General features: G+C 63.3%; 1 protein-coding gene across 1 annotated transcript; it reads right to left on the reverse strand.

The window, feature by feature from the left end:
• Positions 1–564: 564 nt before the first annotated feature.
• Positions 565–59,341, reverse strand: OSBPL5 (oxysterol binding protein like 5). The gene is made up of 22 exons (XM_020286446.2): positions 59,238–59,341; positions 27,919–28,075; positions 25,944–26,026; positions 21,710–21,790; positions 21,432–21,533; positions 20,391–20,594; positions 19,624–19,708; positions 18,240–18,414; positions 17,792–17,996; positions 14,874–15,058; positions 14,340–14,421; positions 13,348–13,446; positions 12,865–12,961; positions 11,891–11,989; positions 5,334–5,431; positions 4,883–4,972; positions 4,663–4,799; positions 4,033–4,218; positions 3,698–3,824; positions 2,420–2,558; positions 1,687–1,789; positions 565–1,171 (listed from the first exon to the last, which is right to left on the reverse strand). The coding sequence occupies exons 2-22, from the start codon at positions 28,052–28,054 to the stop codon at positions 1,033–1,035; spliced, it is 2,652 nt and encodes an 883-aa protein (XP_020142035.1). The 5' UTR covers positions 28,055–28,075; positions 59,238–59,341; the 3' UTR covers positions 565–1,032.
• Positions 59,342–69,142: the final 9,801 nt, after the last annotated feature.

Raw genomic sequence — 69,142 nt, forward strand, 5'->3', positions numbered from 1 at the left:
ACGCGGGTACAAAAACGGGAGAACACACGATCGGTTATGCTCGGATGGCACCGCCACGACGTATTAAGGCTCTGTATGTGTGTGCGCGCGTGTGGGCACTCGCGCACGCGGGCACACACGCGTGCACGCGCGCACGCAGGCGGCACCAGCACAGGGACGGAGGCCAGGCGCCGGAGGCTGACCGCTGCTCGCAGCCGGCCGGCAATATTGCAGTTACGTCTATTAAAAAAGTGTAACGTAGGAAGACTGTGCGTCGGTCTGAGCAAAGTGACGAGCTTGAGCCTCCCTGACCCGGGCACACGGGGCCAGCTGAGCCCGGGCCCTGTGCCCTGCCGCCGCCCGCGCCCGCCTGCCCTGCCGCCGCCTCCACCTGTGCACGCCCCCGCCGGGCAGCCCGCGTGCGAGCCAGGCAGGGAGGGAGGTTCCAGGACCTGCCGGTACTGGGCTCCCATCCAGACAGCACGCGGCGGAATAAAGACACCAGGACGTCCTCCCCAGAGCAGCGCCGGCCCGTCCGGGGTGGCCCCGGCAATGCGGGCGCGGTCTCAGGAAGTCAGGCGTGTGCATCAGTGTGTCAGAGCCCTGGGGACTCCGGGCCTGCTCGGGGCTCCCGGCTTCCGTGCAGAAAGCTTCCCCTCACCGCCGCTGGGCTGTGGCCATCCGCAGCCTGGGCAGGCCCGCTGGCCGGAATCCGTGGATCCCACGTGGCAGGTGGAGCTGGACTGGGGATGACTAGGCGAGACGACCGGGAACACGCTGCACGACGGAAGCTGCATTTGGCTTTAGCATTAAGGCCGGTGTGGGGCGGGGAGCCCGGCAGGGGAGGCCGGCACCCCCGAGAGGGGCCAGCGCACCTGGCCCGCAGCGCCCTTGCGGCCCCAGGTCCCTGCCGCAGCCCCCTGCTCCAGGGCCCCCGTGACGGGGGCTGTGCTCGCTGGGCCCTCCACCTCCACGCCTAAAGTGCTGGGTGCCTGGGAGGGGGGCTCGGGCTGGGAGTTCTGCAGGCGACACCCGTGCCGCCCCCACGGGCTCTTATTTGAGGATGTAGTTAATAAGTAGCTGACACGCCAGGAGCACGCAGAGCAGGAACCAGGATCGGGGGCTCTGCAGGACGCCCGGGGCCGGCCTCTGCGTGGCCTGTGCCGTGGAGCCCAGCATGGCCGAGAGGTGCCTGCAATGACAGAGGCAGGTCACAGGGACGGTGCAGGGCCAGCATGGCCACCTCCCACAGGACGAGAGGGTGCTGCTGGTGCCGACCAGGTGCTGGACACAGAGTGGGGATGGGGACGGAAGGGGCCGCACCCATCCGGGTCGCAGAGTGTGGCTCTTGGGCATTCCTGAGGGTCCACTCTGCGTGGGCAGGCCAGGAGTGAGCCCGGGCTGCCACCTGGCTCCATGCACATTGGGGTCTCTCTTGGGGCTACCCCCAGGCCTGCACCGGGACTGGCACCTTCCTCTGGGCTCCTTGAAGTCTATGGCCCCGTGTCCGCCGGGCGCTGCCAACTCAGCCTGCTCCAACGCAACGCCCTGTGCCACCCACAGCCCCACACCCCAGCTCACCACGGAGGGACCCCAGGCGGGTTCCTTCCTGTCCCCACCCTGCAGCGAGACCCTCAGGTTCTGGCCCCAAGACAGCCCAGGACATGGCCTCCCTGGGCCCCCCCAGCTGTCCCTTGCCAGGCCCACCTGTGCAGCTCCTGCTGGACCTCGCGGATGGAGAGGACGGCCTCGTGCAGGGCCTGCAGCCGCCGCGCCACCTTCCTGCACCGGGCGCACGGGCTCTCGCCGCCTGGGTTGGCCCAGGGACGGGGAGACGCAGGAGGGGAGGGGAGAACAAGGATGAGCCGCAGGCCCGGGGGCTGCCATGAGGGTCAGGGGTCCGCCCAGCTCAGCCCCCACCCTAGCTCATGGGAAACCCACCGGGCCGAGCTGGGGCACAGGGATACGAGGGAGGGGTGCCGAGGGAGCCCCAGGCTTGGCTGGCCCCTAATGCGCCCTGGGAGACAGAAGTGGCCCAGGCGTGGCTCGTCCCCACAGAGGCAGGGACAAAGTCAGGGAGACACAGGCTGCCCAGGGACAGCGGAGGAGCAGAGAGGCGGGCAGGACGGGTAGATACTGCCCGACCTGCCTCACACAGGCCGGCCAGCTTAGGGAGCCCTGGCCTGAGCCCGCCCCTTCCTCCCCTGCCCCCACCATGTCCCCACCAGCCTCCAGGCAGCCCCCTGGGAGGACGGGCAGGGCAGGCAGAGGAGTCCCTGCCCGGGAGGCCGCCCCATCCTGGGAAGGTAGGGCTCTGGCCCTTCCCATCCTGCAGAGGCGCGGCGGGGGTGGGGCAGGGCCCCCGCCCAGCTGCCCTCCCACCAGGTCAGTCTGCAGCGCCCACCGTCAGGGCTCCGGGCCAGGCCCTAGGAGGGCTCACCTGGGACAAAGTCCCCGTCCTGGTCCTCGTCGGAGAGCTCCGGGCAGGACTCGGGCGTGGAGCCGCTGCTCTCGGTGACCTGGCTGTGGCCGGAGGGCTGGTCGCTGGCCTTGCGGAGCCGCCGGTCTGGGCCGGGCCTCTGCAGAGAGGAGGAGCTGCTGTGGCCAGGAGCCCCCGACCCCCCAAGGGCCCTCGGGGACACAGTGGCACGCTCATGCTGGGCAGTGCTAGAGGCGGCTGCAGGCAGGAACGCAGCTGCCTGTGGTGTGGCTGGCCGGGGCGGTTTGGGTCCGGGCCCTGGGGCGGCCTGGCAGTCATGGCCATGACTCCCATTGGAGACGTGGGCTGCTGACCCCTCCATAGGGGTGGGGGCCCTCGAGGCAGTGTGGACGGGCCTGCTCTGTGCCCATCACGGGCTCCTGCCCAACAAACGCAGGGAGGACGCCACGGGGGCTGCGGTGGCTCAGGCCCCACAGGGACTTGGAACGGCTGGGGCCCCCCCACGATGAGGGGCGTCTCTGGAGGGAACCCCCAGCTCAGCCGGCTGCCAACAAGCCCCCAGGAGAACAGGTGTGGCCAAGGTGAGGCTGATCTGCTCAGCAGCACCTGGAGTTGACAAGGAAGCGTGGCCGCGAGCTGACGCTCAGGGGTTGGGGGACACTGGACTGTGGCTGCCCCCACGTGACACAGGGCCTGTGGGCCCAGAGGGCGCCAGCAGGTGCCAGGGACACACAGCAGAGGTGGGTCAGAGCCGGGACAGGTGGTCAGAGAGGGGGAGGTGGATTTGGCCACAAAGTGATCAGCGGTGACCACCCTGGGACCTCAAGGCATGGGGTGGCCTAGGCCAATGGCAGGGGCTGCTTAGAGGGGAAGGATGCCCGGACCCCAGGCACCCTTCAAAAGCCACGCCTAGGCCAAGCCTGCTCCCTTTCCCATATTCCTTCCTGGCTGCCTGGCCCTCCTCCCACCTTTTCTGGGCCCAAGATCTGTACAAAGGAGACGGAGAACGCTGGCCCCTCCTCTCCCGCCTGGGCAAGGCTCTGAGGCTCAGCCCCTCACCGGCAGGGTGGGATGATGTGGCTACTGAGTTGGCGGAGGGCGACTTTGGGGACAATGGACTAGCGTCAGCAGACCGGGGCTCAGTGCCCCACATATCTGGGTGCCGGGAACTGAGCGTCCTGCAAACCCACGTGTCTTGGATCCGATGATGGGGACCATGAGGGGCTGGGTCCCAGGGAGGGGGAAGCGGGGTGGCCCTGGGCAGGGCGGGGTGCTGACCTCATGCCTGGGCCCCGGGCTGCCCCGGAAGGGGGCCTGGTGGGCCGCGGCCTCCCGCTGCAGGGTGTGTAGGACCCCATCTTGCTCGAACTGGGCGATGTCCTTCATGGGGTCCCAGGGGCTGCGGCTGGAGGGTCCAGAGGGCACGTGTCGGCAGAGGCAGTGGCCTCGGGGAGCGGGGGCTGCTCCCGGCAGTGGCCGGAGCCCCAGGACAGCCGCCCCTGCACCTGCCGTGGGCAGGGCCTCCCCTCCCCCTCCCTCACCGGCTCCCCGGGGGCCGGCTCAGTCCAGCCCCACCGCGTGGGACCCCGGGGCTGCCGCCGGCCCACGCTCACTTCTCGTAGCGGTAGCGCCACTCCTGAGTGGCGGGGTCCAGCTGGAACAGCTGCGGCTTCCAGGGCGTGAGGCTTTGCTGGCGCTCCCGGGTCCGCTGCCGCTGCGCCTCCTCTAGCACGAACTTCTCCTGCGTGGCCTTGTGCTGGTCACCCTTGCCGATGGCCCTGGTGACATGCTGCCAGAGCCTGCAGGCAGCGGACGCGCCCTGAGCTGGGGCAGCTCGACTCCGAGGCAGCTTGGAATCAGGGCCCCTTGGCCCTTGAAGGGAGGCCCTTCCCAGTTGCTTCCCAGGGAAGCAACTGCTTCTTGATTGCCTCCAGTGACAGGGAGCTTACTACCTTGTAGGGAGCCTGTCTCCCCGGTGCTGTTTTTTCTCCATGAGATGGTTTTTCCCTGCACTGAGCTCCCACCCCGCCTTCAGGGACCTCCCAGAGGAGACTCGGGTCACCTGCCCAAAGTGACGGGGTGGCAGGGGGCGCCTGCTCTTCTCCAGGCCTCACCCCTCCCTCCACTGCCAGGACACGTGATCTGCCACGAGGGGCCCGCTCCGAGGTCTGCCCTCCCCGCCAGGGACATGCCGGGGACAGCACTGCGGTCAGCAGGGCCCCTCGGCGCCGGGCGGGCCTCACCTCTCGGACTCCAGCTCCGTCTGCTCTTCGAGCAGCACCGTGTGGCGCTTCAGCCTCTGCCCACGGACCTCCCCGCTGGGGCTCCAGAAGAGCTCGGAGCTGCTGCTTCCCTCCTCCTTGATAAACACGTCGCTGTCCTGCCCAGGCGGCCGGGCAGGGTCAGAGGTGCTGGCCTGGGCGAGGGCGGTCCAGCCACACCCGCCCCGAGGGACGCCCTTACCCAGTGCCCGGTGAGACTCGCCAGGACATCGCCCCCCGACGTGATCTTCCCCGAGATCTGGTTGATGCTCGTGCTGCTCCCGAAGAAAGGCTGTGGGGCACGGGGACAGAGCCATGAGGGGCTGGGGCCCTTCCAGAGGCACGGAGCAGTCATTCTCGGGGGTGCCAGGGAGCCCGGCTGGGACAGGACCCAGTGCCGGAGGAGGCTAAGCTCGCCCCGGAGCTCAGGGATGAGGGCCCCGGGTCCCTCCTGGCTCTGCTGGGCACCTACAGGCACCCTCTTGCCCATCTGGGGTCCCGTCTGAACTACAGGAAGCCAAGAGCTGCTCCTCCGTGTGTCTTGCTTGGGCAACCCTCCCTGGGGAGCGGGAGGGTGGCAGGAGGATCCCAAGGCCCCGTCCTTTGCCTGGCCGAGCTCCAGCCCCGCCCAGGCCAGGCGCAGCCAGCGCTACCTTGAGCTTGAAGTCCAGCTCCGCCTGGAAGTTGTTCTTCGCACACGCGATGGTCACTTTCCCGCCCAGCTCCATGGTCATCGTGCCGTACAGGATTCCTGAAACGGGGCCAGTGTCAGGGGTCGGGCCACCCCCCAGCCCCGCTGAGCCCGGGGGGCCGGTGTCAGACCCGGGGAGGGCAAGAAGGGAGAGCGGAGAAGACGGGAGCTCCCGGGAGCAGAGCCTCACGTGGAGGGACTCGGGGCGTGCATGGTCCCTGGGTGACTGTCACCCCCGAGAAGGGGTTCTCGGCCCTCGCTGGGGCCTGTGCCCCCGTCCGGGAGTCACCCCCATCCCAGGCTCCCAGGAGCCCCGCAGCCCCAGCACACGCAGGGCAGCTCCCTCGACTCTGCGGTTCCTGCTCCAATGCACCCTCCTAAGGGCAGGTGCCGTCCCCACGCACTGCCCCGTCACGGTGGGTGCTGGCGCCCAGGACGGCACCCCGCATGGTTTTAAAAATGAATACATCTTTTTGTCAATGAGTGGAGGAAGGAACGGGTCTACTCCTGGCCATATGGAGGACCTGATCTAATTAAAGAAGCTGGCACCACCAGAGAACCAAAATATTTCCACTCGGAAACACTCAGAAATGTGGGGTAAAACGTGTCTCTTTCAAAAATGAACGAAAGAAACAAAAAAGACAAGCTGTTTGAAATGGCAAAGGCTTGGAACACGCCCCGATCCCTCCATAGGGGGCTGGTCCAGTGCGCCGGCCCGCGCACCCGGCAGAGACGGCTGCTGCCGCTCGGAAGGAACAAGCAGGGTCTCTGTGCCGCACCCAGGCGGCGTCCCCAGGCTGTGACTCTCGGTGGGAAGGGCCAGCTGCAAACAGCGTGGGCCCCGACCCTCCCATAAAGTTAAATGTTTTATTTTATTTTATTTTAATTATTTTATTTATTTTTAAAGCCAGTCAAATTTAGCAGTGGGGGGTTGGATACCAACTTTAGTGACACTAATGTGAATAAGTTCTGATAACCCACTACCATCTGACCGGCCTAAGTATTTTATTCTAACTATTAAAAATTATAGGCCGGGCGCGGTGGCTCACACCTGTAACCCTAGCACTCTGGGAAGCCGAGGTGGGAGGATCGCTCAAGGTCAGGAGTTCGAAACCAGCCTGAGCAAGAGCGAGGCCCCATCTCTACTAAATATTGAAAGAAATTAATTGGCCAACTAATATATACATAGAAAAAATTAGCCGGGCGTGGTGGCGCATGCCTGTAGTCCCAGCTACTCGGGAGGCTGAGGCAGGAGGATCGCCTGAGCCCAGGAGTTTGAGGTTGCTGTGAGCTAGGCTGACGTCATGGCACTCTAACCCAGACAACAGAGTGAGACTGTCTAAAAAAAAAAAAATTATAATTATAAAAGAATTTTAAAGAGCAATTCCTAGAAACCAAAAGTAAAATGAAATAAGAAACCTGAATTGGGTGTCGGTGGGTGGCACGATCTCAGAGGGGACCTATTCCAGATGACTTCAAAAGTCCCAGAGGGACATACCTAGGACAGAGACCGTCACACTATCCAACCGCACACTGCTGTCGTCATTGTGCTGCGGCTGTATTCTGGACTGCCACATGTGGGACGTGGACAGAAGTCACCACGCTTGTGACCTTGAAAATTGGGCTTTTTGGGATCGGAGGAAGATTCTGATGTCAGGTCAGCCCAGTCCTGCCACCCTGGGTCCGGATTGAAGCCCGAGTGTAAACTCAGGGTCTATTTTAAGCTGGCCGCAAAAGATTTCTCCATTCGGTTCGCTGGAAAATCTCAGAAACAACGACCAGGGCACTCCTGAGACACAGACCTGGAGGTGGCTGGTGTGATGGTTGCTCTGCACTATGGCTGTAACATTATAGGCTGGGCACGGTGGCTCACGCCTATCATCCTAGCACTCTGGGAGGCCTAGGCGGGCAGATTGCTCAAGGTCAGGAGTTCGAAACCAGCCTGAGCAAGAGGGAGACCCTGTCTCTACTATAAACAGAAATAAATTAATTGGCGAACTAAAAATATATATAGAAAAAAATTAGCTGGGCATGGTGGTGCATGCCTGTGCCACCACGGAACACCACGGAACTGTCCACTTTATAAGTGCATTTAAGACGATGGATATTGTTGCGTGCATCCTACCACAACCAGAGAGACAGAGACAAACAAGAGAAACGGATCTGACCTCCAGCTGTGGCCTCTAAACCTTATTTCCCACGGGAGGGAACCCGGGCTCCCTGGAGAAACGGCTGCTCCGAGGTCCGGAGCGGAAGCGTCCAAGGTGTCCTCGTGGTCGCGCCAGCAAAGCGGCCAGGGTGGGCAAGAAGGGCCCGGAAGCCAACGGCGGCCCCCGCGCCCCGGGCAAAGATGGGACAACGTGAGTATCGGTAAGGATGACGGCTGGAGGGACCGGAAACCACTCAATATGTTCTTATCACACGTTAACAAACCACAGCCACAGCCACAGCGACGGCAACCGCCTCTGGCGGGTGGCGGGGAAAGGCTCACGCTGAGGAGACCTGGCATTGGTCCCAGAGCCGGCCGAGCCCACGGGCAGCGCGCAGAGGACGGGGGAGTTTGCTGCTGGTGAGTGAAGGGAGCCACGGAATGCCACCCCTCGTGGCTCCCAGGAAACGCACAGATCCAGGTGCGAGAACCAACGTCCTCTAACGTCGCCAAGAACCACCCGCCCTGCGCGCCCGCCGTGGAGAGACGCGCATCGCTGGGCGGCGTCCTGCGAGCGGACTGCGCGAGCGGAGCACGCCCCGCACCACGAGCAAGCCGGCTGCGGTTTGGGGGCTCGCGGGTGATGCCCCGGCAGGGGAGCCTGGCCGGCAAAATCCCGCCCGGGGGAAACCACAGGAAAACGACTCGTTTCTCCGATACACACGCAAGGGGAAAACGGCGGGAGGGACACCAAGGAACTGGAGAGACAGAGCGACCACGCGCAGAGCCTGCTGTGCAGCCCTGCTCAGGCGCATGGGCCGTGACATGCGTGTGCGTGTCTGGACACGCGTGCACACGGCAACCGGGCGGCTCTCAACGCAGCCTGAGCGTCTGACGGCAGGGAAAGAGCCTCCGTTTTGTTTTGGCGTGCCAACAGCATCGGGCTGTGGTTGGAAAGGGAAATCCCGGGGGAGTCAGACTCAGGGTGGGAGTGGCGGTCGCCGCGGCGGGCCGGCGGTCGCGGGTTGCGGGTGCCCGTCTGCACTCGTGCCGCTGAAGTTGCTGTGTGACCCCCCTGCTAACTTCGACTGGCTTTAAAGAAAAATGGGGAAAAAATTTTTAAAAAGGGAAAGAAATCTTCATCTTTTAGTGACACACAATAAAATACACAGATGACGTGACATGGCGCCTGGGATTCACGTCCAGTCGACGGGAGGCAGAGTACGTGGGGTTCGCAGGCCTCCCACGCTGTGGCACCTGCACCACACTCTCACGGCATGTTTGAGGGCTGCCCTCGTACAAGGCTGAAAAAAATACGCAGTGTTCTTCCAAATGCGCAGATGAGCAGGTGTGCGTACAGGAACAAAAGGGAAATCCCCTGGGAGAGAAAACAAAAAAGGAAGGAAAAGTCGAGGAAGAAGTGAGGGAGGAGGGAGAGGGAGGAGGAGGAGGAGGGGGGAGGAGGGGGGAGGGGGAAGAAGGGGAGGGAGGAGGAGGAGGAGGGAGGAGAAGGGGAAGGAGGAGGAGAAGGAGGGGGAGGAAGAAGAGGAGAAGGAGGAGGAAATGGAGGAGGAGGAGGGGGAGGAGAAAGAGGGGGAGGAGGAGGAAGGGAGGGGGAGGAGGAGGGGGAAGAGGAGGAGGAGGAGGAGGAAGAGGAAAAGGAGGAGGAGGAGGGGGAGGAGAAAGAGGAGGAGAAGGAGGAGGATGGAGGAAGAGGAGAGAGGGAGGAGGAGGAGGAGAAGGAGGAGGAGGGGGGAGAAGGAAGAGGAGGAGAAGGAGGGAGGGAGGAGGAGGAGAAGCAGGGAGGGAGGAGGAGGGAGGGAGGAGGGAGGGAGGAGGAGGGAGGGAGGAGGAGGAGGAGGGGGGAGAAGGAAGAGGAGGAGAAGGAGAAGGAGGAGGAGAAGGAGAAGGAGGAGGAGGAGGGAGGGAGGGGGAGGAGGGAAGGAGGAGGAAGAGGGAAGGAGGAGGAGGAGGAGCAGGGAAGGAGGAGGAAGCGGGAAGGAGGAGGAGGAGGAGCAGGGAAGGAGGAGGAAGAGGGAAGGAGGAGGAGGAGGAGCAGGGAAGGAGGAGGAAGAGGGAGGAGGAGGAGCAAGGAGGGAGGAGGAGGGAGGGAGGAGGAGGGAGGGAGGAGGAGGAGAAAGAGAAGGAGGAAGAGAAGGAGGGAGGGAGGGAGGGAGGGAGGGGGAGGAGGGAAGGAGGAGGAGGAGGGAGGGAGGAGGAGGAGGAGCAGAGAGGGAGGAAGAGGGAGGGAGGAGGAGGAGGAAGGAGGGAAGAGGAGGGAGGGAGGAGCGTTTGTTGCTCTCAGTTCCTGGTTTCTGAGGTTCCCTCAGGGAGCAGTGACAGGTCCCTGGGCCGTAGTCACCAGGACAGTTGTTGGGAGACCTGTCCACAGAGCAGGGACCCTCCCGTGGCCACACTGTCAGAAGAGGAGGAGCTGTGGAAGTTTCCGGAACTGTGGAAGCCCCTCCACGACAGGCGGAGAGTCCACGAATTTGCAAGGTGAGCTTGGGATTCACACAGTCTCTGTGAGGGCCCAGAAAAATGAGAATCCCCAGGTTTTACTAAACAGCCGTTCGCTGAGTATCTGTGGCAGTGGGAACACAGTAGCAAACAAACTAATTAGAATATTAGAGTTATTAGCAAGAGAAGAGATAAAGCAATTGTATTTACAATGTTCAAAGGTTTATAAGAAGGGATTGCAAACACGACCACGGAACAAGGAACAAGAGCGAATGAAGAGGCGAGTCTGAAAGGGAACCAAGCAGAACTTCTAGGGAAACAAAACATCAACATTGCAAACTCGATGGGTGAGTTCAATCAACATCAGGTTAACTGGAGTTGAAGGTATAGCTAAAGAAATTATCTAGAACGCAACGAGATAAAAGATACGATGGAAACCTTGTGAAATACAGAGCATGGAAGGAGATGGCTTAGCTTATGTTTCCCTGGAGTTCTAGAAACAAATAGAGAAATTAAGAGTGAGGCAGCATTAAAAAAAAGTAACGCCTCTGAACTCAATGGTAAGAGAAAGGAACGATGGCGAGGACTTGGGGGCTGCAGTGAGTTGTGACTGTGCCACTGCACCCCGGCCCGGGGGACAGAGCGCGGCCTCGTCCCCAAGAACAAACAGAATAAGGGCTAAACGTTTCCAGATTAAAAATTTCCAGGCTAACAATTTCCAGATCAAAGCCGTGAAACCTCAGATGCAAAGAGTTCCAACAAACAAGAAGCCTCCATCAGCAAAAACATAAGAGGAATGCAGAGCTGGCAAGCTGCAAGAAGACGGGGAGGAACCTTCAGATGCGCACGAAGAAGCCGACCTGCAAAGGCCGCAGCCCGCGCGATTCCGACCACGTGGCGTTACGGGAAAGGCAAAACCACGGGGACAGCAACAGCATCCGTGGTTGCCAGGGTGCCGGGAGGGAGGGATGAACAGGCGGGTTCATCTGGGCCTGTCTCATCATGAGAGATTTTTGGGTGTGAAAGTCTTTCCGCACGAACACTGGGGATGGTAGGTGCAGGTCATTACGTATTTGTCAAAATCCACAGAACGCACAAGGCCAAGAGGGACCCTGCTGTGAACTGTGCACTTTAGCTAATTATGCTGTATTAATATCGGCTCCTCGGCCGCGCGCGGTGGCTCACGCCTGTAATCCTAGCACTCTGGGAGGCCCAGGCGGGTGGATTGCTCGAGGTCAGGAGTTCGAAACCTACCTGAGCAAGAGCGAGACCCCATCTCTACTTAAAAATAGAAATTAATTAATTGGCCAACTAAAAATATATATAAAAAATTAGGCGGGCGTGGTGGCGCATGCCTGTAGTCCCAGCTACTCGGGAGGCTGAGGCAGGAGGATTGCTTGAGCCCAGGAGTCTGAGGTTGCTGTGAGCGAGGCTGACGCCACGGCACTCTAGCCTTGGCAACAGACTAAGACTCTGTCTCAAAAGAAAAACAAAACAAAACGTCGGCTCATCAGTTGCACATGGCCTATGTAGGGGTCTGTGTGAACTCTCTGTACTTCCTGCTCAATGTTCCTGCAAACCTAAAACCACTATACCAAAATAAATCTATCAGTTAAAAAACAAAAACAAAAACAATCCAAACCTTGACGCGCCATAGTGAGACCATCTAAAACACAGCTACAGAGAAAAGCAGTCTTGGTGACAGCCAGCCAGCCAGCCGATCGGCCGCCCGCCAGCCAGGACCCCAGACGGCGACACAGGATGTGTGCACGGAGCCGAACACGGCAACCTACCTGCAATCACACACTCGCCTTAAAAGTCATCGACCAGTGAGGGCGAAATAAAGATGCCTCCAAGCAAACAAACGCCAAAGGCGCTAGCAGGCGGGCGCGCTCCCCCGGGCCGCTCACCTTTGCAGTGGGCGTAGGGCATGGTGAGCGAGTACTCCTCCGCGCGGCTCAGCAAGGTGAGCGTGGCCCTGCCGTCCAGCAGGGCCGACAGCGAGTTCCCTGCGGAGACAGGGGCGGGCGGGACCGTGAGCGGCGCAGACTGGGCGTCCCAGGCTCTGAGCCCCTTCCCCGGCTGTGGGACCCTGGGCAGGTCCTTGACCCCTCTGAGCCTCAGACGCCGGAAAAGCCCTGGCCGGTCTGCACGTGGCGTCTGCCCCGAGCAGCTGTGTAACTTTTCCTGTGCTGATGGTTTATTTCAGTTATTAAACCAGGGACCCTTGCGGGGAGCCCCTCTTGGATTTTAAGCGCCCCTGTGGAGGGGGCGCGCCCCACTCTGGGCTGGGAAGATGGGCGGCGCCCCTGGGCAGACGCCACCTGCCACCCCTCCGAAAATGTGCGCGCACACGTAGGGTGTTCTCCGCGCACCCCGCAGACAGCTGGGCGCACACGGTGCTCAGCACACACCTGCGCACACGTGACAAGGACACAAAGGTGCGCCTGATGGGAAAGGAATAGAAATGGGCATTTTCTGAGCCAGGCCCTGGAGCAGCACTGTCCACCGAAGTTCCTGCGAAGATGGGAGCGTTCGATCCTGCCTGTCCCACTCGGGGCCACCACCCACGTGCGGCCGCTGAGCCCGAGTGACGTGGGCCCCACAATTAAGGGGCTGCCGCGTCTCGTGTTTTATTTCACTTTAGCCACTTTAAGTAGCTGCGTGTGGCCAGAGGCCACCAACCGGTGCAGCGCGGGTCCCTGCCTGCCCACGGCATCCCTGCAAAAGGCGCCACCCTCGGCTGGGGGGGCGCCGGGCTGGGGACGCCAACGCCAGGGCCTGAGCACGTTGCCACCCATGTGGTCTCTGGCCGGGCAGGGACGTGCACACGGCCACCCCTGCCACCCCTGGAGCCCAGGCCTCCCCGGGCTGCGCCTCTCACCGTAGAACCTGGACTTGGCGGTGATGCTGCCGCTGATGCAGAAGCCGTCCTTCCGGTTGCTGACGTGGAAGGCGGACACGGGCGGGTGGTGGGACACCTGTGTGCGGCAGGCGGCTCTGGAAACAGCCCCGGGCTGAGCACCCCAGGGAGGCCCCATGGCCCCTCCACTTCCCCTCGTGCCCAGTCCCAGCACCGGGCGGAGGACCTTCCCGGCTCCTGCTCCGGATGCTCAGGGCAGCCTCGAATCCCTGAATCGGTGGGAGTGGGATGCCCCGCCCCTGTCCCCAGGGAGATGCCACCTGCTGTCACAGCTCCTGGGCTGTGTCCCAGCTCTCTGCGAGATGCCCCGTTGGCAGCGGCTGGGCCCAGAGCCCTTGCGATGGGCAGCCCCCCCCCCAAAATAAAAACGTGCACGCGGCGGGGTCAGGCTTGCTCCTGCCCGCTGCCGGGCCGCCCTCCCAGAGCCCGGGCCGCGGGGCTTGCCTGTTCCGCGATGTAGAACGTGTGGCTGTCGGTCTGGGGGTGGAACCAGCAGCAGCGGAAGGTCTCCCCCAGGATGGGGTTGTAGGGCTTCTTGATCCCCTGCGGGCAGCGGACGGGAACGCGCTGGAGCAGTGGTGGGAGGGGCTTGCGCGCCGGGCGTGGCGGGGACTGAGGGACGGTGGGTGGCCGCCCGCCGCGCCCTGGCCCTGGGACGGACGGCCTGGTGTGCCGCCAGCCTCTGGGAACAGCACCCCACTTCTGCTTTGGGGACGCTATGCTCTGCTGGTTCACCTTCTGGGGGGCGGCCTAGGGCATCCTTCCTGTCCACTTCTCGGATCAGAGGGGGACAGGACACCCCGGCCAAGTCACAATCTCCCAGACTTCGGGTGTAGCCCACACACAACCCGCTGAAAGCTGCCTGCAGAAGGCACCGTGTGGCCAGGAGACCTGGCGCCAGCCCCAACCTGCCGTGTGACTTGGGTCGTCCCTTCCTCTCCCCGAGCCTCAGTTTCCCCAACTGCACGATGAAGACGCGGAACCAGAATTGTGGTTTTCAAACTTGTGTGCCACGGAACCCCGGGGCTCCGTGGTGGGGGAGGGGGCACGGGCGGGGCTGCACACCCCTCTCCCCCCACAACCAGGGCAGCCCTGCTGTCATCCGAGTCCTGCGTCTGGGGCTCTAAAACTGGGTTCCATGACTGAAAAATGATGAAAACCACAGGTCACTAAGGCGCCTTGAGGTCCAGGGTGGAAAGCGCCGTTCCTGGCACGGTGGCGTGCCGCAGTGGCACTAGCAGGCCTGAGGCTGTTCTCTTGGGGTGGGGAATGTCCCACTTGGGTCCTTAAGGGAACTGGGGCCACCCTGGGGGTCTGTCCTGACATGTCCACGGACCCCTCCAGGGGAAGTTAGGGCCAGTGCGCAACGACCAGGATCCTTGAAGGCCGTGGGCAGCAGGGGTGGCCAGGGCCCCGCCCCGCCCGGCGTGTCTCACCTTGGGCTTCTTGTAGAAGCCGGACAGGTACCAGCGCAGCACAAGCTTCATGCGGCTGTAGGCGTCCTCCTCCGCGGCCGCCCTGTGAGGGGCGGGACAGCTCTGACCCCAGGCCGCGTCCCTGACCCCCGTCCCACCATCCAACCTCTAACCACACGGCTGGAAAAAGGCCCCCAGGCCCCATCCTGCCGGGCAGCCCCGAGGCAGGGGTTCTCCTGAGGGGCCGGGGCTGCTCCCGTGCTGGGAGCTGCTCGGGGCCGCCAGGCTGCCCCCGCCTCCAGGAAGCCCCCAGTGCTCCCTCTGGCCGGCCCCTTTCCTGCCTCTGCAGCCCACCCGTCCGGCCCGAGGGTGCAGGGTGAACAGCAGGTGCTGGGCGCTGCCCCCAAACGCACCACCGATGGCCACGGCCTCAGCACCGCCTGCCACGCTCCCTCTGCACCTGCTCCTCCCGGCTGGTCTCGGGGACAGGGTCCCTGGGAGGCCAGAGCCGCAGGGACAGCGGACAGAGGAAACCCGCGGGGCCCCGGCGCCCACCTGGAGAGCAGGTCGGCGTGGTAGTAGTAGTCGGAGAGCTTGTTGAGGAAGGAGCGCGGCTCCAGCACGAAGGTGGGCAGCACCACGCGCGACAGGTCCATGCCCGGCCGCAGCTGCTTCAGCAGGACCCACATCAGGCTCTTGTGCTCTTCCGACACCGTCTCCACCTGCGACACCTCGCCCAGCTGCGCGGGGCGGCCGCGGTCAGGCCCCGGCCGCGGCGGGCAGGACGGCGCGGCTGCTCTCTGCCCGCCCGGCCCCTTCCCCCGGCCACCCGGGCCCCTCTGCGGCTGGCTGGTGCCTCCCGAGACTGGCTGTGAAGCCCACGTGTGCACGTGGGTGACGCTGGGCACGGCGTCCGGGGCTCAGCCCGTCCTGTCCGCACGGCTGTCCGGTGAGGCAGGCGGCCGCCTGCTCCTTCCTCTGTTTTTTTTTTTTTTAAAACATTATTACTATTTTAAAATTTCTGGCCGGGCGCGGTGGCTCACGCCTGTAATCCTAGCACTCTGGGAGGCTGAGGCGGGAGGATTGCTCAAGGTCAGGAGTTCGAGACCAGCCTGAGCAAGAGCGAGACCCCGTCTCTACTAAAAACAGAAAGAAAATAATTGGCCAACTGCAAATATATAGGAAAAATGAGCCGGGCATGGTGGCGCACGCCTGTAGTCCCAGCTACTCTGGAGGCTGAGGCAGGAGGATCGCTTGAGCCCAGGAGTCTGAGGTTGCTGTGAGCTAGGCTGATGCCACGGCACTCTAGCCCGGGCAACAGAATGAGACTCTGTCTCAAAAAAACATAATAATGAAATAATAAAATTTCTTTCCTCTCTTTCTTTTTTAACCACTTTACAGAGGTGTGATGGGTGCACAGAGTTGTAGATTGCGAACGTGCACAACTGCACGCGCTGGGAGACAAGTGCGGGCCAGGAAACTATCAGTCACTGCCGTAAACTCTCCTGTCACCTCCGAAGGCCTACACGTCCTTCAGGAAGGTGCCCTCGTTTGCTGCCCTCCTCCTGTCCTGAGACCCCCGACCCTCTCCACGGCTCTTCTTGCTCTAGACTCACACCTTGCGGCAGCTCCAGGGCGCCCATGGGGACAGTGGTCCTGCCCCCTCCACACAGGGGGCGAGTGACTTGCCCAGGGTCACACAGCTAGGGTGCAGCAGAGGCGGGACTGGAACCCAGGGCAGTCTACACCCTAGCTTGATGGCCGCTGCCCTAGGAGACAGGAGGATGGGGAGCCGGCAGCAGGCCTGCATCAGGGGCTGGCTCCCCGCTGCTGGGCTGCCTCAGGCAAGCCACTCTGCCCCTCTGTGCGTGCAGAGCCGTGGACAAGGCCCATGGCACTGGCCCAGCGGGCTTTGCCACTCGGGACCGGGGAAGCCCAGGAGTGCCCACACGAAGCCCTGAGCTGTGGCTCCCCTGCCTCTGTTTCCAGGCCAGCTCTGGGCTCACAAGGGCAGCTGCCCCGTCAGCAATCCTGCTCTGCCCGTGTCCACCCCCCACACCCACATAGTCCCATCCTGCTCATCCCGCTCACCCTGCCTAGCCTCCCAATGCTCCCCTAGCTGTGCTCAGCCTCCGAAGGTCGGGGTGCCCACTCCCTTCCCCGGCGCCCAAACTTGAACCCCAGACTTGGAACCCCCGACTCTCACCTGCAGTGGCATCTCTGCTGTCCTGCCTCTCGGCCCTGCCCTGCCCGGCTCCTAGCGGCATCTGTCTGGGACCTGCCCAACCCACCCCTGCAATGCCCTGACCCTGCCCACCACACCTTCTCCATCGTGCCAGGGCCAAGGTGCCCTCAGCTTCCTCCTGACAACTGCTCCTCCTTGTGGGTGGCTTAGCGGCCATGCCCAGCCCCGGCCTGACCTCCCATTTGCACGCACACAGCAGCCTGCTCCCTCTAAGGACAGCAGCCCGGCAGCCGGGCATCCTCACAGGGCACCAGTCAAGACCACTCCTGCCCCCGGTGGAGCCAGAGGCAGACAAGACCCGTCCCGAGCAACAAGGACCCAAATCTCCTTTTTCCTGCTAAAACCGGGGGCTGCCTCGTCTCCACCCAGGACAGCCTGAGCCTCACTCCTTTCGTCTCTGCTTCTGCATGGGAAGGACGAGATCCCTGGTCACAGAGCCCCCTGGCTGACAGCACCCCACCCAGAGCAAAGCCCGGCTTCCTTGGCCCACCCCAAAACCACCCAACAGAAGCCTAGATCCTGTCTGTCCTTCTGCACCTGTCTGTCCTTCCAGACACGTCCCGGCCGTATCTACAGGTAGGCCCTGGGCCTGCCGCTGCCCTGGCCTTGTGCACCAGTGGCCTCTGCCCGCAACGCCTCCCGGCCCTCAGTCGCAGGCTGCAGAGAGGTCCCTGACCCCCCTGTGGGACGGCCCCTCCAGCCTGTCATGGGCCTCAACCCGGCCACCTCCCTCATGGCTCCCTGACCTCCTCTTTCTGCGTGTGGGTCTGTGGTCTGTCTGCTGCTGACCCCTGAGACACACGGGGCCGGGGCCCGTCTCGTGTGCAGCCGTCTCTTCCGGGCCCAGAGCAGCCCGGGGTGTGCAGGTGCCCGGTCAGTACGGGACCTGCGTCCCCCGCTTCCTTGCACTCTGTGCTCCTCCCGGAAGCCGACCACCCACCAGGAGGGGTCCAGCCCCCCGAGCCTCCTGTTGTCCCGTCACGGTGCATTCTGGCCTGGGGGAGTCGCCACATGCACCCCACACTCCATGCCAGCCAGCCGGCCGGCCAGGCACGCGGTGAGAGCCGCCTCTCTCGGAAGAAGGGAACTCGTCCACCCAAGCATCCCAGCCATGCCGCCACGGGACAGGGCAGTGAGACCCACCCCCAGACCCTCAGGGCGCCTTGGCATTTCTACCTCTGCCTCTGGCGCGAGGGGCTGCCCGGGGCTGCGGGCCCAGCACACTCACCTCCCCGAGCTCCTCGTGCACCTGCTCCACGTAGGTGGTCCCCCTGCGTGCGGGGGCCCCGGGGGTCTCCGACTGGTCACTCCCGCTCTCGGTCTTGCGGCTGTGGTCCTGGGTCTCAGGGTCCGACTCCTCGGGGTTCTCTCTCTCCGACTTGTCCGAGAACGCGTCGTTCTCCGAGCGGCTCTCCAGGGACGGCCCGTTCAGCCTGGAAGGCGGATGGCGCCTGTGGGTCCCAGGGCCAGGCGGCCTTCGGCGGGCTGGGGGCACCACACACATCCCGCATTCGACCCCCGCAACCAACCACCCGCCTCTGCCGCTGTCGGCCCCTTTCACAGACAAAGAAACTGAGGCTGGGGGAGCCACAGCGGTGAGCATGTCACTGCCGCCGGTCCCCGTGCCCCCCGCCGCCCGAGAACCCAGGAGTGGGCGCCAACCCCGCCCGGCTCACGGGAACAGGTCCTGGTCGGCGTGGCCGGCGGCCGAGGCGGGCAGCCCGTAGAGCGAGGAGGGCGAGGCGTCTGGCGAGGACCCCGGCTCCCCGTCCAGGCCGGGCTTGCAGGTGCCCAGGCGCAGCAGGCTGGAGCAGCGCAGCGCCAGCTCCAGGGCGTCCAGCCAGCAGCGGCCTGGCGGGGGCGGGGCCACAGGGTGAGCCCTCCCCGATGGTGGCCCCTGCCCCACCCGCCTCGTCCGACAGCTCGCTGCTCCCATCCCGCCAGGCTGCAGAGGCGGTGGGCTGCCCTGCCCTTCGAGGCCCCGTGGGACCCGCCACGGGGCTGGGGAATGGCCGTTCCCGCGCTCCACCACCAGGGGGCGACGCGGCACCGGCGGGACAGGAGGCTGGCGCCCCGCTAAAGCTGGGCCGCTCTGGGAGGCTCCAGCTGGGGGTGTGGGGGGCTGGAGCAGCTACTGGAGGGCGCCGTGGGGCAGGGCCTAGCCCCGCCAGAAGGCGACACCCTCAGGAAGGCATCCCACCAGTCAGGGAATCTCTGTGGTTGCCGCGGTGACGGCTGCTATTCAGCACACACCAACAGAGTGCGATGCATTTGGGAGTCAGTGCGATTGGGACTCATACCCAGGATCTACCACCTTCTTCCTGGTGGTGGCCCATGCCTCAGTTTCCTATCTGTCAGGTGTGGACAATGACAGTGGAACCTGGAGGCTCAGTGGTGCCTGGCCCATGGCTGGAGCTCAGTAATCGTTACCCGGTTGCTTTTTATTTTTTATTTTTTTATTTTTTTTTTATTTTTTTTTTTTTGAGACAGAGTCTCACTTGTTGCCCAGGCTAGAGTGAGTGCCATGGCGTCAGCCTAGCTCATAGCAACCTCAAACTCCGGGGCTCAAGCAATCCTCCTGCCTCAGCCTCCCGAGTAGCTGGGACTACAGGCATGCGCCACCATGCCCGGGTAATTTTTTTCTATATATATTAGTTGGCCAATTAATTTCTATTTATAGTAGAGACGAGGTCTCGCTCTTGCTCAGGCTGGTTTTGAACTCCTGACCTTGAGCAATCCACCCGTCTCGGCCTCCCAGAGAGCTAGGATTACAGGCGTGAGCCACCGCGCCCAGCCCTACCCGGTTGCTTTTTATAAGCTCACTGGATTCTCATAACCCTGAGTGACACATATTGCCCCCGGGGAAACTGAGGCTCAGAGAGGGGTCCCAGTGAGTGGCAGGCCTGCCTGGCTCCAAGCCAGGCTTGCCCTGTGACTTCAGGCTGTCTCCAGGGGTGGCAGTGGAAGGGCCTGAAGTGGGGCCCACGCCCCCTGGGCTGCAACCCTGAGAGCCGCCCCCACCCCCCAACCCCCCATCGGGAAGGGCAGGCGGGGACTCACCGTCCGACTCGGAGGCGGCCCTGAAGATCAGGTAGCTGCTGGGCAGGGGCTGCGTGATGGAGCCCACACTCTCACCTTTGGGGCCCTGGAGGGGCAGAGGCTCGGCGTCACCCGGGGCAACACGCAGGGACAGCTGCACAGACAGGGCACACAGACCCCTGCGGAGCCAGACTCGGGGTCCCCGCGCGGGGTGGCACCTGGCCAGGCAGGCACACGGGCAGCAAGAGAGGCGAGCGAGAAGGGAGCTCTCTGTTCCCCTTCTTAGCTGGTGGCTCCGCCATCAGCCTCCAGCCCTGAGCCTCCTGAATTCGGTGGCCAGAACCAGCAAAGGCAAACCCAGGACGCCCAGGTACACGCGGATCCCAGAGGAAGTGAGTCTCTCGTTGGCATAGGAATGTCCCGCGCAGTGTCTGGGACATACTCGTGCTGAGAAACTTCTCTGAAACCCAAATGTAACTGGGTGTGCTGGACTTTCCCTGGCCATGCTACCCCAGCGAGCCCTGACAGGGCGGCCCCGGGTTACGAGGGGCGAGGTCTGGGCTTGGGGTAGCCAGACATGTGGCTTCATCACTGGAGCGGCACCGCCCACCCTCCCGGACAGCGGCGGGGTGAGGGGCCTACGGCGTGACCCACTCCACCCCACCCCGTGGCCTGCTGCATGCTCCACGGGGGCTCGGGGAGGGTCAGAGACGTGCCCCAGGCTCCGACGCACCCTTGGAGCGGACGACCCGCACCCCTGCAGCCCTCCCCCGCGCTGGCGGCAGCACCTTCACGGCCCACACGGACTGGTCCAGCGGGTGGAAGAGCTTGAAGCAGAAGCCGTCCTTCTTGGAGGGCCGCTCGATGAGCTCGCAGCAGTGCAGCAGCACGGTGCCCACCCACTGGCCGCCCGGGGGCGTCTTGTAGATGAGCAGCGCCCCCGGCTTCAGCACGCACCACAGCTTGGTCCAGCTCTTCAGCGTGCCGCGGATCTGCAGGAGCGGCACCACCATGGCTGGGTCCCTCCTCCACCCGCGCCGGCCCCCAGTGATGTCCCCAGTGATGCCCCGAGCCCGCTATGCCCACGGCAGGGGCTGGCGCCGCCCAGTGCCCCGGGGACTCTGCAGAACTCAGGCCCGCCCTGGGCCACAGGGTTCTCTTTTGGTTATTAAAAGGAGCCACTAAGTTAGGGTGAAGCCAAATACATATACAGTAGCCAGGGACAGATTTACTGGTGAGGTTCATGAGGGTCAAGGTCAAGGTCAAGGCCAACCAGGCCCCAGGAAGGGCCAGTTGATGAGTGGAGACTGTTGCCATCCTCAGCTTTGTAAAATTTGAAACTAGCTGTTACTTGTTTTCTCATTGTAAACAATAATATGTATTCACTTTTGCACGTCATTTCCTGGTCGTGATTTGGCGTGTGGGTGGAAGGGGCCCGCCCGGGCCAGGCTCTGCAGGGGCCCAGGCCCTGGCACCCGTCTGCCCAGCAGCGACGGCGCTGGGCGGTCTCGCCCCGCTGCACGGAGGGGAAACCGAGGCTCAGGGGTGGACAAAGGCCTCCTGGCCCCACCCGGGTGGTTCCTGGCAGCCCTCCTTGTGCCTCTGCCAGAGGCATGGCCCCCACCCTGCCTGGAAATGGGGACTTTTGGGGGGGAGGCAGACAGAGACCAGGTGGGGCGAGTCTACCCCCGGAGGGACGGGCCAGGTGGGAGGAAACGCGTTTCTGTTGTTTTAAGCTTCCCGGGTTGTAGTCATTTGTTAAGGCCGCCCAGGAAACCAGACCTGATTCCCCCGTGACAAGCTCGGGACCCTGTCCCCAGGGCCGCTACCTTCAGGCTGTCGGCCATGATGACCACGCCAGGGTCCGTGAGGGCGCGGAGCAGCTGCCTGGTGGCCCGCTTCTTCTCCTGCCGGTAGTTCTCCTTCTGCGCCTGGGCCGGCACCAAGCGGGGGGTCGGGAGGGGGCCCACGCTGCCCACAGCGCCTCCCGCCATCCAGCCCGGGGTCTGTCTCCCTCCCTTTGGCAGCCAGGGCATGGCATCCTGGCTCACTACCCATGCCACGGACAAATGACATGGCTGCGCCCCCTCCCTGGGCCCGGGCCTACCTTGAGAGCCTCCTTCTTGGTGACCCTGGCAGTCGGGGACACACACTCCTTGTCAGACCCATTGCACAGCCTGTACTCTGCCTGCAAAAGAGAGAGGTGGGTGTGGGGGACGGGGCATCGGGGTGCAGCCTGGGGCTGCAGGGGGGCAGGGGGGCGGGAGGTACTCCATGCCACAGCTCTTTGGGGCAGAGGTCAGAGAAGAGTGCCCCACCCCCACCCTGCCCAGCACCCCCACCCTTCCTGTCCACCAGCACTTCCGGCACTGCCGCGGGGGGTGGAGGGAGGAATAAGGCACCTGCCCTGGGCACACAGCAGTGAGGAGATGGGGACCCCCCCTCCCCTGGCACATGCAGGGGCGAGGCGGGTGGCCAGGGCAGGAAGCAAAAGCAGGGCTACGGGGCGTCAGGGCTGAGTTCCAACAGGTCTGGAGGACGGGCCCCGGGGTGCGGTCAGAGTGCCAGAGGGCGGAGCTTGCAATGGGGAGTTTGGTGGAGGCTATGGGATGGTGACAAGCCCTCGGGCTGGGTTTCTGGGGACCACACTGCTTCCGCCCAACGGAACAGCCTCTCGGCCCCTTGTGTCCTCCCCACAGGTCCAGGGTGTCCACTTTTCGGCCATCACCACGTGTCCAGCTCTGGGCAGGGCGGAGGTGCAGGTGCAGGCTGTGCTGGGGGGGACGCCCACCCTGGCCCGGGGGCGCTGCACATGGAGGTTGACACCCAGGCCCCCCTGCGCCCGAGCCCGGCACACGCTGACCACACGGCCAGGAGCAGCAGTCCCAGGCCCGGAGCTGGCCAGGGCCACGGTCCTTCCCCAGATGGGGAAACTGAGGGCCACAGAACCAGGTCCACAGGCTAGCGGCCAGGGGGCAGCAAGCCACGGCCCGCATCCTGCCTGCCGGCGGCTTCTGCGCAGCCCGCAGGCTAAGAACAGATGCCCCATTTTTAAGTGGTTGCAAAAAATCAAAAGAATAATACTTTGGGAGACGTGAATATCGTATGACATCCACGTTTCAGCGTCCACGAATAAAGTCTGCTTGGCACTCGGCCACACCATTCACACAGCCACGTGGTCACATGGCCGTGGCAGAGCCTGATACACCACCTGGCCCTTTCTGGAGCAGGTGTGCCCGCCCGCTCTGCCTTCGGGGCCTCCAGGGCCAGGAACCAGAGCAGCGCCGTGGCCGCTCAGTGCACCGGCCACGTGCAGGTGCGTGGCCCGACTCACCCAATCGTCCCACAACCCTCGAGGTGGGGCCGCCGTGCCCCCATGCTTGGACTAGGGAGGCCAGCCTGGGGGGGTGAGGGTGGGGGGAGTCACTCCACGGCTGCAGAGCGAGCGAGGGGCAGGGAGGGGGCTCCAGCCGTTCCTTGCCCGGCAACCTCGACAGAGACGTAAGCGTGAGGGCGCGGCGAGTGTGCATGCATGGTTTCGTGAACACCTGCCCGGCACAAGCACGTCGAATGCCGGCTTGGGTCATTGTTATTATCCATGTTCTGCAGAGGAGGAGACTAGGGCACAGAGAGGTTCAGAAACCTGCCCCAAGTCACACAGCTCACAGGAGCGGAGCCGGGACTGAACCCAGGCAGTCTCTCTGCAGAACGGCACTCTCTCGGCCAGGCAGGAGCATGCAGGATGGCGGGAAGAGGGGGCGCCTGGGGGCTCTTCCCAGAAGCAGTCTCTGGGCTGAGGGCGAGTGACGGGAAGGAGCCACATCCGAGTGACGATGTGTGCTGGACCTCGGCCAGGAGACAGGCCTCTGGGGCCCAGGACAGCAGACAAGCCACCCCAAGGTCCCCACGTCGGAGTCCCCTGAGCTGGGATCCTTGTGCACCGTGCCCGCAGCTACCTGAGCACGTGCTGTTCCCCCAGCTCAGAGTGCTCTTCCCTGTGGCCGGGCAGCCCCTGCTCCTTCCTCAGGCCCCCAGAGCCGCTTTCCCAGGAGGAGGACGGCTTGACCACCCGGCGGCAGCACACTGCCCTCGGCCCACCGGGGACTTCTGCAATTACGGCCACACAGCTGTTTCCGTGGTCAACTGTTTATCGTCCGCAGCTCCCACGCGGGGACGGTTACATCCCAGCACCTGCTCGGCCCAGCAGACGGGGGCTTGCTTGGCAAGCACCTCGAATGAATGAATGAATGAGTGAATAAATGAAGGCGCGGACCTGCTGCCACTCCCCCGCTGCCCAGCTTTCCCCCAGAGGTGGCTGAATGGAGGAGCTGTGCCCGCGTTAGCCAGCAGGGGAGGAGAGAAGGCGAGATGCAGGGTGAAGACACCTGTGTCCCCCCCTAGCTGGGCAAGGCCGCTTGGCGTCGGTCCCTGCGGCCCCTGCCCAGCACCATGGAGTCCTGCCCGCTCCTCCTTCCCGAAGGCCGGGCTGGGCGCCCTGTCCGGGCACGCCAGGCCCTCCGGTCCCTCCTGCACATCAAAATCTGGCACACGACGACACTCCCAAGAAATCAGAAAAGCTGCTCGGAAGGGTGACTTTCAGAATCCGACCAGAACTTTGCAACCTACAAAAATGACTTAGAAGGCACAATTCAGAACACCCTGCAGAACAGGGAGGCGGGAGTTGCAAATCGCACATCTGATAAACACCTGGTACTCAGAACATACGAAGAACACTTGCAACTCAACAACAGAAAGACAAACGACCCAATCCAAAAGATGGGCAATGAACCTGAACAGACAACTGTCGATCGGGACGGGACGACGCCTGGCACTGTCAGTCAGGAGGGAAGCGCCAGCCACCGGAACCAGGAGGAGGTGGGCTTCACACCCCAGGACGGCGGCTGTAACAACAAGGTAAAAACCCCGAGCAGACCTCAACGCGCATCGGCGAGGCCGCGAGGACGGGAGCCCGTGCACGCCGCGGAGGTCAAGAGAAACAGCGCAGCCGCCATGGGAAGGAGCTTGGCGGCTCCTCGAGAAGTTAAACATAGAATGTGTTAGAATTCCACATCCCCAGGGAATCCCCACGGGACCCGGCAGCTCCATCCCCAGGTAGGTACCCGGAAGAAGTGAAAACTGGCACGCAAGTTCACGTGCACGTGTGTTCAGAGCAGTGCTCCCCACCCCGGCTAACAACACGGAGCAAGCCGCCGTCCACCCGCTGGCGAAGGGATAAAGACAACGTGGCCCGTGCACACGGCGGGCCGCTACTATGCAGATTTTAAAGAGGTAGGACATCCTGGCGCACGCTCCAACACGGACGCACTTTGAAGATGTCGTGCCCAGAGAAACCATCCAGACACGGAAGGACAAAGACGGCGATCCCACTTGCGTGGGTCCCCCCAGAGTCTTCAGACTCAGAGTCAGAAGTGGAGGGGCCCCGGGCGGGGGAGGGGACTTGCTGTATAAAGCGGACAGAGCTTCAGTCTGGGAGGAGGAGAAAGTGCACCTAACAGTGGTTAAGACCCTAAACGCGGCGCTCTGTGTGTTCCGCCACAATAAAAGAGTTTTAAGTCCAAGCCAGTAAATGAATCAGCAGGTCACAGGGTGGGGGTGAGGGGGACGCCGACTGTCCCCAGCAGCCTGGCAGCCGGGGCCGGGGGACAGGCAGCTCCCGGGGTTCAGCGAAGGTCTGGCCTGACCTTCTCGAAGCTGGTGCAGGACAGAGCGTCCAGCCACCACCTGCTGGTTTGACAGGTGAGGAAACTGGGCCCAGGAAGCAAGGCTGTCGCTCAGGGTCACCCAGCGTGCTAGGTGGCCAGGGCAGGGCAGGGCCTCGCCATCAGAACCTGGGGCCACCACCCTCGGTCAGTGTCTGGGGGCTGTGGCTCCCTGGGCTGGGACCCTACAAGCCACGCGAGGCCTGCCTGGGGAGGGCGTGTGGACTCTGGCAGAGCCCTGGAGGGTGACCGGCAGAGGCCACAGGGTGGGGACAGGGGTGGCGTGTGCCTCAGTGGTCTCAGGTGGCTTCCCCACGGCAGAAGGGCTCCGGGGCCTCCTGTGTGGTTATTTTCTGCCCCCCCGACACCACCTACCAACTACGTCCTTACCCAGGGCCCCGGTGTCACGCCAAGAAGGTGGCTGTAGTAACAACAACTGAAAATCTGTGTGTGACCCCGATCGCCGTTCAGCCGCCCTCCCTGCAGCAGCACGGCCAGCTCGGGCGGGAAAGGCAGGGTTGGCGGGCGCCCCTGCCGTCTCTGTCCCCAGCCATTTCCTGCTGTCCCCAGGCCAGGTCCCCCGCCCACGGCCCACCGGTCCTCCCACGGCTGGGCTCTTACCGGTGGCACCTTGGTGGCGGAGCCTGGAGTCGGGGGCCCTTCCTCCCTGGGCAGCGCCGGGCCGTTGGGCTCCATGTCCTTCCCTGCAAGAGAGCGGCCAGGGTAAGGCCTGCGTGTGGGCGGGCGGGGCTGCCTGTGTGTGCGGCGTGCAGGGCTGGGTGCAGCCTGGGAGGGGCAGGAAGCAGCAGGGGTGGCAGGGCTGCAGGACACTGCCTGAGAGGTCTAACCGGTGCCAGCGAGCGTCACCGCTGGGAGGGCCTCGGGAGCTCTGGCCAGGCCTGCAAAACCCGCAGGGAGGAAGCCGGGGCGGGGCTGGAGGGCGGCCAGCGTCCTGGGCCTGGTGTGGCGTGGAGTTTGGGGTCTGTAAGGCCCGGTCCCCCAGTTTCCAAAGAACGTGACGTCCAGGCTCAAAGGCACACAGCGGGTTCTGAGTGCCCGGACCACGTGGCGCTCTGGCCCGAGACCCTCGCCCGGAGTGCTGGGACTCTCGGAGGGCGGAGGTCGGTCCTGGCCCTGCATCCCAAGGGGACAGGCTGGCTGAGGAGGAGGAGGGGGACGGGGTCTGGATTCGCTCCTGGAGAAACGGCCTCCCCTCTCTGCCTCCATCGGCCTCCCCTCTCTGCCTCCATCGTCTGGAAGCTGCGTTCTTGGTTGGGAGGAAGGCGGGGAAGGCTGCAGGGGAGGCCTGATGCCTGGGGGGACCACTCTGCCTGCTTCCTGCAGGGCTGTGCGTGTGTATGCGTGTGCGCGTGTGTGTGTGCTGGCGTGTCGCCCAGGTCCTCGGTGCTCAGAGGCGGGGGAGGCAGTAAGTCTGGCGGCGTGAGAACCCCTGGGGGCCGGGAGTGGGGAGGACAGATGCCCACAGACCAGCTGGGGAGCCTGGGCCCTGCAGACCCGCCTCCCCAGAGCCGGTTCTCCTCGAAGCCCGCCCACGTCCACCACCCCCCTGCACTGGGCCAGCGCTCTGGTGACCGACGGTCAGCGGGGACCAGCCCTCCCCACCCCCGACAGGCACCGTGCAGGCCGGCGGTGACCCTGGCAGCAGAATTTTCAGAAGCTGCAGAATTTTCTTCCCCACGTGTTGCGTTTTCCTGCATCCTTGGCCTCTGTGTGACTTTTGACAAGGCCCTCTCGGCTCTAGGCCTCGGTTTCCCCATCTGCTGGGTGGGACTTTGGCTGCGATGGCCCCAAGGCCACCCCAAGTCTGGGGAGTGGTCAGCACAACGCACTCCCCCAAAGGCCAGGGCAGGCCAGGGAGGGCCTGCGCTCACCCCAAAGCAGGCGGTGGGAGGCGGGGTGGGCACAGCCAGGGAGAGGCCCCCCAGCACTGACACCTGCCGCCACCTCTCAGCCCTGGTGCACCTGGAAAGAAGGGCTGGGCTTGCAGGGAGATGGTAGCCATGCACAGCAGAGGGCGATCAACTCAGACTCGGCTGGGGTGTGGACAGTGAGGTGACAGGGAGGGTGAGGTGACAGCCCTGGCCCCACGCTCTGTGCTCAGCGTTTTATCCGCAAGCCACAGGAGAGCAGGCTTGGTCCCAATTGTTCCCTCCCAGAGCCTGGGACCCTGCAAAGCTGGGAGCAATACTAATATCGTCTCCATTTTACAGATGAGTAAACTGAGGCTTGTGTGAAACAGCTGACCTGGGGCCACCCAGCCAGGACGGAAGGGCTGAAGCTCAGGCCATCTGTCCCTGGAGGCTGTGTTTGGGACAACTGCACCACGCTCCCTCTCTGGGGACAGCCAGTGGCCCCCCGAGGCTGGGCTGTGGAAGCCCCCCGGACCACCGGGGCTGAAGGGCTGCGCCTGGCCCCGCAGTCACGCCTGGCGGCCATGCGACCCGGCCCTCGAGGAGCTGCGGCCGCTTTGCCCATCAGACCTGCGCAACCCCAGCATTGGGGGAGAGCCAGAAAGGTGTCATTCCTCGGACCCCGAGGGGCGGAGAGGGCCCAGGCCGCCCGAGGTCGCGCTCACCTGGGCTGAGCGGGTCCAGCTCATTCTCCCCACCGAGGAGCAGGTTCCGGGCGAGTTTCCGGGGGTCCGCCTTCTGCGGGGTGGAGGCAGGCGGGCACAGGGAGAAGCGGCGCCGGAGAAAGGCCTCCTCCTTCATGGCGTGGGCGCTCGGGGGCTTCTGGAAGGAGGAAGGAGGGGACGCAGGGTTACACCCCAGGCGAGGCCAGGACAGCCGGGATGCCGGGGCAGGAAGGGGCCACAGGCATGTCAGAGCCACGTGGCAGGGGAGGTCCCCTCTGACACCCAGGTCCCCTCTCAGGGGACTCCTGAGACGGCTGAGGCAGGCCCGAGTGGCCTGGGGCCCGTGGGGGCAGCTGGCCGGGGCAGGCCACGCAGTGGACCTCAGGCACGTGGCTTTCCCAGGCCCAGCGGGAGCCCTGGTCCCCCTGCACCCCGGCTGGGCAGCCGCCAGAAGACAGGCTTGCGACAGGGCACAAGAAGCCCCCACCCTCAGGTTCTGCAGGACCCGGGCAGGCCCAAGCTGGCCCACCTGATGTCCCTCCCAGGTGTGGGCACCCATGGCGGGGAGGGGCCGACACAAGGCAGGTGAGACCAGGTGGCCTTAGTGTGCTGGGGAGCAGCTGGTGCCGGGCGGGCAGGGCAGCTGTCCCAGCTAAGGATGCCTCGAGGCCCTCCCCTCCCCAGCTCCTGCGGTCAAGTCCGCCTCCTGCTTGGTGGGGCTCAGCTGCTCACGCCTTCCGAGTGCGCCTTAGCAAGCAGAGCAAGCGCAGGTGTGCTCAGGGCCAGGGCCCCGGAATTCACGCCCAGGGCAAGTTCCCACCTTCCTGGTGGGAGCATCCTCCAGCCTCAGCGCAGCCCGACACAGCCCCCAGGTCCAGCCAGGGCAGCCCCGAGGGGGCCACAGCCAGTCTCCCCGTCTGCCCGCACGTTCCCCGGCCGCTGAGGCGGGTCTGCGTCTCCCAGTCGGTCCCGGAGCCGGGGTCTGTCTCCTGGCCTGGAGCCGGCCGTGGGCAGGAGGCAGCGCCCTCTCCCCCGGCCCCCCACAGCCCAGGCCGAGAGGACAGTGCCGACGCCCCACCCATTCCAGGCACTTTGGAGTTGACGGCGCCAAACCCACCGAGCCCTCAGCCCGTTTCACAGATGGGAAAATCGGGGCTCCTGGAACGGAAGGCCTTGCCTCATGGGCATGGCCTGGTAGGTGTCGGCAGAGTGGGGACTCTGGCTCCTAATCCCCCATCTGTCCACTCCCCCAGGACGAGCTCCTCAAAGACCCAGCCGCTCTTCCTCCTTTCCCGATTTTCCAGGGCTGCTGGGCAGCTGTGGCTTCCCGCCAAGCCCAGGACAAAGGCCCACTTTCCCCACGGCTTTGGGCCTTCCTGGGCGGGGACCTCAGAGGTGCAGAGCTGTTCCTGCTGTGGCTTAGGGACCGGGCGGGGCTTCAGGAGTGGGCTGGGCGGCCCTGGTGTCTGTGGTCCTGGTGGGCTCTCTCCATGGCCCCAGAGCCCCCTCGGTCCCCGCGGCCTGGGGCCAGAGCGAGGGGCTCTAAGGCTGCAGCTGGCGGGGCTGCCTCCCCCCCTTCCCAATCACTGTCATGCCACCGGGCACCTGGATCAGCTCATTACCCTTGTCACCTACAGGCAGGGAAGCTGGTTTCAGACAGTGTGGGGTTTGGGGCCCGGGTCACACAGCTGACAATCGGCAGTGCCTGTCCTCGCGCCACACGTCCGACCCGTCCTCCCACTGTACATGTCACTGCCCGACTCAGCCACCCGTGGCAGGGAGGGACCCTGGGTGGTCCTGCCTCCTCCACAGTCGCAGCAACCACATCCTGCCTGCCCAGGTGTGGCCCGGGCCAGGAGCAGCCAAGGTGAGTCGCAGCGGTCCCGCCCTCCGATCCACAGGGGGTCCGGGCCGTCCCCGGCAGTGTCGGGGACACAGGACAAAGGCACGTGCCCCTCACCTGGAGCCTCCCGGGGCAGAGACAGGGGCTCTGGCCTGCACGGCCCAGCCTCTGCTGCCCTGTCTGGCCACCTGCCCCGGCTCCACCTGGCCAGGCTGGGGAGGGCACGGGGGTCTCGGCCACTGTTTTTCCCAGGCCCCCCACGCCCTCCTAGCCGCACTGATGACCAGCGAGACTCCCCGGCGTGTGAGCTCCACCACACACGCATCCTCAGGCCACGCTCCCATCCATCCATCCATCCACGCACCCTCCCCTCCCTTCTCTTCCCTCCCTGCGCGGACCTTTCCAGCCAGCCGCCGTCCAGCCGATCGCCCCCTTCCTCCCCATTCACCACACTCGGCCCCCCAGACGTGGTCTCCGACCGCCGCCACACTGCTGGCAGGGAACGGAGCCCCGCTGACCGGGCGCCACGCGGGCGTGTGCCAGCCACCGCCGCTCTGCGACCAGGGCCGGGCCCTGCAGACGCCCCGGCTGCTCGGACAGGGAGGCCTCGCGGTCTGCCGGTCTCCCGGAGACATCACCTGCCTCGGTCCTCCTGATGCTCTGTGGCCAGCGGGGGCCTGCTGCGTGCCCCACGGTGCCCAGGCCCCTCGGGGGGCCTTTTGTTCATTCTGCAGGTAGGTCTGGGTCACGTCTCCCCGGAGCCCCTCACGGCGGCATTTGGAGCAAATCTCGTCTCATCTTGGTGCTGTCGCCCAGGCCCCCGCCTCACCCACTCTGCTCCGCCACACAGGCCCCTTTCTGCTCCCCCAAAATGCCAAGCCCATGCCCACAGCAGGGCCTCTGCGCTGGCCCTGCGCCCCGCGGGGAATGCGCTCGCCCACGTCTCCGCGTGGCTGGGTCCCTCTCGAATTCCACACTTGGCTTAAATGTCACTTGCCAGGGGCTCGGCCCTCCTGCCGGCTGGCACAGTGCAAATTCCCCACATAGCACTTGGAGTTCTCGGAGAGCTCTCCTTCGTGTTGCTTTATTCTTTTTTTGGGGGGGGGGACAGGGTCACACTCTGTGACCCAGGCTAGCGTGCAGTGGCATCATCATAGCTCACTGGAGCCTCCAAATCCTGGGCTCAAGCGATCCTCCTGCCTCAGCCTCCCAGGTAGCTGGGACTACAGGTGTGTACCACAATGCCCAGCTAATTTTTAAATTTTGCATAGAGACACAGTCTTGATATGTTGCCCAGGCTGGTCTTGAATTCCTGGCCTCAAGTGATCCTCCCACCTTGGCCTCCCAAAGTGCTGGGATTACAGGCATGAGACACTGCACCTGGCCTGTATTTCCTTCTCCTTTGTGAACTCGCTTCTCTCCACCAGGTGCGAGCTATAGGTGAGAGGGTGGTCAACGTCTAACTTGTTCACGGCTCTGTCCCAGCACCCACAGAGAGACACGGGCTGCCGCATGGCTCCAGGGCAGGGACTGGGCTGTGCAGGGAGAGTTCCCCAGGGAAGGCGCCCAGAGCAGCTGTCCTGGGGTGTCCCCTGCCTTCCTGTCCCCACTCTGAATCTCCAGGGCAAGGGCAGGTCCCCAGAGAGGTGACCAGTGTTAGTTTTGGGGCTGATTTCCATTGTCGCCCTGGTGACCCTCTACCACACCAGGTGTGACCAACGGTCCCCCAGGCCCTCCGCACGGGCTGCCAGATCTGACGTGGTTCCTGTAGCACCCGCATGGTGTGGGGACTCGTCACATTCTGAAGATGCAGAAACCCAGGCCCCAGGATGGAAGTGACCGACTGAGTGTCGTGCCTCAAGCCGTGCTTAGGGTCAAGCTCCAAGGGACCAAGCTCCAAGCTCCAAATCCCCTTTACACTTGGAGATAGTTGAGGGGGGGCCCAGAAAGGAAGACAGGGGTGCTGGGGGCCGGGCCTCCCCCCAGACGTGACCACAGTGTGGCCGAGCCTCAGGAGGGGGCAGGAAGTGGCCTGCCTGGCTCCGGGCGCGGCCTCAAGCCCTGCAGGTGTTCTCTGGGCTGACTCAGCCACCAGGCCCAGCCTGGCCCCCTGTGCCTGTCCCCCACCTCCTGACCAACATGGGGCCGCTGCAAGCTCGGTGCCGTCCCTGCCCGCTGTGGCCACTGGCCCGAGCACAGCCACTGACCACTTCCCCTGCAGCAGACCACCCCCGGCCAGTCCTAGGAAGCCCCAGCCATGGGGGCCAGGCCTGGTGTGGCCCCCCCAGACCCTGTGCCCCCACCCCAGTGGAGAGGAGACTTTGATTCCGGGTGCAAACTGCGGCCCGCGGCCGGTCTCTGGGCGTGGACAGAGGGCAGGCGGGGGCGGCGGGTGGAGGAGGGGCGGCAGTTGGCCAGGAGGCAGGGGCCAGCCGGGGCCAGGGCCCGACCCACCCTCGGACCCGCCACGTGAGCCTCACTGTCCTCAACTGAAACAGGACGCGTCGTGGACTGGGCTCCCGGGGTGACCGGACACCCCCTCTGGAGGAGACGCTCGCCCGCTGTGCTGTGGGCCGGCCTCTGCTCCAAAGGCCCTCGGCATGCTGGGGGGCTCTCCGGGGTGCCGGCGTCATCCTTGCTGGCTGTCCCACCCGGGCTCCTGTGCCTGGCAGGCCGCTGCCTGCCTGGGTGGGGGACAGACGGACGAGTGGCTGGGCCACAGCCGCCGGGGGACACACGGCTGCAAAGCCAGGGAGACATGGTGGCTCACGCCTGTGATCCTAGCACTCTAGGAGGCCGAGGCCGGAGGATCGCTCAAGGTCAGGAGTTCGAAACCAGCCTGAGCGAGACCCTGTCTCTACTAAAAATAGAAAGAAATCAATTAGCCAACTAAAATATATAGAAAAAATTAGCTAGGCATGGTGGCGCATGCCTGTAGTCCCAGCTACTTGGGAGGCTGAGGCAGGAGGATCGCTTGAGCCCAGGTGTTTGGGCCGACACCACGGCACTCTAGCCCAGACGACAGAGTGAGACTCTGTCTCAAAAAACAAAAAAAGAAAAGAAAAGCCAGGGAGCGACAAGGCAGACCACGAGGCTGTGGCCTGGACGAGACCTCCTCCCTCCCCAGCAGGACGGCCGCGACCCGGGTCAGGCCAATGGGGAGAGGAGCCCGGGTTTACCCTGCCCCAGCCCCTCCTGCCTCAGTCTCCCCCACTGCCGCCTCCGTGGGGACCTCCCACAGCTGTTCCTGGTCAGGGCACCCCGGGTGGGTGTCAGGCAGTGGATGCAAGGCTGGTGCTAAGCGGCTTAAGAGCCAGGCAGGGGCACGGCGGTCGGCCAGCCCGTGGGAGTGGAGGCCGCAGGTGGGTGGGGCCTCTGAAGGTCCAGACCGTGCTGCCACCAGCACAGGTGGGCCACCTGCAACCTGCAAGGGAGGTGGGAGGGAGCAGCGCTGGAGGGGCAGACCCAGTGCTGGGGACGCACCCAGCCCAGGACAGGAAAGGGAGCGGGCCCTGGGACCTGGGGGTACCTAGGGGGCAGCCCCTTGAGTCCAGGGGTGGAGCTGGCCCCTCCGTGCAGCGAGGCCAGGCTGGCCCTGCACTGGGGGGAGGCCGAGGAGAGACCAGGCGCCTATCCCCACCTGCCACGCGTGGTGCAGCCGTGTTCCCTGCTCAGTCCACAGGTGCGAGAGCCACGGGACGGCCCTGCCAGTGCGCACTGGGGCCTCGTGGCTGCCATTGACAGATGCCCACAGTCACCCTTTCCCCGGCTCCATCTGTCAAGGGTCAGTGGTCAGAAACCGCAGAATGGAAGACGCAGCGGCCTGGCGTGGGGGAGCCGGCACACGCCCCGTGCAGAGGCCCCGAAAACAAGAACGAGAACAATTCTGACGACAAGAACAGAGCCAGCCGGCAGAGCCGCGGTCCAGGCCCTGTGGCGAGCGCGTTGCCTCTGTTGCCCACGGGCTCCTCCCTGCGCCCGCACCGTCGGCACCCTAAGGAGGGCAGGGAGGCGCAGAGAGGGTGAGGAACCTGCCTGACGTAGCACAGCTCTGGAACGGGGAGGTGGGGTTTGCACTGGGCGCCCGGCTCCACCTGGTTTTTTATGTGTCAACTGGGCCACAGGATGCCCAGACACTTGGTCAGATGTCACTCTGGTGTCTCTGGGGGTGCGTTTGTGCAGGTGCCTGGCATTCCCCGGGGAGCCGCCTGCTGGGAAACCAAAACCCGCTCTCGGAAGGGGGCCGAGTGAGGGGGCGAGCTCCACACAGAGCCTGGGACCAAGGCGATCCCCCAGGGCCACGCACCCAGAGGCGCTCGGGCTCTCCGGCCCGTGCCGGGGCCCTCGGCAGCCCTGGGTTGGTGGGCGCGGGTGGTGACTACGCTGCAGCCCGTCCCAGCCCTGGCGCAGCTCGGGGTCTCTTCACACCGCCCGGGGCCGCCGTCCCCCAGCTCGCCACCTTCCCGCACTGGACGCCGGCCACCTTCTCTCCCGCTCCCGTGCTTTCTGTTTGGTGCCGACATCCCAGCCCGGGAGGGCTGAGTGGAGCCGAGCATGCTTGAGGGCTGGGTGAAAATAACCCAACTCAAACCAAGAACCAACTATTTAAAATACAGGACAAACTTCCAAGGATAAACCCATCCAACACAATTCCACGGTTTCTTCCTTTGCGCCCACCCAGCTCCAGGGTCTGCGGAACCAGGGGAAGAATCCTTTCCTAACTCCTCCCAGTCTCTCCTCTTCTGGGCCGGGGAGCCCCTGCCCGGTGGCCCAGGAGCCGTCCCTCCGCTCCTCGCGGAGACGAACGCGGCGCTAGGGCCCCTTCTGGCTGTGTCAGCCTAATCCTGTTCCTGCACCCAGCCCAGCCCTGGGCCCGGCAGAGCAGCGTCCCAGCGTCCTGGGCTGAGCCTTCGTCCTGGGCTGAGCCTTCGGGTCCTTGAGGCCCGGCCGTTTCCCCACCAGGGACCCTCGGGGGGCGGGACACGGCCCGAGTGGTGACTGCCCAGACGCTGCAGAAGGTCCCTCCTCACCAGGTGCTTCCTGCTCACCTGGCAATGGCCCGACAGGTCCAGCACCCTTCATGCAAATCTGCACTGGGCGGGGGTGTGGGGGGACGTGGACCCCAGAAACCCCTCCCGCCCCGGCACTCGGGTCCAGCCTCAGCCCCGCCAGGGGGGCCCGGGTCACTGTCACGCATCACTGGGGTGAAAGGCTGGCCAAGGTGTTTAGGAAATGGGATTGAGGGGTTTATTCCTACTTGAGTGGCACGGAGCAGGCCGGGGGGGGGGGGGCTGGTGTCACCGACCTTGAAGGTGACACCTTCCATGAACTGCAGACTGGGCCCTGCTGACGGGTTTGCCCAGCTACGGCTGTCCCGCGGGCGTGCCCACGCCACCCCTCCCCAGACACAGGGCCCTGCGGGAGTTGTCAGGTAGAGGGTGGGCAGATCACTGCCCCCTCCTCTGCCCCCTCCCAGTCCAAGGGCTGGAAAGTTTCTATGTCTTGGAAGGAAAAAAGACCCCAAGACTTCAAACGTTTCGTTTTCCCGCCTTCTCTTCCCACTTCTCTTTTGCAGGGGCCCAAGAGTGAGCTAATGTGCCCAAGGCCACGCGGCTGCTTAGTGCAGGCCCCGGCTCCTACCTTGCTGGGCCCCGGCAGCACCCCAAAGTCCAGGGGCTGCCTGCACTTGAGGGGAGCAGGATGCCCGGCTGGTCCAAGAGACGGCGGGGCTGTCGGTCCGTACAGCTGAGCGCCCCCCCCCGCCCCCTGCCCTGCCCCCTCCAAGAGCCCAGAGCCCTCCCCACCCACTGTTCGCCATCCCAGGAGGCCAGAGTTAGCCCAGGCATCATCTCCCTCCCATTTTACAGATGGGGAAGCTGAGGTGCAGGCAAAAGAAACGGATGACCCATCCCAGGCCAGCAGTAATTGTCCCCCCTCTAGGAGCCAAGCCCACCCCTCCCTCCTGCCCCGGGACGGGTCCACCTTCCAAACCATCCCTCCCTCCCGCTCCCTCTACCCGGAGGGGGCTCGCACGAGTGAGCCGAGGAGGGAAGGGACCCCTCACCCCTAGAACACACACGATCTCACTCACCCCGAGGAGCTCTGTGGAGACGAGGGGCCGCCCCAGACCCTGTGCGCAGTGGGTGGACGGGCCGCTCTCACCTGCACCCCGGGACCCACGCACAGTGGCTGGGCTGTGAGACTCACGTGTGGCCGGCCCCTGCGGCCTGACCCAGGGCCAGGCACACCGGCTGAGTACCTGCTGTGCGCTGCTCCGCCGGCCTCACCCTCCTGCACCCCACCTGCCTGGTTCTCATCTCCTGTGCAGGGACAGGTCACCTGGACGTCTCCCTGCTCAGGACACGCAGGTCTTGCGGGCTCAGGCCCCTCCCCCAGCCTCCAGCCCACGGCGTGTTCCCCAGGTGACCGTGATGGGAGGAGGGATGGGAGTCCTACATCTGGGCCTTCTGGGGACAGCCAGGTGCGGCAGCCCACAGTCACGGCCTCTGCCGGCCCGCCCGCAGTTCAGGGGGAACTGGCGTCAGAAGTCTCCGCAGCACAGCGACCACCTTCTGCCGCCAGCTGCAGCCGAGGTGACAGACCCTGACTCCCGTCCTCGGGGCCGTGAGCCTCCCGCTGCCCAGGCGCCAGCTGCCCTGCCGGACCCCCCATCCCCTCCTTTCGGAGCCTCCTGGCCCTCTGCCCGGCACACGTTATCCACAGCACTGCCCGCTTCATGTCTGTCCCCTCGCCGTTCCTGTCACATATTCCCGGGGACACCTGTCCCTTTGTCTGCCTCAGTGCCCCAGGGCCTGGTGGGAAGTCAGGCGCGGAAGGTGAGGCAGGACCCCCGACCCCCCTGGCAGGTCTCGGGCGGAAGGGCAGCGACCCCCGCCCAGCGCACAGGCAGGGAGAGGGAGGCCGGGGAGACCGAGCGGCGGGGTCAGCGGGGGACCTCGCGACCCTGCAGCAAAGCCCAACTGTCCCGGAGTCTGGAGAGCAGCGCGGGAGGCAGGGACAGCTGCCTGCGTGGACACATGCCGGGCACTGTGCAGACAGGCCGTTGGGGCCCGCTGGGGACAGAAGCAGCACACGGAAGGGGACCGAGAACACATGCCGGGCTGTTCACGGCACCGGGGCTCTGACCGCCAGGAAGTGGAGACGGCCCGGACGTCCACGGACACGGCGTGGCCAGAACAGCGTGGCCAGCGACACAATGGAATAGTATTCGTGGACACGTGCCACGACTCGGGCCAACCTCAGACACACGCGTAGTAGAAGAAGCTGACACAAAGGCCACTTCATGTCTGATCTCACTCACAGGCAGTGTCCACCACAGGCAGATGGGGGTGGCCGGGGGCTAGCCTGGCCCTGGTTCCCGTGGACATCTGGGGAATGACACCGGCTCTGGAGTCCACTGGGCCGGAGGGTGACCTGGGCAACTCCGGAGCCTTCTGCCCTTGGTTTCCTCCGCTCCGGCCCCAGGGTCCTCTGAGCGCCCAGCCGGGGTCAGGGCGGAGCAAGGACCCGAGGAAGGTGCTGGGGCCTCGCCAGGCACCCCGCAGATGCTCCAGAACCGGGGGGCTCTGGGGGTCACCCACACCGTGGGAGCGCTGGGGCAGACATCGGGTTCTCGCAGCAGGACCAGGGGCTGACGGCCTTGGGTCACACTGAGTCCTGCCTCGTGGCCAGTGCTGGCCCATGCAACGCCCCCCGTCCCCAAGTGCGCACAAATGCTGGCAGCGGGGGACTTTAGGAGACCGGAAGCCGCTTCTTTGAAAAAAGAAAGTGGAACTGGGCATCTACCCAGAAGATCAAAAGTCACTCTATGAAAAAGACACCTGCACTCGAATGTTTATAGCAGCACAATTCACAATTGCAAAGCTGTGGAAACAACCCAATTGCCCATCAATTCATGAGTGGACTAATAAAATGTGGTATATGTATACCATGGAGTACTACTCAGCTTTAAGAAACAACGGTGATATAGCACCTCTTGTATATTCCTGGGTAGAGCTGGAACCCATTCTACTAAGCGAAGTATCTCAAGAATGGAAAAACCAGCACCACGTGCATTCACCAGCAAACTGGTATTAACGGATCAACACCTAAGTGGACGTATAGGAGTAACATCTATGGGGGTCGGGAGGGGGGATGGGTATATACAACCACAGCGAGTAAGATGTGCAACGTTTGGGGGATGGACACGCTTGAGGCTCTTACTCGAAGAGGGAGGGGAGCATGGGCAATATATGTAACCTTAACACTGGTACCCCCATAATACGCTAAAATAAAAAGAAAAAGAAAAAAAAAAAGAAAAAGTGGAATTTTCACGGCGTTTCACATTCCCATCAATGCACTGATCATGCAGCGACCCACCTGGCTCCACGGCCTTCACCTGGTGACCCCACAGTGGGAGCGTGGGCTGGGCACGGCCTGACCCCGTTTTATAGACACTGAGGCAGCGGACACGGGCCCCAAACCTGCCACCTGCACTGGCAGAGCAAGCCGCCAACCCAGGCGTCTGACTTCGGGGACAGCCCGTGTCGTGTTGCTGCTTGGGGACACGGTGAAAGCAACACGGCCCCTCGTAAGCCCCGCAGGCCACGTGAAGAAAGCTCCGAGTCTGCCGGCGCCGGCCCCAGCGCCCCACGGCACGCCCAGGCCAAGGAGCCCACGCTGGGGTGGAGGTCAGGCCGGCGGCATCCCACTCCCAGGCCCCATGAGGACCACTCCTCTGCCACCGCGCCCCTGCCCTGCCACCTCCTGCGCTCGTCAGGGTCCGGGGGGTGGCGGAAGCCCAGAGCCCACGAGGCATCATTCCCTGGAGAAGCCCTGTGGCTTTCCGGAAGGGGCCTCCAAGACCCCAGGGGCTCTGGCCGGCATGGCTGAGCACGCGTCTGAGACGAGAACCGGAACCCTCACTCCTCCCCCACACCCACGGCACCCCCCGGGTCATTCCCAGGCCCCACGCACGCCCGGACAGAGACCACGGGGCACAGGACAGAGACCACGGGGCACAGGACAGAGACCACGGGGCACAGGACAGAGACCACGGGGGACAGGACAGAGACCACGGGGGACAGGACAGAGACCGCGGCCCCTCCACCTGCTCTCAGGCCAGGGCAGCGCGGCCGATGCAGAGCCTGGAGGGGCACCTGCTGCCACGTGCTGCCACACGTCACTAACCCTGATGTGCAGAAGGGTCCGGAGACCCCTGGCGACCCCAGGGCCCAAGGTCGGGTCCCCCCCCCGGCTGTCAGGCTGAGAAATCATCCCTGGGGAGAGATGTGAAAGGGCGGCTTGTCCTGGGGAAGTTCTGAGACCTAAATCCGGGCCAGCTCTCCGCCGCGCCGGCCACGCCAGGACGTGGGGAGTTCCACGGCGAGAGCAGCGCCAGGCACCCGCGAGCAGCAGGGCTGCGAGACGCGGCAGGTGCCCGGAAGCCACCCGGCCGGTGTCGTGAGGCCATTCCTGGGCAGCACGTGCCACTTGGACGCCCCCGTCACCCCACGGCCCCGCCCAGGCCGCAGACGGCAGGAGGCTCCTCCCTCTCAGGCGAGCTCCGTGGTGACAAGCGAGGGCAGCCAGCCGACTCCCGCATCACCTGCCGACGGCGCAGGTGTGGGGGGGCTTCACCGGGTCCTGATGCTCTTTGAAGAGAACTGCCAGGTCTCCCCCCAAGAGGGGCTGTCTTCCTGTCCTGGGGCCACTGTGACAAAGGACCACACGAGGGTGGCTTAAAACAGCACAAATGTTATATTTTCACAGTTCTGGAGGCCAGAAATCCAGACTCGAGCTGGGGGCGGGCGGGGGCTCCTGGGGGCTCCAGGTGCCGCTTGGCATATGACCACATCACCCAGATTTCTGCTCCGTGGTCCCTGGCCTCCTCCCCTCTGTGCGTCTCTGTGCCTCAGATCTCCCTTTTTGTCCTCCTGCAAGTCCTTGGAGTTAGGATCTCAGAAAATCCAGGATGACCTCACGCCTGGACCGTTAGCTGCATCTGCAAAGACCTTAACTCCAAGTCAGGCCAATTCACGGAACCTTCTGCCCCTCCCGGCCATGACGTTCTCGGCCTCCACCTGCAGGGCCGGCCGGGGTTGGCCTCCAGGGGAGGCTGTGACCTGGCTCCGGTCCGCCCCGTGGTCCATCACACGCCACCCCCAGGCGCTCCCCTGCGAGGCTGGGTGCGCTGAGTTACGAGGTGCCCAGGGGTCACGGTTGCAAATACGCTCTAAATGTGAGCCCCAGCGCGGCTCTGCCCGAGGACGGTCAGGCCAGACCCACGGCCTCGGCCCCAGGAGCCCGGACAGGCTGACCACGGTTTCTGCCAGATGGTTCCACCGAGCTGGACGCTGCGGGTGCCGCGGTCAACAAGCCGGTCCCACCGCCTCGCCGCACTCCTCGGCCAGCGCGGGGCCGGCAGGATGGACGAACCACAGCTTCGACGGCAGCCACCCACCGTCCGGCCACCCCTGGGGAGGCTTTCCTTCCTGCAGGAAACGTCTTCGGCATGTGGGACCCTCTGAGGGGCCAGAGCTCACTTGGGGTGGGGTGGGGGTGAGGAGGGGTGCTCATGGGAGGGTGCACAGGGACCCCCAGGAGTGCGGTCCTCTGTAGGATCTGGGGGACCCTCAAGAGCAGGGGCTGGGCTGAGGCATGGTGGCCAGAAGGCCACCCGCTCTGCCCAGCTCTCCCCGAGGATCTCGCCCTGTCACTCGGCATCCCGGCTTGAGCTTTCCCAAAGACAAAACCAGGGAGCTGGACCTGCGGAGCTCGCCTCCCCCTCCCAGCTCCAGAGAGAGCAGAACGAACCGGGAGCCGGGACAGCAGGCTGGGTGTGCAGCCACGGGCGGGGGGTGGTCCCGGCCTTTGTAGGGTGAGGCCTGAGGGCTCGGCGTGGGACGTCTGCTCCCGTGTCTGGGCCTGCCCAGCCTGGCTCCAAAGGGCCCAGGTGGCCACTGGCAGAGCCCCTGGGTGCAGGGGCGCCGGGCTCCAGCCCCGGTGTTGGACGTGTCGGACATTCTGTGCCCCCAAAGGGCCTGGCGTGGGGCTGGGCACAGCTCCCGTCTTGGCTGGTCAACCTGGCTTGACCCTGAGCCACCTGGGCAGGGCCGGCCACAGACGGAGGTTGGCCATGGGGACAAGGCCTGCTTTCAGGCTGCCCCCTCTGCCCTGGGCTGTGGGTCGGCCCTGCCAGCCCCACGTGGGCACGCGGCCGCACGCAGGCCCAGCCGGGGCAGGAGGGAGGTGGGTGCAGCGCAGGCCTCTCTGGAGGGAAGTTTGTGAAGTGGATGGGGACATATCGTGCTCACCTTTCCTTTAAGGCAGGGGTGGACTTCCAGAAACCTACCCCAGGAATCCAGCCCGTGTAATCCACGCCTGCGGGAAGACAGCGCCACGGACGCACAGGCGTGTCGGCGCGGCGGGATGCTGAGCCCCGCCGAGGGAGGGTGTCTGGAAGGCGCCAGGTGAGGCTGCCACCAGAGCGGGCCGAGAGGCCTCCTGGATGCACAGTGTCACATCTGTGCGTGTGAGCGGGTGTGTGCGTGACCGTCTCGCCCGGTCTGCTCAATGTCACCTACTGTGAGAAATCGCCCAGCTGCCACCAGGCTGGAATAAGAAGTGAGAGGCACCGGAGCCTGCAGGGGACAAAGGAGCCTGCGCCCCACGGGGCTGGGGGGAGCGGGAGAGGCCCAGGTCCAGTTGCTGGGTCCCCTCTCTGGGAGCCAAGGTCCCCCCGGCAGCGATCGCCCACACCCCTTCTCTTGGCTCCCACCCTTGCCCCGGCCTCAGGGAGTTGCCCTCGCCGGTGGCCGCTGCCCAGGCCCCTCCTAGTCTCTCCTTCCCCACCCCCAGCACATTCTGCGGCAGAGGCCCGTCACTGCAGGGGCAGGGCCCCAAGCACGGCAGACGCCCTCCCTGCACCCCCAGTGCCGCCAGCTCGAAGCAGCTGCTCATGAGAGCTTCCTGGACAAGTCCGACCACAACGTGTGCATGTCAGGTGCTCAACGGCCAGGCGGGTCGGCTGAGCCAGAGAGCCCTTCCCCTTCAGAGCCCTCCTCGGGCAGGGGGAGACGGGGCCGGGGGTGCGACATGGGTCACCCACCGCAGGCAGCGGAGGGCGGGCAGGGAGGGGGATGTGTGAGGAGCAGCCCCTGCCACCTCTCTTAGGGCCTCTTGGGAAAGCGGGTGGACACGCCTGGCACTCCCCAAAGTCACAAGGGGCATCTGGGGCGGGACCTTCCAGAACCTTCCCCACCCCTGCTAGCCAATGCCGGCAGGTGGGTCCCTGTGTGAGAATCGTCATGTGAATTTGCGGGTCCCCCACCCCGACCTGGGGAAGCCTCTGGCCGTGGTAGCAGGCGACAGAACATGCAAAAAGGAGGCGGCGGGAGGTGTGGCCAAGTCCGCCGCGGCGGCTGCCCAGGAGAGGGGTGCGTCCGGGACTGGCCTCCGTGACCGCTCGGTGGGGCTCGGCCTTCCGTGCTCTGTGCTTTCGTAGGTGTCTGACGCTTTCTATAACACGGAGCCAAAATCGAGAGAGAGGCCGCAGCTTTCTCTGGAAGGAGCAAAGTCAAAGTGGAGCAGGGACAACCGACCAGGAGGAGCTTTAAAGGGAGAATTTCGTACCGGCCTTAAAGCAAGACAGGAAATCAGCCTGACATTAGAGTCACATTTCCCAAGTGACGCTGGGACCTGTTAAGACAGCAAAGGTGACAGCCGGCAGGATAAGCGGCTTCTAACAGGTGAAGAACCAAGCAACTGGCAGGCGATGAAAGCAGGTAAAAGACAGGGCGACTGTGATTCGGAATTAGCTGGGGACAGCCAGGTGCCCGCTGCCGTGGTACCCGGGGCCGGTGGGGTCCCCTCCTGAGGACACAGACCTCCAGCGGCTCGGAACCGCCCCAGCCCTGGCCTCCCACCCGGTCCATCGCAGAGCCACCTGTCACCTATCTTCAAAGCCACCTCCGGACCCTCCAGCCCTGTGTCTCAGCAACAGGCCCCTTCCAGAGGCTTCCGGCCGTGGCAGAATGGGTCCCCCGGCTGTCCGGGGTGCATCAGAGTCGAAACGGCCCCCAGCAGGACACCACCACCTCCCTGGGAGCCCTAAGGCCGGCATGCGGCAGAGGACCCAGCCAGGGCCCCAGGTGCTGTCCTGGATTCCCAGGGGGGTGGGGGACAGCCACCCTTTGGGAGGACACCCTGCAAGCGCCCTGCCCCGTCCGGAGGCCCGGAGAGGTGCGGGATCCCGCCGTGTGTGTGAGTTCGGGCAGGGCAGGCGGCAGTGTGTGCAGCTCGGCTATACGAAAGCTCAGGCCCGTTGAAGGGACGCTACTGCCCCTGCGGGCCTCGGAGACAGTTCATGCGTCAAACAACAGCGGCGGCAGACACTTCTACCAGGTGCCGGCAGCCGTGATCTCATTTGGTTCCCGTGGGGTCCTAGGAGTTGGGTCCCATCAGGGGAGCACGCAGGGTGCTCCCCAAGGCACAGCAGCCTCGGCCCTGTCCTCTCTTCCTCTTGATCATCAAACGACCCTCCTCTAAGGGCCGGTCAAGGGCAGGCACCAGGCAGGCTGGGGCACGAGGGCCAGCTGTGGTCACCTCCGCACCAGGTGCCGACACAGGGCAGCGGGACGACGGCCCTGCATTCATCCTCCTCCACAATGACTACTACTGCCCCTTCCCAGACACGCGCACAGGCACACGCACACGCAGACACACGCACACAGACACACAGACAGGCACATGCACACACAGACACACGCACAGCCACATGGACACAGACACACGCATAGACACAGACACATGCATAGACACATACACACAGATACATGGACACACAGACACACGGACACACAGACACACGGACACACAGACACACGGACACACAGACACATGCACACACAGACACACGGACACACAGACACATGCACACACAGACACACACAGAGACACATGCACACAAACACATGCACACACAGACACACACACAGGGACATGCACACACAGACACACACAGACACATGCGCAGACAGGCATATGCACACACAGACACATGCACACACAGACAGACACATGCACACACAGACACACACAGAGACACATGCACACAAACACATGCACACACAGACACACACAGGGACATGCACACACAGACACACACAGACACATGCGCAGACAGACATGCACGCACAGACACATGCACACTCAGACACACAGACGTGCACACACAGATACACACAGACACATGCACACACAGACACACACGTACACAAACACATGCACACTCAGACACACACAGACACACATGAATACAGACACACATGCATACATACATACATGTACAGGCATAACGATGCACGTGCACATGACCCCCACACAGGCACACATGTACACACATACACACACAAAGCAAGTCAGGGTGCTCTGGGCATCTGAACCCAATCAGCTGCTGTTTCCCCCGGCCACGTGGCCCCTGACTGGGCAGGGAGGCTACGGGCTGAGGACCATGCGTCGAGGCTGCCTCCAGAGGGAAGGGCAGTGAGCAGTTGCCCTCAGGAGCCAGAGTCCCAAAGGGGGTGGGGGCGCCAACAGTGCTTTTTTCCTCTTTCTTTTTTAAGACAGGTCTTTTTAAAGAATGTTTTCTGGTTCCCAGGTAAACCCGTCTGATGCAATCACAGCTCTTCTCTCCCAGGCTATCCTCTGGGGCCTGGGATCAGGCTGAGAGCCTCGCAGCCAGGCAGGACCCGCAGCCACTCGTGGGGGAGTGAGGCCCCAGGCCCTGGGTGGGCACGTCCAAGTCCCCCAGGCCAGGCGGCCACCTTAGCAGATGCGAGAGCCACGGGCCAGGAGGGGCCTGCTCATGACTCAGGGTCAGGACGCTGAGGACCAAGGTCTCCTGTCCCACCGACGCCGAGGCCAGTGCCCAGCAGGGTGGATGTCACGAGCGCTTCCTGGACAGACATTCCTCCAGGGGACGCAGGACACATCTCCTGCCAGGGAGGGTCTCCCCAGCAGCCACACCCGGAGGTCATTCCCTGCCCGTGGGGGGCCCAACGTCTCATCTGTAAAAGAAAGCAGCCCTCTGCCCCCGCACCCGCGCCCAGGGCTGCAGGGGAGACAGAACAGGACCCTGCTCGGGAAGCACCTGAACCTGGGATGCCACCACCTGCACCTGGGATGTCACCCCCCTGCACCTGGGATGTCACCCCCCCTGCACCTGGGATGCCACCCCCTACACCTGGGATGTCACCCCCCTGCACCTGGGATGTCACCCCCTGCACCTGGGATGTCACCCCCCTGCACCTGAGATGTCACCCCCCTGCACCTGGGATGTCACCCCCTGCACCTGGGATGTCACCCCCCTGCACCTGAGATGTCACCCCCCTGCACCTGGGATGTCACCCCCTGCACCTGGGATGTCACCCCCTGCACCTGGGATGTCACCCCCCTGCACCTGAGATGTCACCCCCCTGCACCTGGGATGTCACCCCCTGCACCTGGGATGTCACCCCCTGCACCTGGGATGTCACCTCCCCTACACCTGGGATGTCACCCCCTGCACCTGGGATGTCACCCCCCTGGACCCCCTGCACCTGAGATGTCACCCCCCTACACCTGGGATGTCACCCCCCTACACCTGGGATGTCACCCCCCTGTACCTGGGATGCCACCTCCCCTACACCTGGGATGTCACCCTGTACCCTAAAACACCACCCCTTGTCATCCCACCAGTTCCAGTCAACTGGGCAAGCAGAACCCGGCCTGTGAACTTGGACTTCTCTGGAAAAGAGGGTCTTTGTGGATGCAATCAAGTGAAGACACAGGCATCCTGGAGTGGGGGCCCTCAGTCGATGACTGGTGTCCTCACAAGGGGCACAGAGGAGACACAGACACAGAGAAAGTGACGTGGAGACGGAGGCCTGGGTTGGGGAGATGCCGCCACAGACAAGGAAGGGCCCTCCCTGCCCACGCCGGGACTGCAGCCTTCCGGCTCCCGGGACGTGGGAGGACACACTCCCGCTCTTCTTCGCACCGGTCTGTGGTCCGGGGCTGAGGAAGGGGCCTCCACCCACCTCCGTTACGGCAGCCGGGACGCCCGCACTGGATTCAGAGCTGGGGCCGGGAGGAGGCTGAGGGAGGCGGGCGGAGGCCCCTCTGCCCTGGGCACGGACCAGGCTGCGGGATAGCCCTGCTGCGCGTAGCAGGAGAACAACGGGGTCACCCGGCCTGCCTGTCTTCCCTGCTCCCCATCCCGGGGCTCATCCGCACTGGTCCCCTGCCCCCTCCCCCCGACAGAAAGCCAGGGGGCTGGAGGAGGAGCCTCACACCCCTTAATTTCCTACATGGCACAAAAGGCTGGTCCCAGTGGGACACTCCACGTGGCATAAATCCAAGAAAGCCGCGCGGCTCCTTGGAGAACAGCCGGTGACGGGGCAGATGCCCCTGGGGAGGGTCTCCAGGCAACGCGGCGACACTGTGCAGGGCACCCGGGAGGCCCCAGCGCGGGGCTACCTTCTGCTTCAGTGTGGCAGGCCCCCAGCCCCGACAGCCACCTGTCCCTCTGCCCTCTCCCGAGAGGGGCGTCCTCAGATCCCCGAGAATCAGCCACCGAAGCCCCTGCCCTGCCTCCAGACCCCGGCTGGGGGTGTGCACATCACCCCTGCTTCAGGGGATGCCGGTGGCATGGGTGGCCTTAGCCACCGTGGCCCTTTTTGATTCCCTTTCCAGCCACCCAATTATCTCAAGGGACAAGAGTCCGGTGCCTCCCTCCCACTCATCTCCCTGTTTGAGGGAGGCAGGTGGCCTTGGGTGCACAGGCCACAGCGGACAGCGGCCTGAGTTCCACGGGCAGAGCATCCGGAGCCAAACTCGGCCAGAGCTCCCTGTCCGTGGTGCCGTGCATCGCAGGTGACACCGGGCTCACAACTGCTGCGGTGATTTAGAGTCTTTTAGGTATAAACACACTCAAGTAAAAATACGGGAGTTGATTTAAAGAACCAAGTTTTCAAACAACAGGGACTAGCTGGCATCGGACCCAGCCAGGCTTGCAAAGGAGCTCCGCAAACTCCAGAAGCCACCCTGGAAATGCCTGGGCCGCTGCGTGGGGGCCCCTCCTTGACCAGCGGGCCCCTGTTCCCTCCAGGCCTCGGTTTTCAGGGGTCCCTCTTCCCAGGGTCCCCCCCAGAGCAGTGGCATGGGCCTGCGGGCTTCTCGTCCGAACTCCTTTTGTTGTACAGAAGGCCACGCAAACGCTGAGCTTCCTGGGCTGTGCTGGACACACCCTGGGTGACTGTGACCGGGTCCAGAAAGCGGAGTCATGGCCCGCCCTGCCCCGCAGACTCACCCTTTCCGGTTTGGGTTTGGTGGCCCTCTGGTCCTGGGTTTCAGCACCAGAGGTCTGTCCCTAGGGGTTACACGGACTCCCGCCCGTTTGAAACCTTGGCCTTTTAAATCTCTCTCTCTTTTATTTTGAGACAGTCTTGCTTTGTTGCCCAGGCTAGAATGAGTGCCGTGGCGTCAGCCTAGCTCACAGCAACCTCAAACTCCTGGGCTCAAGCGATCCTCCTGCCTCAGCCTCCCGAGTGGCTGGGACTACAGGCATGCGCCACCATGCCCAGCTAATTTTTTCTCTATATTTTTAGTTGGCCAATTAATTTGTTTCTATTTTTAGTAGAGATGGAGTCTCGCTCTTGCTCAGGCTGGTTTTGAACTCCTGACCTTGAGCAATCCTCCCGCCTCGGCCTCCCAGAGTGCTAGGATTACAGGCGTGAGCCACCGCGCCCGGCCTAAATGTCTTAATCTGCATCCTCCCCCAACCCGTACAGCTTATGTGTTGACCCGAAGGGCTTTGTGGGCTCCGGTCTGGCCTGGGCCCTGCTCCCTGGCGACGCCCCCGAACCCCGGCCCCGCAACTGGAAACGGCACCTGGACAGGGCAGGTGCCCACGGGCAGGGCCGGGTGTGCGTGAGCCGGCAACACCCGTGGGCTGTCGTCAGTACTGTAATGCTCCACACTGGATTTCGAGCAGTCATGAACACAGAAAGGAAAAGTCACCTCTAAGCAGCCGAATTCAACACCATAAAAGACCCCAAACAGAGGCCTTGCTCACAGCCACCGACGGGTCCAAGGCCTCCCTCGGCACCGTCCGCTGCTCCTGGTTTGCACACACGTCTAACCATCTTATCCCTCCGGTTTCCTAGACAACAGCGGACTAAAAGGAGAAATGAGTTTTTTTTAAAAAGGCAAATGATAAGTCCCCCCAATGACAGTCCCCCATTGAGAAGTTGGAGAGGAGGAGTCGGGCATTTAGCAGAGGGACAAACAGCCCGTCAGCAACACCCTCTGGGCAGCAGGTGTCCTGGAGTCCCCAAGGCGAGCTGGCCAGGCTCTGGTGCGAGCCCTGGGCAGGTCTCCTTCCCGCTCCAGGCCTCAGTGTCCCCATCTGTAAAATGGGGATAATGATAGAACTTAAGGCACAGGGTTGTTTTAAGGATCGAAGGAGATAAGTCATTTAAAAAGCCTCAATAAAATAAATTTTAATCATTATCAAAATTAATTATTACAATGACCCATGTCACCAGGAAAAGGGCTGAACTGTCTCTCATTCATGCCTTAAGGCTGCGAGAAACGCACTTGGGGAAGATTTCGATGGGACACAGTAAATGTTGCTGAGGATCTGCCCATTGGTGGGGTGAGCTGCCGGTGTCTGGGAAGGCCCCACGTCCCCAACAGGTGGCTCCAGGGCGGCCGTGCCACCAGGCCAGCACCCGCGCTCGGGCCGAGGCCCCAGGAAAAATGAATGGGGCTGCCCAGAGACCGGGCAGCCACCAGAGACACACGGCACGTTCTCTGCACACCACAGAGAGAACAGGATTTGAAATTAATGACCAGGGTGGGAGGACAGTTATTGCCTGTGGCTCTTCGTCAAACTGCAATCAAGCTGCCGGGGCGCACAGCCCCAAGTCGGGAAAACACCTGAGTGACCCACGTGGCCACTACCACAGCTCGGAGCAGTCTTTCTTTTCCTTTTTTGCTGCGCTTGTTCTCAGCAGAGCTCCCAGGAGCAGCGGCTCCACAAAAGCACGGCCCGGCCAGGCGTCCTGGTCACCCTCCCCGCACACAGCAAGGCCGCACCCGGGAGTAAAGCCAGCAGGCTGCCGGTGTACACCCCCTCTCTCCACCCACGCTGGGAGGGAAGGCCACGCTGGGAGGCCAGAGGGCCACAGTGGGGGCGTCTGCTGGACGGAGCTGGAGGCCACAGGTGTGTGGCTAGCAGGTCCCAGCCACAATCTCTCAGGGGCAGCGTGGCCCTGTGGGCGGAAATGCACAGGGCGGAAATGCACAGGTGAGACAGAGTGGCTGCATGTGGCCTGGGGCTGAGTGCGCGCCTCTGTGACCACCTGCCCACCGAGTGTGGGTCTCTCTAAGCCCACCCAGGTCCCCGCAGGGCCAGGGCTCCCCGGGAAGCCCTAAAACACTCAAGACCGGAAGGGCTAAAATCTGAGAACGTTTCTGCACAGGGCTCTGATCACACCAAAATCCTACACCCCGCAAACTCTCCTTCCTCCCGGGAAATAAAAACAAGAATCCGCCACGGAGTCCCCCCGCTCTGCTGGGGCCTGCAGGGCGTCCGGCCGCTCCCCTGCCCACCGTCAGGGCTGAACGGGGTCCCCCAAGTCCACGTGTTGAAGCCCTAACCCCCAGCACCGCAGAACGCGGCGGCATTTGCAGACGGGTCTTTGCAGAGGAGATTAAGTTAAAATGAGGCCACGAGGGTGGCCCTGATCCGTGGCGCTGGTGTCCTCACGAGAAGAGGAGGTCAGGACACAGTCGTGCCCAGAGGGACGGCCACGTGAGGACACAGGGAGGAGACGCCGTCTCATCTGCACGCCGAGGAGAGAGGCCTGGGAGGAACCAGCCCCGAGACACCTTGGTCTCAGACTGTGCGGGGGCAGACGTCCGTGGTTGGAGCTGCCCATCTGGATGCTCTACCGCGGCGGCAAGGCCTCCCCGCAGGGACAGGCCAGCCCCGAGCACCTGTGGGAGACGAGGACTTCTCTCCGGTCTCACCTGGAAGTGCCACGAGGTTCCTCTCCCAGGACCTGGCTCAGCCTGGCAGACTCAGCCACCTCCCAGCTGGTGCCCCAGCTTCACCGACGGCACTCGGTGCCCACGCCCAGAGGGACCGGATGACCAGGGCTGTCGTCATCACGCCAACGTTCTGCTTCCCCTTAACCCGGCTGCGTGGAAATGCCACCAGCCCGAGCCCCGTCTCTGGCAAGGCCACGTGCTGCGCGCAATGCACGTCACTGGCTCCGACCCCACCCTTCCTGGGATCCCACAGCCTCAGGTTCAAGCCTACGTATATTTTTGTCTGTCTGTCTGTCTGTTTTTGAGACAGGGTCTTGCTGTGTTGCCTGGGCTGGAGTGCAGCAGTGTGATTGCAGCTCACTGCAGCCTCCAACTTCTGGGCTCAAACGATCCTCCCACTTCAGCTTCCTGAGTCTCTGGGAGCACAGGTGTGTGCCATCACCTAGCCTAAATTTTGAATTTTTTTTTTTTTGTAGAGACAGGAATCTCACTATCTTGCCCAGGCTGGTCTCAAACTCCTGGCCTCAAGTGATCCTCCTGCCTTTAGCCTCCCAAAGTGCTAGGAGAGCCGCCCGCACCCAGCCTCTTGCTTTTAATGAATAAAACATGTTGGTTGCTGAGAATCGCCTGGGGGGCCCGGGAAACATCTTTTCGTCGTGCGCCCCTGGGGGGCAACTGTTCTCCTGCAGCCCTGTTCTGAGGTGGGGGGACAGGGAAGAGCCCCCCTTTGAGGGGAAGAGAGAAGAGAGAGCTGCCACCTTTCTGGACAACCGCCGGGCAGACACAGTGGGGCCCCTGAGTCCAGGACAGTCAGCAACTGACCTCAGGAGGGGATCGGCCACATGCGGCTGGGCTGCGGGTGTGCGACCCCCTGGGCCCTGGGACCCCCACGCAAGGCCGGCACCCCAGAGGACGCCCCTCACCCGTGCCCTAGGAGACCTGAACACAGAACTTGCTCAGGGATCGAATGGAAACAACCGGAATATCCCTCCATGGGATGCAAAGAAACTGTGATTTACGTGTGCAAAGCAAGGAAAATGAACAAGGAATTACAGAACCACACAGGTAAAAAGAGGTCGCAGAAGGCCACAGATTACTGTCAGAAATGTCTCGAGGACTGAAACGATCGGAAAGAGAAAGGACGTGAGCGGAACCTCGGCGGTCACGTGACATCTGTGGCTCGAGCCAGAGGGGCCGTGGGTGTTTACGGATTCATCCATATATAGCAAGGCACCGCGGCCGCCCGGAATGTTCTCTTGGAAACCCAGGACGGGGCTCCCTGTGGCGGGAGCAGGACCAGACGCTCAGGGACCCCGCACCAGGCCCTTCGCTGCAGGCCAACCGGCGGCCCTCGGAACAAACCGGAAGCAAACACAGCCGAGTGCTGGGACCCCCGTGACAAGGCTAGGATTGGTTCCGCTGTGCTTAAGCCTCTCACAGTAATTAATTATTGGTCACAGTTTTCATTGATGATGGGAGGTGGTCGCTCCCTGCTCTGAGAGCACTTGCTTCCCCCACGCTGGCCGAGGGCTGGCCGAGGGCTGCCACCCGCCGTGGGCCTGCCACGCTCCTGCCAGGTCCTCAAAGCATCCCCAGCACCTCGATGACCCATTTGACAGATGGGGAAACTGACACCTGGGGCTTAATGGACTTGCCCAGGGACTCCCACCCTGTCTGCCGACTGCTGAGCCCACGTCTAACTACCACCTCACGTGGTGTCCGCAAGGTCAGAGGGGTTACTCCTCGGGGTCCCCATGGGCAGGAGGCCCCCAGCGCGTGCAGCTTGGAAAGTGGGGAGCACCTTTGTGGGACGTAAACCAACGTGCTCCAGGGGTCAAATGGAAATGGGCATCACGGCCCAGGGCGTCCACTGGGCCCAAGAGAAGAAACAAGTGACACTTCCCGAGCAAGTGGGAGGGAAAAGTGGGCTTTGCCCACCCGGATCTAAGGGGGTTGGGCCAGGAGCAGAGAGACCCTGGGCCATAAAAGGAAGGGAGGGGCAGGTAGGATGAGGCCCGACTCATGCCAGGCCACCGAGAAGAGACAGGGCTCCAGGGGAAGGTGCCGGCCCCAGGAGACCCCGGGGAGGCTGAGCCGTGGGGCAGTCACTGCTTGCCACCAGGTGCCAGACCCTGCCAGGGATACTGAGTCAGCGCCCCAGATGCAGACAGGAGAAGGGCCTTCCAGGCCAGCGAAGGGCATCTGCTAAGACGGAGGTGTGGGTGACGGACAGCCCCCCACAACACGGCTCCACGTCTGAGGGGCCCCCAGGTGAGCCCTGTGCTGGGTGTGGGGGGCGCCCGGACACCTCCTGCAGCTCCGGATCACTCAGGGTGAGCACCCTGCAACCCCAGAGAGCGGAGACGAGGGCGGCCCCGCCCCTGGCTGGCTGAGGACTGAGCGGCTCAGACGAAGGAAGAGCCAGCCAAGCCCGCCAGGCTCGCGGCACCCAGGAAGTTCTCCTGGGGGCACGGGCGCTGGCTGTCAGTGGGCACCCACCACCAGGGAGGGGCTGCATAGGGGAGCCCGCAGATGGCACTCAGGTGGCAGGGAAGGCATGGCAGGGGTCACCGTGGCCTTGGCCATGGCAGCCACGGGCTCTCAGCAGCACACTCGGGCCAAGCACCCCAGACTGCTCTTCGGGTGCCAGGCCCCAACCCACCAACAGGGAACTGCTCTGTGCCCCCTTCTGGGGACCCTCCACGAGAGCCTGGCTGCCAGGCCAGCAAGGAGGACCCACTGTGGCCACTCAGACAGGACCAGCTACCAGCTCTGTCCCCAGGGGCCCCACCCTCTGGTTCCTACACCGGGCCGACTTGTTACCTTCCTAGGTCTCCTTCCCACCCTAACGCTCCCAGCCTCCTGCTGCCAAGTGACCGGCAGCCCAGCCTGCCCTTTGAGGACCCGCCCTTTGGGGGCAGGTGTGCCATTCAGAGGCAGAATCTAGGTCTGGGAGCAAGAGGGAGTCTGTGTGCTCCTGCGGGAGCCGGGCCCAAAGTGGAAGCCGGCGTGGGTGAGGGTTCCCTTCAAAGCTGGCTGCCCTCTTCCTCCGCCCCGAGGAGATAAGAGGATGCCACGTGCCCCTACAAAGCGCCACGGGCCTGCCGCCCACACGGGCACCTGCTTTTCAGACCTGAAAAGCCCTGTCCTGGCCCCGGGACGGCAGGGAAGCGGGGGCGGAGGGGGGGCTGGGTGGGAAAGTGGGGCGTTCTCTCCAGCGGCAGGACACAGCACCGCAGAAGCTGGCCGCGGCGAGCTTTAGTGACACTCAGGAGACCTCTTTGGGCTTGCATGTGGGTGTGTGAGAGAGGGAGGCCGGAAGGAGGAGAGATCTCCAAGCACATTCTCAGCTTTCAAACTTTTAAAAACTGCCGGAAAGTTTCTCTGCATGAAACCTGCTGTGAATCGCGAAGCTATAAAAGAGCTCGAGGAGCAGGGGGCAGAGGACGCGAGTCCCGGCCTCGGGAATGAACGGGGAGCTCTGACGCCCAAGCGTCCCTCCCAGCCCCGGCCTGCCACCGCCTGTGTGCAGGAGCCCGGGACATGCTGGCCGGGAGGGAACGTCAGGACGGGGGTACCTTAAAAATGGGGAAACCGAGGCCCAGTGAGGGACAGCACAATGACTCTGCCATCCTCGGGGCTCCGTTCCCTCCCTCTCTGATGGGAGCCTGGTGGACACCGTGAGCCCTCAGGCTGCCCACAGACCACTGGCCGTGTTCAGAGGGGCAGCCCAGGGCGGGGAGGGAGGGGCAGGGTAGGCCAGAGTGTGCACCGCTCCAAAGCCACAGAGAATGCGGCACTCGGGACCGAGCTCGGCTGGGCCCTTTCTGTGGGTCAGTTTTCACCCAGGAGACAGAGCCCGTTCTGAAGGTCGGCTGGAGGCTAGGGCTGGAGCTTTCGGGTCTCCAGGGGTCTCCAGCCTCCACCTGTGGCTCATCTTTGAGCTTTAATGCTAAGTCCTGGGGCTCCTGCCCATAGCACCCAGCCCTGGACTAACAAGGTCTGGTCCTGACCCACGAGGCGCTGGGCGGTAGGGTGTGGGGGGGGTGAGAAAGTGGGAACCAGAGGTGGAGGCGTCCAGCTCCCCCAGGCCCGGGCCAGGTGTCTCACTGGACGGCACCTGCTCGGGGATGCCACGTGCTATGATCCCTGCTCTACAGGTGAGGGCAGTAGGCTCAGGGGCCCAGGTACAAGGCGAAGCCCAGGCATAAGCTAAGTGCGTCCCACGGACTGGCTGCCCCACACAGGTAAGGGCTCTGCTCAGGGAGGAGACAGCTCAGGGAGGCCCGGGACAAAAGCTGAGCTCTGGACAGAGGAGGGGGCTGGGGCGGTGCAGGGAGAGTCTCCCAAAGGCAGGGTCCATGTGGATCCCGCACCTGGGGAGGGCCAGGGGCACAGCAGTCTGGGGTGGCCCAGGACTATCCGGCCCAGGGGAGAAGGTGGCTGGAGCCGGAAGCCCTTGACTCACAGCTGCATGGTGGGCTAAGGAGCTACGCCAGGCACCCAGGCAACGTCCGACGCTTACCCAGCGCTTGCCTATAAAACCACCTCGGGACTTCCCGAGCAGGCTGCCAGCCCAATTGTGCAGACAGGGAATCAGAGGTTTGGGGGGCTCCCCTTCAGAAGAGGCCCCACCTGTCTCTGCCCACTCTGGCCTGAATACCCCAGGACTTGGTGACTTTCTGATGCGGCAGGGAGTTGGGGAGTTAAGCTCACCCTGTAAGAGGGAATCTGGCCTTCCCACTCCCTGCTCTGGTGCCCACCCCCGGGGGCTGCCCCACACAGCCCAGAGAGCAGGACTCGGGACCTTTTAGGCGACCCCACCCCCACGCCGCATTCACCCCAGTAGACGGGAATGATAAAAATCCGTTGCCCTGTGGCACAACCCAGTGAATGGCATCCACAACAGCACACCCTTTAACGGATTTTCCCTCGTATTCCCCCCCCATAGTTAGGCACAGAAATCCCACCTGCACCCAGGAAGTGGGGCTCGGAGCCCCGCCCCTCCCGATCCTGGCCCTTTAAACGATCCCTGCCCCTCACATACCGTATTCACCCCAATAGATGGGCACATCAATCCCACCGCCGTGCCAGGGCTGATGCGCACCCGTCCTGGATGGAAGGGGCTGAGAATGGGCTCTTCACCCAGCAACGGAGGGAAGGGACAGAGGCGCTGGCCACTGAGGCCACCGAGCACGCTCAGTGCAGCCCCTGCACAGCTGAAGGCCCCGCTCCCTCCTGGCTGGGGCGGGGTGGGGGTGCTCTGTCAGAGGCCTGCTCTTCCTGGGCTGGGACAGGCTCCAAAGCCACCCTGCGGCCTACACTGGGTGTCCAGTCTCCCCGGGCCTTGGACGAGGGGAAGGTGACCCCAGACTGGTGCAAAGGGCAGCCTGGCCAGCGGCCTGCGGGGTGGGGTATGCCCCCGATTCCCTATGTTTCTCATTTAAGCTTTATAAAAACCTGTATTCCCCGAGGGAACTGTCCAATTGTTGAGCCTCGACTTCCCCCTGCAGGGGTTGCTTCATCTCAGTTTAGGGCCCGAGGGGCTACCTCAGCCAGCACAGTCCACCTGCATCCGCCAAACAAAACATCAGGCATCTCCCGTAGCGAGGCCACTCTGCGAGCTCCATTCCTAATTCAGAAATGACCGGACCTCGGGGAGGGGTTGCACGCTAGCTAGGCCCTTCCCATCCCAGGGTGCAGGGGAAACTCTCTGGTCAGGTCTGGCCAGCAGGGGTTAAGACAGTGTCTCGACTTCTCAATCGCGCTCACACGCATGTCAACCACCTACTGTGTGCCAGCCCCGGGGGACAGAGCCCTGAGCAGACATTCAGGCAACAGTGAAGGGTGGCAGATGACATTTGCCACCTGCATCCACTGTGAGCCCCGCTCTGGCCCAACTGCGTCTTCCCATTTTAAGTCGTTCAATTAAACAAACACAAGACTGGGTTCATTTCAGATAAAGAGAAGTCAAAACTCAGCAACCCACCATACTGTGGAATGGGTACTGTAGGTCAGAAACAGAGGGTCTCAGGGAAGTGACATCTGAGTTGAGACCTGAATTAGGTGGAGCCCACCACCTGCTGATCTGGGGGAAGGGCTGCCCGCAGAGGGTAGGGCAAGTGCAAAGGCCCTGGGGTAGGGAAAGCTGGGCCTGGGGCCAGATCCTTGCCCGAAAGGAGGCAGGGAAAAGCGGGCAGGAGCCCGGGTGTCTCGGCCCTGTGGGGCCTGGAAATCGGCACCGACTTACTGAGACCCAGGGCGATTCGGGATTCTGGAAGGCCTCTCAGCAGGCAAATTACACGTTGTGGTTTATCTTTTTAAAGATCATGCTGGCTGCTGGCAGCAGCAGGACTGGGGGGGGGGGGCGGGTAAGAAAGGGAGCGCTGGGTGGCTGACGTGGACGTCCGGGCAGGAGCCAGTGGGCCGGGAGAGTGTGGAGACCGCACCGGGGAAGAGCCGGCGGAGGTGGGCTGGGAAGTGAGCAAAGCATCTGCTCTCAGCATGGGTGGCTCTGACAGTTACAGGAAAGGCCCCCGGCGTATTCTAGATCCCTCTAAGCTGGCCAAGAACGCTCATGTCCTGAGTGGCAGGAGCCATCTCTCACCGGCTCAGAACCTGGATGGCCGTGGTATGGCTCTGAGGGCCCCAGGCCACCCCCGGGGCCTGGCTGGATGGTTCCCAAGCACCCACCCCCCTGCACCCCTAGGTCTGCAATCCTTGTCACAGCGATTCCCTCTTGGTGGCTCCCTGAAGAAGCTCCAGCTGCCCCACATCTTGGCCCTGCAACATCCCTCGCCTTGGCCGGCTAATTCTCCAGTTTCTTTGCTGGGCAGAAACTCCAAGCTGGGGGCTGCTCCCCTCCTCTCCCATCTCAAGCCCTGGTCCCGAGGACACAGCTGGTGGCCATTGCCCATAGTTGAGATGCCAGCCGGAGGCAACTTCACACGCATGTGCACATGCCCCCAGGGGCCTGGCTGGGGACAGCTGCCATGCTAAGAGAACAACAACTCAACCCAAAGTCCAAGTCCACTCCCCACCCCGCCCCTCGAGAAGCATGACTCCCTGCCCACACATCACACACCTCCATGGTTACCCAGCCGCGGCCAGGGCCCAGCAGCCAAGGCCCGAGAGCCCTGAGGGACTCTAACCGGCCCAGGGACTGCGTCCTCAGGCCGCGCTGGTTCCCTGAGCTGCGGGTTCGGTAAGTCGTGAGACAAATCTGGCACCAAGAACGATCCTCTGCTCCTTCGCGGCACTCATGCGCAGCACGAGGACATCCCGGGCAGCATGCCTGTCACCATGAGAGGCCAGGGCACTGTCCTTCTGCATCACCCAACAGCGGGACCCCAGCACACGACCTCGCTCACCTGGGCTCCCCGGCCAGCCCTGCCAGCAGCGGGCACGTCCACCCAGCTGAGCGCAGACCCCACGGGGGGACCTGCACCTGACAGCTCCCTCATGTCAAATGGCCAGGGTCCCTCTGTGCTGGGCACCCGGCACCGCGGCCCTTCCACAGCCCCCCACCCGGGGCCAGAGCTCCACTGCTGGGTCTGCGCTGTTTCTCAGCTGTGGCCTCACACACAGAACGGCCTGTGGGAAGAGGGGCCGCTTAACCCGAATCGGGACAGAGTGCGAGTCCCCCAAGCAGCTGTCGCAGACACACAAACGACTTCGCACCCCTGGCTTGTCAGAGTTTGGCTTCCCTAGCCCGAGCGTAGCACGTCGCATTACTATCGGGCTCAGAAAGCCCCGATTTCAGAAGAGAAACTGATCCCGGCCGTTGCCAGCATAGTCAGTACACTCCCGGCGGGGTGGGGGTGGGGCTGGTGCATCCGGCATTCTGCAGAGACAGCGTCCTCCGAACTCGGCTGATCCATGGCCCGATCGGAGCCTAGGAAGGAGCCTGCAGTGGACACCCAGATGCCTGCACTGCAGCCTCTCGGAGACCAGGCCTGGGCCTGCAGGCGGCAGGGCCCGCCCATCTGCTCTGCCTCGTCACCTTTCCTAAACACAGCCCAGCAAGACAGGCCAGACAGACGCACGCAGCGCCTGCCTCCTGGGCACCCCGCCGGCCGCACACACGTGCGGGCAGACAATAGACTGCAGAGCCGGAGCCCCAGCACTGAAGGGAGCAGCCAGGCACCTGCCAGCCGCCCAGCCCGCCCACCTGCCTCACACCTGCAAAGCCCTCTGGGCTCTCCGTGCCCTGTCAAGTTCAAGGAACAGCCAGGCCCTGCGTAAACAAGGAAGTGAGGTGAACACACGGCAAAGACAGACTGGGTGGTGGCCCGTGATTCTTGGAGGGACAGGGCTCCTCCTCAGCCTGGGACCTTGATCTGCCCCAGTGCAGACAGAGTCAGGAGTGTAGACGCTCAGCCCCAAAGGCTGCACCCACTTGTCCAGGCCCTTGTGTGCCACCGGCCCCCGGCTGGGGCTGAGCCAGCAGGGACAGGCACAGAGGTCTGCCTGTAAAAGACACCTTGAGGGGGCTCAGGCAGGAGGGCAGACATAAGTTACATCTCAGGTTGACAAGAGAGTAGCAAGTTAGTGACGCCCTGGCATGGCCAAAGAGAGGAAATCCACCCAGAGGCTCCAGCCAGGCCAGACCCGCTCAGCCCCAGCGTGGTCAGGGCAGAGGCGCCTCCTCCCTGGAGGACCTGTCCACACCGGCCCAGCTGTCTGGGGTGGGGGCCGGGGGAGGGGGGACAGAGCACCCGGGAAGCCCAGGCTGGGCCTGTGCCTGGGAGGGGCTGCCCGCCTCCAGCCTCCCACCTGCACGTCCCACCCAGGGACGCCAGGGAATCCCCAAGTGCACAAGACCCTCTTGGAGACTCAAGTCCTCCCAACAATTTTTGAGGCTCCGTATCTTTAGGGGCAGAGCCCCACTCTGCGGACCCAGGCAGGCCCCTCCGAACCAAGCCGCGAGCTGGTATGCCAGACACCGATCCCAGACCCCATCCAGATGCGCGTCCCGGACCCCCGCCCCCTCTAGACCCCGGTCCGCTGAGCCGGGGTCTGTGGCGGTCGGACCCAGCCACCCTCCCTCCAGTTCCGGCTTCTTTAAGCCCCACCGAGTGAGGAGCCGGGCTGGGCGCGCCGCTCCCCACCCACGGGCCCCACCCGCGCCCCAACGCGCCCCGCGCCGACCCGCCCGGCCGGGACGTCCGCAGGCGCCCCCAGCTGCCCGGCCCGCCGACCCGGGCGGGCGCTCCCTGGCACCGGCAGGGGCCGCGGGCTGCTCCCCGGCCCTGGTGCGCGGGCTGCGGCGCGGGCTTCCCCGACCCCCGCCGCCGCCCCCCGGCCTCCCGCCGCACGCTCCGGCCCGGCGGCCCTCCCGCCTCGCCCCGGCCCTCGCCGCCCGCCCGGCCGCGCCTACCGTGCAGCCAGCTCCGGCTGGGACCCGGCGCGCGGGGGCTCCGCAGGCGGCGCGGGCCCGGCCGCAGGAAATGCCAGAGGACGGATCCGACCGCGCGAGGCGGAGCGAGGGAGCGGGAGGAGGCCGAGCGGGCGAGGGGGCGGAGGGAGCAGGGCGCGGCGGCCGCAAAACCCGGGCGGATCGGCCGCGCCGGAGCGGGCGCCGCGGGGACCCCGCTCCTGGCCGCGCGGGCCGCCCTCCCCTGGCGCGCTCCGGGGCTCCCGCGCACGCAGACGGCCACCAGTCAGACGCTCCGCTGAAAGTGGCCACGAGGCTGGGCGGGGTGCACAGAGGCGAGTGGGCTCAGCCTCCTGGGGTTCTCGCATTTAGGGGTGCACGCCCCAGCCCACCCTAGCCAGGGTGAGGGGCCTCCTCTACCTTCCTGAGCCCAGGAACCTGCAACACTTTCTCCCTCAGTGACAGAAGCCACCAGAACACAAGGGGAACCCCAGAAACCCGAGCCCATTGTCCCCGCCCTGTATGTGCTAAGGACCCTCTGCCTCACTGCACGTTTCCGAGTGCACCTCTCGGTCCCAGCTCTTTGGCTAAGAACCCACCCCCTAGTGGATTTCATCCTGTGTTGCCCCTCATCCCTTCTGCCCCCCACCCCAGACCTTTTTAGACACTTCTCCCCCCAGTCCTCTTGCATAGTAAAGACATTTTTCCTAATGCCTCTGAACAGCCCCCAGACAGAGCGGAGAAGCCCTTCCCAGGCCCATAGGCCCTGAGCGGGTGTGAGCTCCTGGGTGACCCCAGCAGGAGCCCCCAAGCCTGAGGTGCTCTGGGACCCTGCTAGGTCCTTCTTCTGGTGTCTGTCCCCAAGTGGCCAGGCGCGTTGGGGGCTGGGCCCACTTTCTTAAGCATGTCCCCAGACACAGGCAGGACTTGGGAGGGTAAGGAGCTTTTTCCAAACAGAACTTTAAAAAGAACAGGACTGACCCTCAGCCGTGAGCCCCAGCCTCCTTCCAACAGGCGCATTTCCACGTCTTCACGCCCTGGTGGGCTGCAGGTGCATTCAGGGCCCCCAGGCCTGGGGATCAGGGACATGATGCCAGACCACCGGGCAGGGCTGTGGTTGTGAGCCTGCGTCCAGCTGCCCAGTCCCTGGAGCTGGAGCGACAACATGCAGGTGCTCTGCCCCCAGCCAGCCAAACCCCTTCTTCCCCCCCTGAGCCTCAGCCATGCCCAGCCGGCAGACCCCCTGCTGGGTCTCCAGCTGGGGGCAGAAGATCAGCTGTCCGATGGCCATCGGGAAGGGCACGGGTTAAGGAGGCGGGTGGGCTGCCTGGACCTGCTCTAAGCTTACCCCGGGGCCAGCTTCGCCCAACCCCACGGTCACCTTTCGAGGCCTTGGAATGCAGAACCGCTCAGACAAGATGCCCAGCGCCATGGTGGGACCCTGCTCCGCGTGGCCCACAGCAGGCGGAGGCCTCCGCCTCTCCAGGGGAGCGTCTGCACAGCGTGGGACGGGCGGAGAACAGCCGGTCTGCTCTTCGAAGCCTCTGCCCAAAGCTGGGGTGCCACTGCTGGAGCTGGGAACATTGCTGGTTGCCGGGGCCAGTCCGCAGGGAATTGGGGAGGAAAACAGATCCCCTATCCTCTGGGGCGTAGGTCTCAGGGGCCACAGGAGGGCAAGTTGCCAGGCACTTCATGCTGGTTGTGTGGGGCCTAGATTTCGTGAAATGACACTACTGAGGGCAGAGGTCAAAGGGGCACCTGGCGGAGTGTGGGAAGGGCCCAGGGATGACAGCAGGGCAGGGGCTCGGGGGTGGAGTCTGGATGAAGTTTGAGCCCTTCTGGGGTGGAGTCCGCCAACAGCCAGATGGCTGCAGGAGAAACAAAGCATGTGCCACCTGCTGGGTGCAGTGACAGGTGCCAGCCGCAAGGCAAGCTCCTGACTCGCCAGGAAGCCCCTGGCAGCCTCTTGCCTGGTTTTGGAGAGGCCGCGAGGTGAAGGGGACACCCCTGACTACTAGAGGTGCCGTCTGAATCCTGCTGCCGCCCCAAAGTGGCTCTATCATCACTGGGTGGCTAGCGCCTTGTTCCTTCTGGGCCTTGACGTCCTCAGCTGTGAAAGGGACCCTGCACGTGAGCGGGTGGCCATCGCAGGAAACGGCACACGAAAAGCCTCAGAGCCTGGGGAGCTGGTGCTGATGGCACCAGCTTTGGGAGCACAGCTCTCGGGCCTTGGGTGGGTTCGTGCCGCTCCTGTGCCTCAGTTTCCTCACCCGTAATAGGCAGTGATGCCGACAGCAGTTTCCACCTGGCGGGCTGCCGTGAGTCCCCAGGGAGCGCTGGCCTTGAGGGAACGCCGGGGGCCGAGAGGCCAGCTGCGGGGAGGAGCGGCTGGCTCCGCCCGGCTGCGCAGCCCGAATTTGCAGCCCAGACAGGTGTGTCTGCCGCGCGAGGTGTGGAGGGGCAGGCAGAGCACAGTCCAAGGGCGGGACTGCCTCGGTCCAGCTGCCCAGGACAGCGGTTCTCAGAGGGGCGGTTGTGTGGCGGTTGTGTACGCAGGTGGCACTGGGCAATGTGGGGACACAGTCTCGGCTGTCATGATTGGGGGTGCTGGTGGCATCTAGCAGGTAGAGGCCAAGGGTGCTGCCTCGCACCCAACAGCACAGTCGCCCCCACGACAGAGAGCCGGCGGCCGCAAAGGCTGGTGGCGCTGAGGCTGAGAAACCTGCTCCAGAAATCACCACGCTGGCAGCTGCTGGGCTCGCGCCTGGGTTCTGGGCGGCTGGCCTGTAGGGGTGCAGGGGGGACCCCAAGGCCTCCTGTCGTGGAGCCCCTGCCCGGTCCAGGTTCTGTGCATTTCATCTCCTGACCACGTGGGGTGAATGTCACAGCGGTTGGCACCTCCTCACACCGGATGCCTTTCCCCTTTCCCAGGGCTTTGGACGCAGGACTCATTTCATCTGCCCCACAGTCCTCTGAGGCTGGTTTTGTCATAGTCAGCTCCATTGTACAGGTGGGGAAACCGAGGCAAAGCAGGTGAGTAAGGCGGGGCTCCCCAGTGCTTGGGCTGCAGAGCTGTGCTCTACACCGCTGTGCTCTGCCGCCCAGTAAATGACGATCCAGGCTCAGAGGAGACCCCGAAAGCCCCCACCTCTCCCGCCACGCCTGGTTGCATCCCTGGGAAAGCTGGAGTGGCCAGGACATGGTGGAACATGCCTGGGCCACTTCCAGAGAAGGCCCCTCCAGGGATGCCTTCCTCAGGGCTCCGGCGTGGCGAGTGTGGTCACAAGGCAGAGAGACAGGTGTGGGGCTAGGTGCTTTCACATCTATCACCTCATTTAGGCCTCGCCAAGCCAGCTGCAGCAGCAGTAGTGATTTCTCCCCATTTCACAGATGAGGAAACTGAGGCCTGAGTAGTTAGGGGCACAGCTGGGCTTAGGTTGGGTCCCCGACTCCTCGTGGGGCACCTGCCCTGTCACTCCTGGCAGCAGTGGGTGAGTCTGGGCTGGCTGCCCTGAGGGCAAACCCACTCGGGCTCACCTGCTGTGAGCGCCTGGCTCGGGGTCCCAGGTTGCTCACCTGGGCAACAACCCTCCCAAAATAGGCGGTGGGGCTGGGTGAAATTCAGAGTCCCTGGATGTGCTCCGAGACATGAGAACTAATTGTATCAAATGCTCCCCGTGTGCCTGGCACCCTGTCCTCAGCTTTGCATGTCTGACCACTTGCATCCTCCTGTGACCTGCAGGCCCGGGGTCACCAGCGTCCCCTCATACAGACGCTGATGGCTCGGGCAGTGAAGCACCCAGCTCCTGGCCTGGCAGCTGCCGAGTGGCCGAGGCAGGACTGGAAGCCAAGCCAGTGCCCAGGCCGCAGGAGGCGGGCTGCCCCTCGCCACGCCCCCGGCTAGAGGGGGGCATGAAAAGAAAGGGGCCTCCTTTGGCCTCAGCTGCACCACCCACCCAGGCTCTGCTGGTCCAGGATCCCGTGGTGGTGCAGGGCTGGGGCCCTGGGGAGGAACAGGGAGGCGCCATGTCCCCACTTGTGTCCTCCTCCTCTCCCAGAAGGGACGGGTTGGTGGCGTCTTCCTGGGCTGAGTCACGAGCCAGGTGTGGGGGGCGGGGCGAGCGGCGCCCATTCTGTCCTCTCCCGGGGTACCTGCCTGCCGGGTTCCGCCTGCCGCAGCTGGGGCTCCCTGGCTGGGCGGCTGCTCCGGCTCTGTCTCTGACTGTCGCACACGCGTGTGCACGCACACACACACACACACACACACACACACGTGCGCATGCACAGCTGTGTTCCAGAAAGACACATTTAACAAACACCTGATTGTAATAAAACCATGGAATTTCCCCGCCCCTCTTGGTGACAGTGCTTGGGCTCCTGCCTGAAAGGACGAGAAGATGCTATTTCTAGGGCAGAAAGCTCGGCAGGACTTTTTTTTGCAGGGCTGTGGGTTTTTTTTGCAGGACTCCGTGGGAGGCGGAGGAGGCGCTGGGAGGGGGTGAGAGCGTGCGCGGAACGTCACCAGGGTGCGAAGCCAGTCCTTGGGGCCCTGCCTGCGGCCCTGCTGTGCGCGGCTGGTCCTGTAGCACCCTCCCCAGCACCTGCCTGTGGGGGGCGGGGGCTCCCGGGGACACTCAGGGGAGGTTGGGGACATGCCTGAGAACCCTCACAAGGTGAAGAAAGAAATGCCCGGAGTTCCCGACTGCCGGCCAGGGCCTGGGCTGCCCAGGGGCAGCTGCCGGCCAGGGGCTGGTTTGTGTTTTTTTTTTTTTTGAAACAGGGTCTTGCTCTGTTGTCCAGGCTGGAGTGCCCTGGCACCATCGTAGCTCACTGTGACCTTGAACTCCTGGCCCCCAGGGGTCCTCCCGCCTAGGCTGCCAGAGGGCGGGCACTGCAGGTGTGGCCACCTGCCGGCCCGTTGCCCTATAGCCTCCTGTCCAGGCAGCAGCCACGCCCAGTGCAGAAGCTGGTTCCAGACGCTGAAGTGGCTGCTCGCCTGTCACCGTCGGCCTGCGGGGCTGTGTCTGCCATGGTCTTCAGTGCTCCTGTCCCCACAGTGGGGCCGGAGGCGTGAGCAGGGCAGGGTGGGGGAGGCCAGGTGGGGGCAGGCTGGGTGGCAGGGGCTCCGGGCTCCAGGGAAAGCCTCTGTCTCCCCCTCTGGAGGGAGCGGCCCATGTCCACGTGAGGAGATGCGGGGCTTGAGAGAGCCCTGCAAGGCCCTTGGGGGCCTGGGAGGAGGGACCTCCCTGCAGGTGCCCGGAAGCACCGACCAGGGACACCTGCGACAGGCGTGTCTCGGAGGGAGGCGCATCCTGACCGCGTCCTCGCTGGGAGTCCAGTCTGTTCCTCGGGGGGACACAGAACCCTCGGATGGAGGCGTGGCCCCGGGGCTGCTCCGTGGCTGGGTCCTCAGCCCCACGCTGGGGCGGGACACAGGGGACGGGGACAGGGCTATGGAGGCAAGGCTGAGAGCTGTCCCCTCCGTCACAGCCGCCGTCAGGGAGACGGAGCGACTCTGTCCACCCTGACGTAACTCACGTATATACGGACGGGGTCACCCTGTGGCGCCCTGGCTCCGAGATAAAGGAGCCCTGGAGCCGCCTGGTGAGCTGCCGACTCGCCTCCAGGGCAGCTCCAGCCCCGACTCTGGGACGCTGTGTCTGCAGACACACGGGGACCTCAGGGGACACGAAGACAGGCAAGGATGCAGCATTTCTCCTTCGCCGGACTGTCTGCAACAGGGTGTGTTAGCTTCCCGGGCTGCGGTGACCAAAGAGCAGGCGTGTGTTCTCGCCCAGCCTGAGGCTCCGGTGGGGGGGCCCTTCCTGGCCTCCCTCCAGGGTCTCCCTCCCGGGTCTGGTGGCTGCAGTCCCGTCTCTCCAGCCCCTGCCTGCGCCCCCTCTGTGTGCCCCCAAATCCCCAGCTCCCTTCTCTCACGAGGACAGTAGTCAGGGGATTTAGAGTGCCCCGGGATAATCCAGGATGATCCCATCTGAAAACCCTCGACTTAATCACATCTGCAAAGGCCCTATTTCCAAAGAAGGCCACAGGCACAGGCGCCGGGGATTTGGGGGTGGGCATATCTTTTGCGGGGCACAGTTCAGCCCACCGCAACAGGTGGCCGTAGCGGGGTGGCACTTGCTTTCCCTGCGAATTCCTGTGGCTTGGTTTGGGCGAGCTGGTGCCTCTTTGCAAGGTGAGCTTGGCTCCTGTTCTAGATGCTTGTGTCCTGGGTCTTCCTCTGAGTCCACAGCCCGGGGCCTGGCAGCCAAGAGGCCGACCCTGGTTCTGCAGCCCTGCTGGGCGCCGTCCTGCCCTGACTCACGGAGCCCAGCCAGGGCGCTCCCCGAGCAGCGGACGGCTGCGCTGCTGCGGGGGGGGGGGGGCGCCCTTCCGGCGTTGGACAACTGGATGCCGAGGGGCAGGATCCGCATGCAGAGTGGCCCCCGGGTGATGGGCCTGGAGGGAGGCTGGGAACCCGTGGCCGGGGCTCTGAGCCCTGCATGGCGGGGTCTGCCTGCGGTCCCGGTGCTGCAGACCCTCCCACGCACAGGGCCACTGCCCACCGGTCGCTGGCTGGCGGGGCTGGGCTTTGGCTAGCGGGCAGAAGGACAGGCCCTCAAAGATGACCCAACCCGGCAACCTCCCGCAAAGGTGACCAAGACCTCTGGGGGAAAGGTCACCCAGGTACGCGACTAGTCAGTAGTGAGGACTCCGGGGATTCTCTGTGGCCCCTGCAGGGACACCAGGACACCCTGCAGCTGAAAATGTTTGCACTTGCTGTGTGGGGTCTGGAGCAGGGTGAGGCTAGAGGCTCCCAAGGGGGCAGGCACAGCCTCTAGGGGACCCTGAATCCCTTTCAAAGGCCCAACAAGTCACAGCTGTTTTCACTGTATTACCCACGCCGGTGCTATTTCTTCTTCACACCTTTATTCTCTTAGCACTTAAATGGAGTTGTCTGTAGGCTGCATGCGGGTGCTACTGCAATGGACTGAGCATGGAAGCAGACGTGAGAATCCAGCGGCTTCTGTTATATCAGGCAGTAAAGAGACTCACAAAAAATGTAAAACAGTGCACTCTTTTCACTAAATATTTCTGTTTCGGAAAATATAGCTGGTTTTCACAAACAATGTGTCATTTGCATTAACAACCTAATGAATTTATCACTGTTACTTTTTAAACAAATAATTAAATATTTTTTAAAATTTAAGAGTAAATATTGACAGATATAACCTACAGAAACAAATGTTCTTTGTGGTCCTTCGTAATTTTTTTTTTTTTGGCTCTATTGCCCAGGCTGGAGTGCAGTGGCATCATCACATCTCACTCAGCCTCAAACTCCTGGGCTCAAGCGATCCTCTTGCCTCAGCTTCCCGAGTAGTTGACACTACAGGTGTGCGCCACCATCCCTAGCTGATTTTCCTATTTTTTGTAGAGATGGGATTTTGCTATGTTGCCCAGGCTGGTCTCAAACTCCTAACCTCAAACAATCCTCCTGCCTCAGCCTCCCAAAGTGCTAAGATTACAGGCATGAACCACTGCACCTGGCCTTGTCCTCAGTAATTTTTATAAAATATAAAGGATCAAAAAAGAATTAAAAGACATGGATGTAGAAGATTCTGGACAGCAGAGTAAAAGGATTCCTATGTGGTATTCTGGAAAGGGCTTTGGCTTTGGAATTAGAACAGGTTGTGAACCTAGGCTTTGCCATCCTCATCTGTTCCTCTACCACCATCATCACCATCATCATCATCACCACCACCATCACCATCACCAACAACATCATCATCACCATCACCACCACCACCACCACCATCACCAACAACATTACCATCACCATCATCATCATCACCACCAACATCACCATCACCACCACCATCACCATCAACAACATCACCACCACCACCACCATCACCAACAATATTACCATCACCATCATCATCATCAACAACATTACCATCACCATCACCACCACCACCATCACCACCACCACCACCACCACCATCACCAACAACATTACCATCATCATCATCATCACCAACAAAATCACCATCCCCACCACCATCACCATCATCATCACCATTCCCACCACCATCACCATCACCACCACCACCATCACCACCAATATTACCATCACCATCATCATCATCACCACCATCACCATCACCACCATCATCACCACCATCATCACCACCATCACCATCACCATCACCACCATCATCACCACCACCATCACCATCACCACCACCACCACCAACGCCATCACCACCATCACCATCACCATCACCACCACCATCACCATCACCATCACCATCATCATCATCATCACCATCACCACCACCGTCACCATCATTGCCATCACCACAATGCCACCACCATCTCCTTTGTCACCATTCCCACTGTCATTACTATCCTCATGATTGCCGGCTACCCTTGGTTGAGCATATACTATGTGCCAGTCACTGTATTAAGGGCTTTATAATCATTATCTCTAATTGTCATAGAACTCTGCCAGGTGGGTAGTAATGTCCTTATTTTACAGGTGAGGAAACTGGGACTTATAGAAGTTGAACGAAAGTACTTGGCAGAGCAGCCTGTGAACACCAGTCTGTGTGACTCCATGGTCTTGGCTCTCTGACCCTGGGACGTTACTCGAGCTTGCTCTGTCCCCGTTTGTGAGTTGCTAGGTGGGAACAGTAGGAATGATGACAGTTACTGTTACTGAACACCCACTAAGTCCCTGCACTGGGCTATGTGCATGTGCACGTTGTCTCGATCCTCTCGATCTTATACCACAGGCATTTAAGTAACACCCGTCTCGGGTGGGGCAGGCCCATGTGGAAAGCATCCACCCCCATGCCCAGCACAGCGTGACACTGGGCAAACGCTCACCCCATCGTCACAGCTGCCCAGAGCGTGGGGCTGAGCGGTTTCCTGTACTGCGAGACGTGCGTGGAGGCCGGGCCGGGCCATGTGCGAGGTAGCTGCGATGGGCATGGGGGTGGGGGCGCAGGTCAGTGAGAGTGTGGCCTCCTCACCTCTCAGCCCTGTGCTGTTCCTGGGGCTAGGTCCATCCATGCTTCCTCTGCCTAATCCCGGATTTAGGGAGCACCTGTCAGGTGGTGCCCCGAGGCACAGGGGACATGGCTGTGAACTGATATCATGGGAAAGACAAAAACCAAGTGCAGGAACGAGTCCCCTAGCGATGGTAGGAGGGAAGCCAACAGGTGGGGTGGAGAAGGGGGAGGGGACACCAGGTGTTGAGTGGAGCTGGGAGAGGGGAAGAGGGTGGCTGGGGAGGGCTTTCCTAGAAGGAGACTTTTGAGCTGTGGCACCTTGGAGCTCAGCTGGCACCGACATGGAGTGGCCGAGGGCTTGGTGTGTTCGAGTGACAGCCAGAACCCAGCGTGGCAGGGCAGGGAGCGTGAGGGAGAAGAGGTAGGGGAGAGAGGCCAGGGAGGCCTCTGGGCCCGGCATGCATGGCTTCCTGGGCCTGCATAGAGTTTGATTTTATTTTGATTGTGACGGAAACCACTAGGGGCATTTTAAGGAGGGAATAGTGTGGTTATTTTTGCCGTAGAGAGACAAGAATGGAGGCAGGGAGTCTTGTGGAAGGATCTGGTGTTGTCCAGACTTGTTTCAGGATGCTCCGATGGGAGGTCAGAAGACGTGGGCATATCCAGGCGTATTTTGAAGTAACCAGAGCTGACACCCACCCAAGCTGCCACCCACCAAGAGCTGACAGCGTAAGGGTGGGGAGGGAAGGCTTCCAGTCAAAGGCAGTGAAGACAGCAGGCCTAGGATAGGATTTGGGGTTCTAGCTGGCTGTGCCCCTAGTCAGACGGGCCTCAGTTTCCCCATGTGCTTAGGTGATAATGCACATCTGATTCTCAAGGAAGCCCTGAGAC

Source organism: Microcebus murinus, chromosome 4 (genome assembly GCF_040939455.1).
Source record: "Microcebus murinus isolate Inina chromosome 4, M.murinus_Inina_mat1.0, whole genome shotgun sequence".
NCBI classification, from domain to species: Eukaryota; Metazoa; Chordata; class Mammalia; order Primates; family Cheirogaleidae; genus Microcebus; species Microcebus murinus.

Bases quoted from the DNA above. Each gene is read 5' to 3' on its own strand.
- OSBPL5 (XM_020286446.2), bottom strand. From the start codon at position 28,054: ATGAAGGAGGAGGCCTTTCTCCGGCGCCGCTTCTCCCTGTGCCCGCCT. The intron at 15,059-17,791 runs GTGAGTGTGCTG...CGCCCCGCGCAG, and splicing joins TGCACGAGGAGCTCGGGGAG to CTGGGCGAGGTGTCGCAGGT. The intron at 12,962-13,347 runs GCAAGCCCCGCG...TGCCGCACACAG, and splicing joins CGTTCTACATCGCGGAACAG to GTGTCCCACCACCCGCCCGT.